The sequence below is a fragment of the Sycon ciliatum genome, chromosome 5, assembly GCF_964019385.1.
Source record: "Sycon ciliatum chromosome 5, ocSycCili1.1, whole genome shotgun sequence".
Taxonomy (NCBI): domain Eukaryota; kingdom Metazoa; phylum Porifera; class Calcarea; order Leucosolenida; family Sycettidae; genus Sycon; species Sycon ciliatum.
Genome location: NC_088647.1, coordinates 25,037,159 through 25,109,247, shown reverse-complemented (window position 1 = coordinate 25,109,247; position 72,089 = coordinate 25,037,159). Strand labels below are relative to the sequence as shown.

Below are 72,089 nucleotides of genomic sequence, written 5' to 3'. Positions count from 1 at the left end.
GCATCTGCGCAAGACTCGCTGTTTGCACAAAGTCGATTGGAGTATATTTACATGTGACCTGGAGAAGACGCTAACTACCTGTGACTCTGTCTGTGTGGATGTGCTTGCGTCGTCACTCACTGCGGGAATCCAGACCACTCTAGAAAAACATGCTCCACTTCGGGAACGGCGCCGCAAATCTCGACGTCCTTGCCCCTGGATTACAGATGAGTTAGTGGCAAGTGTTCGTGAACGGAACCGGGCGCATCGTCTCTGGCTCCGAGACAAAACCGATCAGAACCTTCAAGAAGCACACCGATCAGCTCGCTCCAAAGCACGGAAGTTGGACAGGAGTCTGCGCAACTTGTACTTCACTAAGAGATGTGATACATCAGATCAACGGCAACTTTGGGCTGTCATGAACGATGTCACAGGCCGACAGAAGACACGGAAAGAACCTGAAGCGCCGCTCGAGTCACTCAGTAAATTGTTTGGAGACATTGTGCATGACCCTATGCGGCCACCTGAGCTGCATATACCACATGGTCCAGTCTCTGCATCTAGCTTCTCAACATTTCAGCCGGTAAGCGTGTCTGATGTTGCACAATGCTTGCAAACTGTGAGTCCTCACAAAGCATCAGGGAGTGACAACATTCCTGGAATTGTACTGCAGCAGTGTTCACATGTCCTGGCACCTCCATTTACCACCCTAGTCAATGCATCCTTGACATCAGGTACTGTGCCAGTGTGTTTTAAAACATCACACATTAGTCCACTGTTCAAGAGTGGAGATGCAACATCCCCTACTAACTATAGCCCAGTGTCATTGCTCCCTATTCTGTCCCGGATTTTGGAGTTCTTTGTAAAGAAGCAACTCACAGCATACCTCACGCAACATAGCATATTACCTAGCAGTCAGTTTGCCTACAGGAAAATGCACTCTACCGAAGATGCATTAGTTCTAGCCGCCAACCGTTGGCTGTTGGCCAAACAAGAGCGAAAATACACAGGTATTGTGATGGTTGACATGTCAAAAGCGTTTGACCGTGTCCAACATCAACGTCTGATTGATAAACTATTCACCCTGGGAGTCAATGGCAGAGTATTGTTATGGTTGGCTAGCTATCTGTCTGGTCGTACTCAACGTGTCAAGGTGTGTGAGGCTCTTTCTGATGCAGTCCCATGCTCAAGAGGTGTGCCCCAAGGCAGTGTTCTTGGGCCGCTTCTCTTTGTCCTTTACACGAGTGACATTTCCGACGTCATACCTTGCATTGTTGTTCATCAGGAGTTCGCGGACGACATCATCCTAGATTATTCTGATTCAGATCTGGACACTGTTTGCAAGACGTTGACTACGGCTGTGACACGTCTGTCTGACTGGCTCTCCGAAATTGGGCTTCTGCTGAATACCGGCAAAACCCAAATCATGGTAATTCAACCTCGGGGACTCACTGGCGACATACCAGTCGTGAAATGTAAGGATCAAGCCTTAACTGTTACCTCCATTGCCAAATACCTTGGCGTAACCATTGATGACCAGCTATCCTGGCAGCCCCATGTCTCCAGTGTTGTGCAGAAGGCGTCAGTCGCCATCAGCCAGCTATGGCGCCATGGGCGATCTCTGCCCATAAGAGCCCGCAGACTTTGGTACATTGGCATTGTGCAAGCAGGACTAACGTACGCATCCAATGCATTCTTCCCGTCGCTGACACAGCAGCTGCAGAGTCGTTTAATCAAATCCAGCAAATCCGGAATTCGTGCAATTTTCCGACTCTCCAGCCGTGCATCCACAGCCCCCCTCCTCGTGCGCTTATCTATTCGATCCCTAACTCACATTTTTAACTACAAGGTTTTATTCTTTGTTTTCCGTTGCCTACATGATCTTGCAAGTCCTCTTTTCTGCACCTACTTTCAGTTGATGGCTAACACAGGCCAAGCATCCCGGGATGATCGCCGAATTACTCGAGGACAGGAGCAGAGGCTACTGCAAGTGCCTTTCCTTCCTGGACCTTCCGGTCGTCAGTCATTGACATTTGTGGGAAGCACTCTTTGGAATTCCCTTCCCAGCGACATTCGCCTCCACAGTGCGGCGGTTGCCTTTAAACTGGCTCTGAACAGAATTAATTGTAATTTGTAACCACCTTGCTCGGCATCCCTACACATTACTGCATGTTTTCTCGGTGTTTTCTTCACTGCATGCTTACACATACACACACCCATTTAGCAGAAACCGGAGGTTTTTCCTCTGGTGAGAAGGCAGAATTGCCTGTGCTCTAAACGAATTCAAATAAAAGAAACAAACAAACAATATCTGCCAAGCCTCGAACTCCGGCGCCAAGTGGCTGCTCTCCACAATCTCTACAAAATTCACTACCTGACAGGCCCACAGATGCTAACCCGAATGCTGCCCCCCTCCCAAGCAGTACCAGACCACGACCAAAATCCTGCCAACACCAGGCAGCAGGCGCGGGTGGCGGCCGGCCACCGCTACCAGCTGCAGTCTGATATCCCAGCCAATTCTCACAACATTGTCCGCCGGTCGTTCCCTGAAGGAGTGCTGGACACCTGGAACCAGTTGCCTCGCCAACACCTCCTGGATCAGCCAGACCAGAAGAGGTTGCAGTCCTTCAAGTGCAGCGTCCATCGATTCCTGCACTCGAGCCACTGGGACTGGGCGACCGACCGGCTGTAGGGACTCAGCGTGGTGGTTTGTGGACGTTACTGTGAGAGAGTGAATCTGTGCACAAATATTATGCATGACTATGCGTCTGTGTACATGTGCACGTGTGTGTGTATGTGTGTGTATGTGGTGTGTGTATGTGTGTATGTGTGTGTGTGTGTGTGTGCGTGCGAGCATGTGTGTGTGTGTGTGTGTGTGTGGATTTTTCTGCACCTTGTCCTCACCCACTCACTGAGGTGTGGTGAGCCCATAAGTGGCATCATTTTTTAGGCCACCCAGAGTTTTGGGGATTTCAGGGGGTTTCGGCCGTTGGGCGGTTCAATAGCCAATTTAGTCATCTTTCCAAGATTCCTTTTGAGTCTCTCTGCCCTCTCCCGGGGAGACCCATGTGACAGTTTTGGCAGTGAGCAACAAGTACAAGTACAAGTGTGTGTGTGTGTGTGTGCTGCTCCCGACATCGAGCACCCCGGCAACCCGATCACTCCGTAGTGCAGCACCTGCCACCGGAGTTTCAAGTCCAGCAGCCGCTTGGCCAGACACAAGTGCGTCCGCACGAAACGAAGGACAGTGTCGGAAAGGGCCGATTTCCCGTTTCAGTGCCCTTGCCAAAGGAAGTTCCGACTACGTCACCATCTAGTATGCCATCAGGAGTGCTGCTCCTCAGCCTCTTCCACCCCTCTTCCCTGACGGGTACCGTGTAACCTATCAAGGCAACATGTATCAAGGTCAAGGTGTGTGTGTATGTACATGGTTGGTTTGAGGTGTTTATGTGAGCGTACGATAATAATATCTTTAATATTATTAATATCTTTATTTCAAGATTACCCAACGCCGGCGAACGCCTATCAGGTTGATCTCCTATTTGAACACACGCATATGTGTGTGTGTATGATGTGCCCTAGCTCACTTACAATGTTATACACGTAGATCATGTTCATGATGCCTTTCCTCTGCGCAGGTCCACCGCACTATTGTTTTTAAGATGAACATAACTATTACCTCTGCATATGCATTACATACTATGATCACGCTGGCTCCATTGCTTATCTCCTAAGCTACCACCCCCCCCCCCCCACCCCACCCCCACCCCGGGTGCGTCTGCCCAGTGTTGACCCATGGTCGGACGAGCTGCCCAGTCCTCACCACCACTGCCGTTTCTGTGTTACATTCTCGATACATACGTATGTACACTGTTAACATGTGCACATTCACATGTCTGAAGGTTTGTGGTTTTTCAATAATTTTTCATTTTTAATGGCGCTGCTCGGATACCTGGGCCCCTTCACATCTACGGATGCTGATGACTGGGAGTCTTATCTGGCCAGGCTGGATCAATTCTACAAAGCGAATAAAATTATGGACGGGCGGGAGAAATCTGTGTTCTTAACAGTTGTAGAAGAAAGTACTTTCAGGTTGCTAGTGACACTGATCGCATCCAAAATGTGTAGCCGCAGCCAGCAGGCCAGTGAGAGTTATCATGACTATGTCGCTGAGCTACGACGTTTGGCAAAGACCTGTGACTAGGGATCTCAGCGCGTGAACTGCGCAGCCAGGCTGCACAGGTGAGATTTTCGATCCCAAACGCGTCCAGTGCAGAAATCGTGGAAAAGAACATTTTTTCGAAATAAATCAAGTTGAAGAAGACAGTAGAAATGGCTGAATATTGCGTCCAGGAAAGCACGTTCTACGGCCATCTCCAAGCTACCTATCTCCCAGACACTCTCTCAGAGGAACTATGGAGGGTCAAAGAGCACAATCTTTCACTCTTGGACGCAGCGTGAACACCTCTTCTACTGAGCGCGATGTCTTCTTTCCGAGTGATAATGGCGGCGATGTTCGCGATGGCTGATGCACTGAAAATCGATGTTAGGACAATCTAACCGGAGAAAACGTCTGAATTTTTGACCCAATCATCGTTGAAGTGGGTTCTTGCCGCATGGAAAATTATAGGAAAATCGACCGGGGCAATATTGCCTTGGCCACGCTGTCCTTCGGCGGGAATTACAAAGTATGTTCGAACGACGATGAAGATGACGATTCCGCTAGTGTCCACCGCGTCCCCTAGTGTCGAAAATCGACTGTCGCCATTTTTCTGCTGTGTCCGCGAGCTGCACTCAAAACTCGATGACGCAATGTATGCGCAACCACCCTGCGCACTGCACGCGCTGAGATCCCTACTGTGACTACGGCAATGGTCTGGAAGATGCCATCCGCGACAGGTTCGTCTGTGGCACACGAGACACTGTCGTTTATTAAAAAAATGCTGACCATCGATGCCCTCACTTTGGAGACGGCTCTGAAAACGACTGCAGCTCAGGAGATGGTCGATTGCGAGGCTGTGCACTTGATGGCCGAGGGTAGATCTACCTCCGAGTCCAGCGATGTCCATGCCATTTGGCACAAGAGACAGCCACCTGTACGTAGACAGCGAGGCAAGTCAGGATCCGGCATTACCCACAGGGCTGAGCATTGTTATCCCTGTGGCAATAAGGACCATGCATACCATGCATTGTGTACTAAGCTCTGTCTCTGACATTGAGCACTCTCTGCAGCTTGGGGATCAACGAATTTGAATTCCAAAGTATATAATCAAGAGTGCATAAACAAGAGTATGCAACCATGGTGATGGGTCAGTGCGCGACACGCTGCCTTCGTGACGTAACTTGCCTCCTTCACGCCCTGAAAGCATGCACTCAAACCCGCAATTTCTCATGCAAGCCCATATGTTTTGGCTCGATTCCTTTCAGCACCTACGCAATCTCATAATGTTGGCGCGTGAACTCCAGTTCGTACGAAAGCTCAGTTCAAACCAAATGGAAAGTGGCATACTGGCCAACCCTCCTGTTTTTCCTCCCGGGGTCCCGGGGATTTCAAGTTAACTCCCGGAAAGACCAAATATTTGTCTGATCCAGGATTTTCCTGAAAACTCCATGGTTTCTCCCCAAATGTCCCGGTTTTTTGAACTTTTTTCAAAGGTATGTACGGTGCTCATTTGCACTTCGAACTGTGCACAGCACTTTGAAGACCTAACCATGCAAGATCTGCACTGACAAAGTGACAGGCGGGCGCCGACTGATCAAACTGCACTACAGCCTAGTACAGGGTCGATCTGTGCTGTACGCACAGCTGCAGAGTCGAACGTTTTTTTGGCGGGAAAAGCTCTTTTTCACTTGTTTTTGTGCCATCCAGGGATTCTGCATGTCTTGTAAAAGGGATTAAGATTGTGGTGGTTGGTCAGTATGAAGTGGGGTGTTTGACTTTCCGCTGGTCGTGGACTGCAGCTGCATCATGAGTGAATGATTTAATGAAGGCAGCGTGCCGTGCATCTGGCCCATAGAATAGAGATCACAGTTGCATACTCTTGTTTATGGACTCTTGATATAATTCAAGTGGGTGGGTGTACGTGTAAGCAGTGCACATAGAGATTAAAATTTAATGTAGTGAAGTGTATGATGAATAGGTGTGTGTGTGTGTGGGGGGGGGGGGGGGGGTTATTGCGTGCACACTGCTTTTAAAAGTTCATAGATGAGGGAAGAATGTCAAGCAAAGCGGCACCTATGAAAGGAAGGGATGCTGGGATGCTGGAGCTCGATTAACACTGGTTACAAATTACAATCAGTTCTGTGCGGAATGGGCTCGGATGGAGAGCCAAGGATAAATATATTTAAAAAAAGGACCAAGGAGCATTTAGTTCTTTGGTCCTTTTTCTTTTCTATAAATTTATCCTTATCTCCTCATCCGAGTCCAATCTTGCATACCTGATAAGCCATCCTTATCTATACGGCGAAACGTTTGTCATGTGAAACTGCTGTTTGCTACCGCGGCTTATTGACCATCTAAATTGTCATAGTTGGAGTACAGTGCTGTTTTACTGAGGCGTTTGGTTCTGCATGATTCTTGTTCGCATGGCTTCCCCTTTTATTGATCTTCGCACCTTTGAGCCACACAAGTTGCGTGGATTTTTCCTTTTCGTCCTGGAATCGTGCTTTGACCGTATTGTCCGCCAACGCCCTTCACAGCTGATACTTTCAGTTCATGCTTTTTTCGTTTCTTTTTTTTTACTGGGAACACAGCCCTACAAAGAGACATGTACATATGTGTGGAGACAAACACAAAACAATACACAGGGGATGTAGGGACGACGTGCCACAGTACAGGGAGCAACTCGACCGACCAGAGGTCTCAGTGTTAGCATTGCAGCCTGGCATCGAAAAAAGGGGTGTTGCATGGTCAAGTAGCAAAAATGATAATTTGGTGCGAGAAAGGGGCGCTAATATGGCACCAAATAATATAAATACATGTAATAACTAAACCGGAAGGGAAAAGGAAAAAGAAAAAGGATCGTGACAAGCAAAGTACTCCTACCTCCGACAAGCGAAACTTGGCTGTTTTTTAAATATTTTTTGTTGGTACCACAACTTCACAAGGCTGTGAGGTACGACTTGTAGTTCTATGCAACTGGGTGCAGGAAGCCAAGCGACAAGCTGGTGAGTGACACATTGCTCAGTCTTAGTCAGTAGCAGGCCAGTCTCTGGTGTACCAGCACAACAGTGCCCGCATCCATTTTGCGAAGGAGAATCGTCGTGATTTAGCGTTTCAATGCAAAACCAAGGAGTTCTCTCTCTTTATCTCCACTTGGTTACTCAGCCAGCACAAAGTCCATACATCCATGCCAAACAATCCTAGCGTCTTTCAATAGCCTTCAAAGCGATGCATCTCTCGTGGCTAAGGAAAATCGCCAGGAATCGATGCGTGCAATTTCGGACAGTTGGCGAGAATACCAGCCAAAAGGTTGGAGTCCAGGTGCATGTGGAGGTGTTGCATAATTCTTACCACATCAACCTGGATAGTGGCGGTGGAAAAAAGGACCCTCGACCCGTGGCTCAAGCACAGCACACAGGAGCGATGTCGAGATTTCCAGAGCGATCACAACAGAGGTACTTGTTGCAACGGAATCCGCTCTAGTCGCACTTTCGCCTAAAAACACGGACAACTCCACTCTGAAGAAACTGGGATCTCTGAATCAGAGGAGAGTGATTCAGCCTAACTGATTTCTCTAATGTCCTTGCTGAGCAATACAAAGCTGAATTTTGGTGAGTCAATCATTACATTTAATTGCAAAGCCTGAGTTATTTCGAGTTATTTAACCCTTTGGAGTCCATGGTTCGATTTCGAACCATGGGCATTTTGTATGCATGTGGGCGCAGTCAAACTTTCGGTTCTCGGCCAAATCTTGACCAAATTCAACAATCGAAGGGTCTAGATGGTAGAGAAAACTCTCAGCTATCGCCTCGAACAAATCCGAAGTCTCTCCGATGAAGTTTGAGTGAGCGGCGAGCGATCAAACATTTCGAATTTTCTGCGCTGCGTGCTGCGAGTCAGCAGTGCGTGAAAAAAGGGATTTTCCCAGCTTCATGACAGGCGGCACGTGCCAGGACCGGCGCGGCGCGAAGTCACGGCAAGGTAAGCTTCTACTCGAAAATAATTGAACAGTTCCGAGCCAGATTCAGTGAAATGGCTACAGGAGACCGATTTCGTCTCAGATCTGGAGCTTGACTCGCGTTTGGGGCGCGTTGTGGCGGACAATGAAAAGTGCTCTTGGCAAGTTTGGGTGCATTGTATTTCTCTCATCAAGAGCTTTCCAACGAGCCCAAGATCTTCAAAATCGGTGAAGTAGAACCAAAGTTATGGTGGAAATGGAGTGCGCATTTTCGTGACTGCCACAAATTATGCGGAAGCAAAAAAGTTACGGACTCCAAAGGGTTAAAGTTTAAAAAACGCGCCAAGTTTCGCTTGTCGGAGGTAGCACTAGAAAGGCAAATGGGTCTCAATCTCATCATCACAGGTACTGTGGGGACCACAGCCATTTCTTTCGGATTAGATCCTTATATACGTTGTCAACACCTTGAAGGTTTGGAGGCGCCTTGAATGAGGTTCGTGAAGCAGGAGGGCCGCAGGCAGGTTGTTCCAGGGTGTAATGGCGAGAGAAGGGGAAGGATCACAGGAGGTAGTCAGGGGCTGCGCGAGGTGGTGTTCACTTCAGTTGGAAGCCATGGTGCATCTGACGTTTTGCCGTGTGCACATGCTAGCTACGGCAGGGAGCTTGGTTGGTGGCAGCATGGAATTTACCTGGGTAGGCCAAGGAATGTAGTGCAGCTTGTACAAATATGACAGAGCTGCCACCATCCGGCGGAGCTGAAGACTTTGGAGGATGGTTCCAGGTCCCCGGAAATGCAGGGCACGTTGCTGAACCTTATCCAGCTGGGCCATTTTATTTGTATGCTCTCATCCACACAAGGGGAGCATACTCAAGGATAGGTCGCACAAATCCCTTGTACGCACAAAGCCGGCCATGATAATCTAAAACGGCAAGCCCCACGGAGAACACCCAGTCTCTGGCAGCCACGTGTTGCAATCGAGTGCAAGTGATCCCGGAATGACAGCTTGGCGTCAAATGTCACTCCAAGAAGCTTGATGGTGTTGGCTTGCGGAACCGCGATACCTCCAAACTTGATGTCAGGGACAGCAGGGGTGTGTGGCTTTCGTAGTCATCAGCAGCTGTTGCGATTTAGAGGGCTCAAATCTGATGCGCCAGCGTTCTCCCCACTCTTCAAGATGCTTGAGGCTGGATTGCAAGGCGGCAGTCATGTGATTCATATTTTCCTGCGTGCGGATGAGGCTGTAGAGGGTTGTGTCGTCTGCAAATGAACTTAGTCGTGTGTCAGGAGACAGGCACTGATCCACGTCAGACACATACAAGTGAAAAGTGTCGGGCCAAGGATACTGCCTTGGGGCACACCTGCTGTTATGGGCGCCAGGGAGGATGGACTGTCTTCCCTCCTTGAACTGCAGGTCATTGCTTGATGTAGCTTATCAGCAGTACATACTGTCTGTTCATACATGAAAACACACGTCAGCTAGAGGCGCTGGCGCCGCAAACAGTCCTTCCTTTGGTTGATGGCAGTGGTCGTAGCTCAACAGTGAGTCTCAGAGACAAATGGTACAGCCACTGTTGCTTTTCTTCCTGTGAAAATCAAGAACAGCAATCGCAGACAGGTTCATCGATCGCACGCAGTATAACCTAGGGAAACAGTAGATCTACTGCCGTCCACCTGTCAACAGGATGGTTTCGGAAAGCTTCACATTTCGTAGTTAGGTAGTCCAAAACAATTCTACAAATGCTTTGCAAAAGAAAGGACTACTAGTACATAGCTAGTGTTTTTGAAATAATTATTGCACTCACCTCCGCTTTCCGGCTGACACTTCACAGCATGGCATGCGAAAAAGGATACACCACAGTTTCATCCACCAGCGTCCGCATCGGATGGGTGCATAAAATTCCTCCTGAAAATTCTCCTCTGCCAAATGGCTGGAACACCCAAAGGATTTACACTGTAGTCCCGAAATTGTCAAGCATATATTTATGTCGCTTGATAGCTGCTATGGTGCACTGCTCAGCCTGTGCCAAGCACAATCCTTCGGAAATTGGTGCAGGTTTATCCCAGGGGGTTGCCAGTAAGATTATAGCAACCAACAACACAGCAAGAGACCATGGTGACAGCGAATACCCTCTTCTTTCATGGTCAAACAGAAAGAAGATGCGAAATCCCAGTGTTTCTGGAGCTGGCCAAAGGATCACCGAGTCTCAATGAAGTCACGGCACGGACCCGAAAAGTGCTATTTCAAACTGATATATCTCAAGAACGCTTGGTCGGATCGATGTGGGACCTTCACCATTCGACTCAGCGCCTGAAACTCTACGGACCAGGGAGTTTTGATTCTGCAGTTGCTATGTCGGCGACGGGAAAAATGCATTGGAGGCGTACGTTAGTTGTACAATGTATCAAGGGAATGCATGCAGCGCAGAGCGATAGTGCAAGTTCAAACCCAGGTTATGCATTGAAGAAAAGGATGGAAAAAAAATTAAATGTCATAGCTTAGTACGAGAGAGTTTGAAGTCTGGGGGCCCTCGCTATGCTTTTTGCAATACAAGGAGTCAATAATAGTATTGCTAAAGTTTTCCATTAGTTCGAATAACATGCATAATGACCCAGGCAAAAAAAGCGTAGTAAGGGCTCTGAGCTTTCAAGCTCTCTCGTTCATCACTCTAACAATTCGCATGGATCTATTCATTCAATTCTCTATCCTCTACTAAACTTACAGAGTACGTAATTTCATATTTTGACTGAAAATTCCGGGGGGTAAAGAGGTGATGTTATTTTTGCGAAAATCCCTGCAAGTAAAGAAGACGACATACAATGCAATCCCCTTAAAATAAGCACTTTTTTCTTTCTACAAGGTAATCACAAACCATCATGGTGCAAACGCTGGCAAAAACACAGAGATATGCACATAGCGATGGCAGCAGAAGCACTGGAGGCGGGGCAAAAGGAGCTAAACCGACCAGGGGTCTCGGTTTCAGCACTGCTCATGCGCGCCGAACAGAAAAAATACGAAACTAGAAAAAATTAACGGGAGCACTAAAGAGAAAATGGGAAATAAGGTTATGCAGCTTCCCCTCGTATATTATTACTATAAGTTAGAACCTTTCAAGTTGGAAGTGCACATCCAATACGGGCTAGAGCTGAATGGCAGTTAAATATAGAACGTCAGTACCGTCGTTCAGTGGCATGCAATGTTATCGCAATATCTGATTGTCAAGTAACTGCTGAACATTATAGCATATCATTTACAGAAGTTCCTCGGCCCTTTTTTTTGGCCCATTTTGCTATTTCTACACATAAATTTAGTAGCAGTCGTGACTCTGGTGAGGCTTCCTGCTGTTTCATTTATAGAAAGAGGTTTTTAGAGCAGACCTGCTCTTTCCCATTCTCTCTAGAACAATATCGAACTCGTATATCAATCAATTATTACAATTTTTCTGCAAAATTGCCCTCATCAGCTATGAAATGGTATGCTAGCTTGCAAAAAAGTAGTTACATACATATTGTGAAAAAGGAGAAGGCCAAAATGTTACGAGTTATGGCTAACTGTCCACCAACGTAACCAGATATTACACAGTCAACGAGTGCGACAAAATGGCGCAAAACTGACAAGGAGTACTGAGACATCCGGCGACCTGACACCTTGCTCCAACACTTCTCCAAGGCACAAACCAACTTCCTTCCAACTTGGGAGGCTCAGGTTCAGAAAGGTCCAAGAGAGGAAGGGAAGCACAACGAAGAAGAGCACGAGCCATGCATCACGGCAGCAAAGAATGCCGAAAGTTATTGGATGATGACAAAACTAGTAAGTCGTGTGGAAGTACTTGTTATTGTACATAACTAGTCCATCATACATGATAGTGGAGTTCAGTAGGCTGTTGACCTTTCGGTTTGTCACAATTCGTCTCCGCTTAGCTGCCCCGTTCTATATTTATTACATAAGCTTGAACCTCCCAAGTTGGGTGATCTGTTGCCTTGCGTCGTCCAGGTGTAGCAAGGTTGGTATGTCCAATAGTCTTACTCGTTTCGTCATCATCCAGTCATTTTCGGCGTTCTTTGTTGCCGTAATGTGTAGCTCGTGCTCTTCTTCGTTGCGCTTTCCTTCCCCACTTGGACCTCTCCAAACCTTAGCCTTGGAGAATGGTTGGAGCTAGGTGTCAGGTCGCCTAATGTTTCAGTACTCCTTGTCAGTTGTGTGCCATTTTGTCGCCCTCGATGACTGTATAAGATCTGGTAAAGTTGGTGGGCTGTTAGTCATAACTCGTAACATATTGTCCTTCCCCTTTTTCACAATAATTTATTTGGCTCACTATCCGAGTTGAACTTTACATACATAATATTTGTGATGCTATGTCGTGCTACACACACACGCACACACAGTGAACTATATAGGATCACAACGCAACACAGCTTCCAATCAGCAAGAGCGGCGGCATGAGGTGAAAGCATAGCTCATAGATAAGAAGAGTACATGTTGACGAATATGGTTCTAACTCTTAGTGTAGAAGTATGGTGTTAGATGTGGCGCATACAGGTTGTGATGTAACAGAGCGTGGGACTTGAAGTACTTTTTATTCATCACTCTAACAATTTGCATGGATGTATATTATCGTTATACGCTTGTTTACGCTGACATCACCAAGCAAGCATCACCAAGCAAGCTTGGCTAATATTTGCATAAGCCAACTGTACAAAAGAAATGAGGAACGAGCGAGACCAGTGAGATGAACACACGCATGCAACAGCAGAATAGTCAAAAGGAATATACATGTAATAAGACAGTCCTAAAACACACGCCATGTCAACTATTTACTTCAACAAATAAAACTGGAAATGGATGAATACCGGAATCATGACAGCTGAGGGTACATGGTGTCAAAGCGACATAACACTGGTATTGTGAACTTGATTCCGCTCCATTCGAGGAAAAAATTGAAAAGAAGTCCCGAAAACAAGAAATTAGGTCAAAATGTCAACTCGTCACGGACCATGCCATATGACTCCCGCCGCTCGCTTGGAAAGAGGACGATTCTTCGCCTTCCCTCACTATATGGCCGAACCACAGCAGTCTTCGTTGCCTGCAGACTTGGGATAGTGGGGTCTGCTCGGTTGTGGCGCACAGCGCTGTGTTCAAGATTCGTTGTGGGTACGTGATACCAACGATGGTACGTAGTTTCTTCCTGTGCCACACATTGACGACGTCGGTGAATGTTTGCGATAAGGTCCAAAGCGCACAATTGTACAGCAAGACAGGCAATATCAGGCAGGAAAACATACACAGCCTGGAATTCAGGTTAAACTTTTACTCGCAATAGCATCGTCCAAATTGGGTATTTTTATACACCCGTGATCCCGTTGTTCCTATATGGGAACATACCTCTAACCCAGGTATCCTTGGTCCAAATTTAAATATATATTTGACACGTAGGGTAAACAACCAAAATGATTGTATAAGTTTCGTAATGATTGTACAATTCCTTTATGGGTCAGGATGAAAAAGGTTAACCCTCTACCATTTGTACGTACAAATTTCGACCGCTCGCGGTCGATGACTTCTATGCGCACAGCGCTGGACTGGTTCACCGCAGAGAGCTGGGATTTTCCCTACTGGTATCCAAGATGTACGCGCAGAGGGTGCCGACAATATTTTGTGTGATGCAATATAAAAAATCGCGGAAATCGCGACTTGAAAAATGCGCTTTAGGGAAAGGGCGTACCCTGCGACTTTTGGTATTGCCTGCAGAGGTTTTCGACTTTTGCTTGAGCTGGCCTCACGACTGTCTGCCCTGCTGCGCAAGCCATGGACGCGGAGCAACCTCTTACCCTTCTGGAGATCCTTCCTGACGACTCTGTCGCTGCCTCATCCAGCGAAGATAAGTTTGTGGAGCCAGACAATCCTGTTGAAAATATTTATTCTGACGACTGCGACGATGACATGGCGAGTGAAAGCAGCGCCAGTGAGAGTGACACGGATGTCACAGACGACGACAGTGTCGTTGAGATGAGTACCACTAATGGTTGAAGGGGACGTGGCAGAGAGAGAGAGAGGATTCGGCCGTGGAATAGGCCGTCATCACGGTAGAGGTCGTGGTGCACAGGTACTATGTACAGCCAGCGGTGCTGTCTGCACTAGTCGATATTTGCAATACTTGGGACAATGCTGACACCGCTGTGACTGGTAACACTCCTGCATTCTACCTAGAAAACGAACCTGGTATCCACTTACCTGAGGGAGCCACTCCAGTGCAAGGATGTGATTGATTGCATATTGCAACAGTTTGCCCGATCGGCAATAAATCCAAATAATTATTAGTGCTAAATAGAGAAATCTGTGTTCGTTTTCAGCTAATAGGATTTCGGTCTTTGACCACTCGGTGGTGGGTCTGATCTACTCACCTCCCACTGTTTAGGCGCTGCATCTGCGCCTTTGATTGTACATAATAAAAGTGAAAAATAAAAAAAGGTACTGCATGAACAATGACGGTCGTATTTTGCTGTACAAATACCTAAAACAGTAAAGGGTTAAACTACATTCTCTATTAAGAAATTAGAGGCAATATGCCATGTACTGCTCTTTTCTCTCCGAAACTTGAATCATACTGGCCACTCACACCAATCAAGAGGGCCCTCGGCCATTCGCTTTATATCCTGGGGAGCACATCAAACTATATCCACTGGGATTGGTGTGAGTTGCCAGCACGCGATCTCACCGTGCATCTTGCAATAAAATTCAAAAACTGCGCTCAGGCCTTCAGTCACTTTTGCATCAACAGTCGCACAAAAAATTATTGGTGGCGCAAGGAGAAGCTTGTCGTTTGGAGTGACAAGTGATCACCGCTGCTTTTCCTTGTCAGAGTCAACACTACACTTTGTTCTGCGGCCTTGGGAGTAGTGTTGGAGTAGAAATTGCTGAGGAGACGTCGCGGAGTAGCGAGCTTTCCTGCGCAGGTATGACTTTGGCCGTATTTCAGCATGGTCGAGTGGAAAAATTCAAAAAAGTTTATTTCAAGAAAACCCCAAAAGGAAGATGGGGGACATGTCCTCAGCGCTAGAAGAGGTGTTTTACTATCTGCCGGTGTATAGTTTTGGCCAATTGAGAACGTAGCTGGCTGTTTTGCCAGCGCTTGTAAATTGGCTATTTTCAAGACGATCATTTGTGGCGTCAGGGGGTGATGGACCTCGTCTTCTGGGATGCTGGCGTGGCTAAGCGGTACTGCTCCAGGAACTCTTCTAAGGTGAGGCAATGTTGGCTTGATGGAGTTTTGTTCATAGCTTGTTCGTATACGCTGCGGCGTGACTCGTTTCTAGACCCATAAATAATGTGATATTTCGGCCATTTTTGAGGGATATGCAAATTTCAAGGTTCCCTTCAGAAACATTTTCAAGGGCTTTGCATAATCGATCCACACCCCAAAGGGAACCTACCTGCAAATTTTGAGCGAAATCGGAGAGATCCACTTGCACACATACTTTGGTATTCTCAGACATGCTCTCTTAAAGACAGATGTGAATTGATCAAAGAAGGATAGATTTACCATCACTGTGTATAAGAGTCATACTGTAGCTCCGTTTGAATTCTTTATTCTCACGATGGCACCATCACCAATAAGAGATAAATTTATGAGAAGGTGAGATTGTTGGTTAAGCAGTTGGAAAGTGATTTACATCACTTTGAATTTTACAAGTATGGGAGAGGGTCTATTTTGCTGACCGGCCAAGATTGCTCGCTTCAGGGATCACTCGTGAAGCTGAGATCGCAGCGCCCTCACCTCCAGCTCAACACTCGTAGTATCCAGCGCATCGTGGAGATTTTCAAGTACTGTACGCGTCGTCGTCGTTCAAATTAAAATCTTGCAAAGAACGGCGTCTGATTTGAACAGGCTGTCGTGCTGCCCACGCGAAGTCCTATAGAGCAGCGACCGTCACGATCGACTTCTCTTTAGAAAATAGCCAGGCAGCGGAAAGGATGAGAGATGAGCTTGCAAAAGCAAGAGAGTCGATCCCTACCAAACATATTTGTCACCAGCGCCGAAAGAAGCGAAAAAAAGTATGAACCCTTCCTTGGACAATAAATTCCTCATAGCTAGTTTAAACACACGGCGAGGAGACAATAATTTGATAACCGGAATCAATAAAATTTAAGCCTAATTTGTGTGTACAGAAAGATATAATTATAATTGGGTTTAAATTGTTCAAGTAACGTGTCGTGTTTAGTGCGGCCAAGCTTGGCTGTTAATGTTGTAGGTGTAATGTACTGCTGTTATGTGTTATCACGTAGTCTTTTCTTCCTTTCTCCTTTGTTCATTTCTCGCTTTGATTGTTAAAATTCACACTTGTAAATTTCACTGCTGTTGCTCTTAGTGTTATTTCTCTAACTTAGATTTTCTATAATATTTCAATTTTAGTTTCAGTGTCCTTTAGTACAACGACGATTCCTGATGAGTGTTGTACGAAAACTTGTTTGAATCCATAGTTTTTCCCTACACCATTTCGTCATATTTTCATCGTTTTATTGCACATCGTCTCCACCGTTTTTACATTGCATGAATAAAGTACAAAAATGTCGGTTCAGCTAGTTTTATTGATTGCGGTTATCATAGCTAGTTGTCATTCTATACCTTACCTTCTAACATACCAAGTTTTATCACTTCAAGTGCAAGCGTTGATGTCCAAAGTCTAAGTAACAAATTGCCGAAAGATAAACGACAATATTGCTGGCGTGGACCAAGTATTAAAATATTTACGGCTTTCTTCAGCACAAAGTAAAGGTGGGCTGACCATCTTAGGTCGTGCTGAAAGATGATGCCGAGGTGACAATGTTGTGTTACTGTTTCTAGTAGGGTTTGCCCAAGTTTTATTTCAGGTAGTCCTGGTGGGGGTCGGTCAGCATGGTAGAACGGGAGGATGACGGTTTTCGTTTTATTGACTAGCAGGTGCTAGCGCTCTAGCCGGTCTGCTGCGGCATCGACGCTTCTTTGTAGCGCAGCCTCAAACTCAATATAGCTGCCTGCAATGGCAACTAGTGCGGTGTCGTCCGCGAACTGGCTACACGAGGTTGTAGCATTTTCACAGGCAGTGGGCAGGTCAATGGTGTACGCCAGGAACAGAAGTGGTACCAGGACGGAGCCCTGGGGCACTCCCACTGGTATTGGTATGAAGGCGGATGTTGTGCCTTCAACCTGCACCCGCTGTCTGCGTCCTGTCAAGTAGGCTTCGAGCCACTTGTGAGCCTTGCCGTCGACACCGTAGTGGCTCAGCTTTTTCAGCAAGCCTTGATGCCATACATGATCAAAGGCTTTACTAAGATCGAAGAAACACGTAACAACATGCTCCCCCGCATCCCTAGCTATGGATATCTGGTGAATGATCCGTGCGAGTTGCAGTTCGGTCCCGTCTTGTTTACTGAAGCCGGATTGGTTGGAGGGTAAGTGCGGTGCTATGCGATTGTACAGACAAGAGTGGACTATTTTTTCTTGTGTTTTTGATATTATACTGAGCAGGGAGATGGGTCGGTAGTTGGTAGGATGGGAGGTGTTTCCCGACTAGGGGATAGGTGTAATAATTGCGTCTTTCCAATCCTGTGGTATATCTCCGGTTCTGAAGGACAGATTGTAGAGACTAGTGAGAGATGGGGAGATTTCCTTTGCAGTTTCTTTCAGGAGCCGAGTTGGGATGTTGTCAAAGCCTGGGCTCTTGCCAGTGTCTAGACTGCTTAGAAGCTTCTCGACCTCTTTCACTGTTGCTGCGATTGTATTTAGAGTATGACTGATGTTAGGGGTAGTGTTGATGTCTGGTGTAGTACAGGCGGTCTTGTCGATGGACTGTTGGCTTTGGGAGATAAAGAACTTGTTTAGAGCTGTTGCCTTCTCCATAGCCGCGGCTGCAGTGGAGTTGGCTGTCGATAGTGTGGGAATTGTTTGCTTAGGCGATTTCTTCAGGTGCTTCAGTAGACGGTGGAGGTTTGTACCCGCTGGCGTTGTTTGCTGGACAAAATCGGACTTCGCCTGTCGCAAAAGAGCGGTTGCTCGGTAACGCTGGGCTGTGTACAGTTTCCAATCTGAGTCTAGTTGGGTCACCTTGTACGTGCGGAACTGTTTGTGCTTTGTTTTGATCTGGCTGAGGAGATCCTTCATCATGTAGGGACGAGTGGGCGTAGTATTTTTGCGGGACTTGCTTCTGGTCACTTGGCAGTGGTGCACGGCTAGTTTCAGTATCTGGTCTCTCCAGAAGTTCCAGAATGAGGTTACTGGCTGAGGGTCAGTGGGATGTGGATCGTACTGCAGATTGCAGGTAGCAAGAGCTTCACGCAGGGACGCAATGCGTTCCTCGCTCCACAACCAGTAGGTGCTCTGCTGTGTAGTACTGCTCTCATTTTCATCTTTTGTTATTATTACAGTTGGTTAGAGCATTGCTCGCGAATAGCAAGGTCCCTGATTCGAGTCCCGGTGGTGTGACTGATGATTGTTTTCTTTTTTCATATCTGGCTTGCAAGTGTTGAGTTTCGGAGAGAAAAGAGCAGTACGTGGCATGTGGCCTCTAACTTCCTAATACGTTGAAATTCTCCGTGAAGCCCACATTTTAAACTACATTCTCTGGTTTCTTCTCAACTTACAGATATGATAGTTGTGTAAGGCTATTGAATAATCCGGCAGGTAAAGAGGTAATTTTGTTTTCTCCTAGACTCCTGCAAAGAAAGATAAGGCAATACACGGAAATATTCTTCTCAAAAATGAACAACACACAATATGGGTGTGAATGTAAACCTCCTAGTTCATTAGTTCCGTAGTCAATTGTTCAAGGAATTGTGTTCCATTGATCATTAGCCTTTAGCTTACTTTTGGAAGTTCCAGTACATCGTTTATATCATACTGTTGAATATTTAAATGTTTAGTCACTTGATGGCTTCAGTCCCGTAATTTTAACCAATGACCGGAAAAGGATAATAATATTATATTCTGGAAACATATGCACCTGAACATCAAACAAGTTGCCATAGTTTGTGGTGATACCTGTTTCTTCTCTTTCCATACTTCCAATTGGACAATGCCTCTTCAATGTACATTTGTTTCGCCTTTAGTCATCTGTTTCCCTAAGGAATCAAAAGCTAAAGAAAAGCCGAGCAATTAGTGGTACAGTTGAACATCGATTATCCGACCACCTCTGGGCAGACAACTGTTAGGCGGTGTTCAGATAAGGCAAATGTTCTGGATAAGAAAAAAAACTGTCACTCACACACTTTCAGTGGCTATTACTAGCCGCACGACCTTTTTACTTTTTATTTTTCAAAATTTTCGTATTTTTTGATCGGCTCACTACATGCACAGTGCATACTCTACGGCACATGCGCCCAAAAAAAACTGTTACGGATAATCGAATGGTCAGATAGTCGATGTGCGTATAATCGATGTTCAACTTTACCTCGCTTACAAACACTCATGGCTTTCATAATGCATCATAATTATTATTATTGAGATTGTCTGCCCCTAAAATCTACTCTTTGACCAGTTTTAAAGGTGAATTTAAGCAAGAACTGCACGAACAGTTCTACGAGCATTGATTTCACTGCAGCGGAACTTGGCTGAATATGTAGCAACACATCGTATTGCGTTCTCTTTAGAAGCTTATCTCTGGTACACTTTTTATCATTCACTATCTCAGTTCTGCACGCTTACAATCAGATTGTATTTTGTATTGCTTTTATTTTACATCGCAAGTCAAACGGGCAATCATGCCCAATGTTATGATGACGATGGAAAGGGAGAAAAGATTAAGAACAAGATTAGTTATCCTGGATTATAGGGAGTGAAGAAAACAGTGAGTCTAGGAATCTCTCCTTAGATCATCCTAACATTGGTCATGAAAGTAGACTTTCAATGGACGTGAGAGTTTAGATGTGCTAGGTCAGGAAAACTAGAGGGGAATGCTAGGCTGTGAGATTCCGAAGTACATCTATTCTGTGTTTGTTTATTTTAATGCATTGCAAATCCAAGGATAATCATCCCCAAACGGATAAATCTAAGATAACCTGGATAGGTGGAGTAAAGAAAACAGTGAGTATGGAGAACTCTCGGGAGAGGGAACATCCTAGCATTAGCCATGAAAGTAAACTTTAAAATAAACGCTTGAATCGCCATGTGGCAGGGCATGACTTTAAGGATTAGGGCAAAAGATTCCACATCTTCGCAGCAGCAAAAACTGGTCTGTGAGATCCGGAAGTACTGCGGATTTTGGGAAGGGGCAGATTGCAGGCATCCTGACCTCTTGTGGCACGGGGTAGTGAACTCTATTCCAGGAGTGATTTGAGCAGCAAACTGACATTGCCGTGAAGAATGCGGTGTACGAGAAGCCGCAACTTGCAATCCTCCCGCTCGACAGCCGGACAAATGCCGAGTTGGGCATACCGTATAGTGTGGGTACGATTTTCACACGCAGACCTGTATGTCTTTATCTCTTTCTTTGCTCACCTATTGCTCATCACTTCTTTTGCAGATTTGTTATGATGGAAAGTGGGGAAGCCCCCTCGATAGTCGAAAGCCTTTGTACACAAATACGCTTCACGTCTACGATCATGTTGCCGCCAAGTCGTGGCACCCCCTCTCGAGATCGCGGTCACGATTTGAAACGTGGCCGCGACGTTTTGGTCAAGTTCATGCCGTTGCCATGCAACTTGGCCGCATGGCCGCATGGACGTTGGTTTTGGTCGCAGTGTGAGCGCGCCCTTACTGGCTGTTTAGACGTGTCTGTGTTAGTCACCAGTGAGGAGAGGAGGTCTTCAGCACGCCCCAAATCTGGGTGATTGCATGTTGTGGTGGTAGGAGTAGTTTTGTCAGTGTGCGGTGAGTTGGATGTTGTCGTACCTGTAGCTGTACCTGTGCTGCTTGGCGGCGTTCCGAGGTGCACGGTCGTGCTTGTTGCCGACGTGGGCGATGTAATGTCGTACTGGTCGTGGACTGGGTCGTTTGGGTGCGAGCTGGGGAGCAGGTCTGCTTTCGGCGTTCTGTTGGCACCGTCGGAGGCCGTTTTGGATACTGCGCTGGCGTGGGTCGAACTCTGGGCCGCTTTTGGTGCAGAATCGGTACGGTGAGCATGAGAGTCAGCTTCAGCTCCGCTGTTCCGCTCTGTGCTGCCAGTGCTGCTGCCTTCTCTGCCGGCATGCGCGGAGGTGTGTGCACTGCAACGGTTTTAATTGGCAGGTACGCGCGATGTGACCTATCTGGCCACATAGCCTGCACATGCCTGCCTGGCCGTCGTAGATGATGCGGAGCTCGTGGGAGCCTTCTGTCGTACGCAGGTACTACGGGATCGAACTGCCTGGTTTCAGTTCGAACGAGGCGAATCGCACACCGTGCACCAGTTGCTGTTTGGGTGCCGTTTGAAAGTTTGATTTTGCCGTGTCGTATCTCACCGATAAGCTTTCCGTACGATGAGAGCGCAGCTTTTAGGACACCGTCTGAGATCCAGATTGGAGCATCATGGATGTGTAACTGTGTTGTTGGTGCGGAAACGAAGCGTGGTGAAACCCGTTCGCCCTTGCAATCGAAGCCATTGAGCACCAACAATTTGGCTTTTTCATATGACTCAATGGTAAGTCTACATTGACCCCTGCTTGTTGTCTGCATCGAAATGATGCCGGTGATGCCTTGCTCTTCTAGGAGCTTTATGTAGGCCCCCACGCTTACCTGGGCTTGCGAGGGGAATACAACAGTGTTCTTCTTCAGTGTCGAAGACGAGAGCTGTCGCCAGGGCTCCGTATCAGCTCCGTTTCCGGCCATGGCGCCTGGCGGTTGTAGTGAATCAGCACTCTAAGTGATCTAGTGTACTACCTGTGCATCCACAGCCATACGGGCTGGGAGCGGACTATTAGGGAGGTTCTGCTCTACGTGTTGGGAACGCGACGCAAAGAATCAGGCGAACTTTCTTCGTGTTCCCGTAACGTAAAGAAATGCTGTTCTGCTCTACGTTTCACCTAGAGAAGTCACGTGGAATGTGTACTGGGAATTTCCCCTTCCATATTTGGCCGTTTTCTGCATGCAGTTGATCGATACCCAGCAAATCCGTACGCATTTTTTCTGCGTGTGCCACAACGTAGAGAACCCCATCTCCGCGTAGAAATCTGGAGCCAAAACACGCGAAGCCGTAGACTCTAACCCAGACACCTGCTCTCTACGTGATTTCTCTACGTTTCACGTATAGCAGAACCTCTCTATTATGCTAAATAAACTATGGAGCTCCAAAAACTGCGTCCGCTCTCCAGCTATGTAAAAACAGATAGGGACATTGTAGCATTTTGTGATGAGTGATAAACTTCAGTGTTGGTTGATTTCCATCGTCATCGGGTTCTGGTAGTACCATATGTGTTGATAATCCAGTGAAATTATCACAATACTCCTGATGGTTGCTCAGAGATTTCTCTGTGTTGTGTGGTTGGAGACATCTTGTACAGAAGAATTTCCTGGCTTTATGCTTCGACTGATCGTAGCACAATCTGCTGAAATCTTTGATCCAACAGTAGTGAGTCTGATTTTTTTTGGTATAGTAGAAGATTGGTCACTTTCTCACCTCTTTTCTTTGTCAGCAGTAGTGGATAGTTCACGTTATCCTCATACCCAAAGATATTGATAGCTATGTTGTTTTGCTTCTCGAAAATCGATTCCGAACAGATCAAGTTTGTTGCTATAGTCTGTATACTGAGTTACCCTGTCACTATTCTTCTTTGCTGGATGCAGAGCTGAGAGCAGTGCCCACATCAGACATTTATCATCCTTATTCTTGACATTGATGATTGCCTTCTTTTTCTTGAGTTCGTTCGGTAAATCATTATTAATATTATTATTATTGTACTAAAGAACAAAATGAGAACAAAGGAAATAATAATAGCAATCAAGGTAGGGTGACACGATACAATGACAGCACTGGAATATCGAGGTGCGATTTCTCACAAAAGCGTGCAGCACACAAGGGTATACAAGTAAGAACTAAGCGTGACAAGTGTGTATCAGCAACAAAAACAAAAAAGTGAGAACGAATGATAATAATAACAATAATAAACAAGAAGGTGACAAAACACATTTAGGCACAAGTGGCAACAACGTTGCCACACTACACACAAGAACATTATTTGAACAATTTTAGGGTAATAACACTATCTTTCTGGACACACAAATTCGGCTTATGAATGCGCTGACAAACAGCTTCCAAAACTTGTAACTGCAAAAGATAACCATAACGAGCACGGCACAAAACAGAAAATACAGGAATCAGAATAAGTACGACAACAGTCAGTACTAGAAACCAAATGATTGTATACTGAAGCCTTATTACGAGACGGACGCACACAATCTCCACTCACGCGCACACCCTCACACTCACTCTCACCCTCACTCAGCTCACCTTCTCCCTCACTGTCCGAATCAGAACCTGCTCCGTCATCCACAGCGGTTCGACTCTCCTCCTGACTTGCATCGTCCTGCGTCTCACCTTCACCACCCACGCCAACCGTGAATGCCGTTGCCTTCATGTCAGTCGTCGTCCTTTCCGATTGTTTCCTTTGTATTTTTACCGTGAATTCATAGGTCCGGTTGTAATCTGCTGTAGATCTCCGTGGTCTGTCATTTGCTGCTTTGTTTTGTGGATTAATTGTGGTTGTTTTTGGATGTGAACCTGGTGTTGTTGTTGGATGTGAAGCTGGTGTTGTTGTTGCAGCCATGGTTGTTGGTCTTTTTGTTGAATCCAGCTCTAGTTCCGGTGGGACAAATCGACCGCCGCGGGTGCTCTCCACCAACACATACCTCGAAGAAGGAGGGTCAGGGGGAGGCAGAGGTGCTGTTACCACTCGAGGCACAGCCCCATGCAAAGCACCCAGAGGCACAGACTTAGGCACACCCGAGGGCTGCACCAATGGCGGTTCCGCACGCACCTCCAAAGAGCTGCAAAGCTCAAGCCCGTCCAAGACAGATGTCAGAGGGGGAGCGGCAGACAGCGGCAGGGAACTATCCTGCCGTGTAGGTGATGGGTTTTTCCTAGGCCTCCCGCGTTTGGGCCTCTCAGATTGCGCACTGGGTGGAAGGATGTGAAGTGGAGTGTGTTGTTTGATACGTGCGTTCAGGTGCTGAACAGTCCTACCAACATACCGACTAGCACAATGTCGGCATTCGAAGTTGTAGATAACATGACTAAGGTGGAGGGTTGGTAGGACGTCCTTCCGCACCGTGAACGCACGCATTGTTGTGAAGACTGGCACAAAATGTACTGCATAATAAGTACGACGGACGATAGACTTGACTTCGCGACACACTTTGATCGATTCCTGCCCCTTCCATGGCAAACATAGATTATTATTATTATTATTATTATTTGTAGGAAAGGGTTTGCTCCCCACACTGGAGCTCGCGCTATTCCGCCGACTTTACTTGACACTTGACTGACTCACGACTTCCATCCAGAGCACACGAGAAGTCCATCAAACCTTCGACTCGGCAAACATGCAAGAAAGCACCACTCCCTGCTCAATACACAGTGTTTCGGGGAATTCACCTCTCATCAGTTGAGCTTGAGTAGGCTGAGGAAGATTGTGCATGAGGAGCACCACTTATATAGTGCTCTCCAGGCACAAATATCACCAGGGATACAAACTTACAGAGGCTGGTGTTCACGAGGTGTTTGTCGCGCTGGAAATGGAGCGCCTCTGTAAGTTTGTATCCCTGGTGATGTTTGTGCCTGGAGAGCACTATATAAGTGGTGCTCCTCATGCACAATCTTCCTCAGCCTACTCAAGCTCAACTGATGAGAGGTGAATTCCCCGAAACACTGTGTATTGAGCAGGGAGTGGTGCTTTCTTGCAGGTTTGCCGAGTCGAAGGTTCGATGGACTTCTCGTGTGCTCTGGATGGCAGTCGTGAGTCAGTCAAGTGTCAAGTAAAGTCGGCGGAATAGCGCGAGCTCCAGTGTGGGGAGCAAACCCTTTCCTACAAATCATCGCCGAAGTCGCAACCACTACTTCGTATTATTATTATTTATTCATATTTTGATAGGGCAATGTAGGATTTACCTCTCATTGGCTGATATGCTGCTACATCAACATAAAATCTGTTGACGTGATTGATGTGCCAGTTTGATCCATTCTGTATCCACTTATCGATATTTCTATGCATTTGTGAGTGTGCCGTTCGAATACCGTCATCAATCTCATGAGATGTTGTGATTGTCATTGGTCCACTCCTCAAGTACGGTGTGTCTGTGGTTGTTATGTCATCTCCTTTCTCCATTTCTACTTGTAATGTCAGGCTGACTTTCACACCTTGGACCTGCGCGGCGCGGAGGAAGCCTCCTGGCAGAACGACGAATATGCCTGGAGGAGCAGGCAACTTGTATCAGGCTGCTCGAGGCCCGAATCGAGCTCGAAAGGGCCAGGGCCCCGGAATCCCCACGCGGCAGAGGTCGCAGACGGAGACGTTCTCCGTCATCGTCTTCGTCGTCGTCGTCATCATCTAGATCATCGTCTAGTGCCATCAGTGCATCGCGGTCACCCAGCCCCAGGAGCCGGAGATCCAGGTCCAAAAAATTCAAAAAATCATAAAGTTCAGGCAAGAAGGCTCGCCGTCATCGCCATCGCTCTCGTGCTACGTCAACGGGCCCCAGTAAATGGAGGAACGTGGCGTATGAGCACCAGCACGCAGTAAACGCCCGGCTCCAGGAGCGCCTGGAGAAAGTGCGGAGGGCACGGAAGTCCGACCGGCTGAGAAGCGCGACGAAAAACCTAAAGAAAGGTGAGGACATTCTAGAGGACAGGCAAGAAAGGCTCGCCGTCGCCGATACCCATGGGGTAGAGGTGGCGAACAAATTTGTGGAGGGAGGGGGAATCCTCAGCATTGTGACCTCCGCCGAAAAGAGCAAGAGACTGAATGCGGCCGTGCAGTCCGTGGCCATGCAGCGGCCCTTTCGGGGGGGGGGGGGCATCCCATCCAGGTTCGGCAGGGGCGGGGTGGTCACCCCTAAAGCAGCCGCATGAGGGGCTGAGCAGCCACCACAACAGCAGTCACCTTCTGGGCCCAGCGAGGCACCTAGGACGCAACCGGGGAGAAACCCCATCTAGCCTGGCCCCAAAGTCTGCTTCCGTTGCGGCGAGCCAGGCCACTTCATCAATTTCTGCCAGAAGCCAGCCGCTCAGAAATAGCTCTGAGGGCTGTGCGGACGGACTCCCCCCCCCCCCTGATGTAATAGATGATGAAGTGTATTCGGTGCTGAGTGTTGTTGACGAGGGGTGCGTGGCGGGCATGTGTGAATCTGACGACCAAGGGGAACTAGAGGGGCAAGGGGTGGTGGTGGGCAGTTTAGCTAGGTGCAAGCCATTTTGGGAAACTATGGGGGCATCCGAATTTGTGCTAAGGATCATAAATTTTGTGAAGGGTATCTACTCCCGTTCGTGCAGCTACCAGGGCCGAAAACTGTAAAAAAATCACAGTAGCGCTCAGTGTCAATTTGATTTTGTCACAGATTCAATTAGAGACTTGATGGAAAGAGGGTGCATAAAGGAGGTCAAGAGTGAGGAGGCAGTGATTTGCAGCCCCTTAGGCGTGGTACATAATGGAAAAAAGCTAAGACTCATTTTGGATTTGAGGTACGTCAATACTTATCTGGCGAAATTTAAATTCAAAATGGAAGACCTGAAAACAGTCGCAAGAGTCTACGAAAAGGGCGACTATGTGATTACTTTGGACCTGAAAACCAGGTACCACCACATTGAAATTGCACAGTAGCATCAAAAGTACTTGGGGTTTTAACCCGTTTAAGTGGTTTAATGCGGAGGGAACTAACACAACCTATGTATTTTGCGTGTTACCATTTGGCCTCTCCATGGCTCCTTATGTTTTCTCAAAAGTGACACGTGTTTTACTGCGGCGTTGGAGGGAGTTGGGCATAAGATGTCAGCTCTACATGGACGATGGGTCTGGTGGGCACTCTACTGTCGAAGGGGCAAGGGTGGTGGCAAAACAGATGAAGGCTGACCTCTTGAGAGCTGTGTTTGTGCCCAATGAACAAAAATCCCAGTGGGAGCCATCACAAACGGTCGAAATGCTAGGCATGCGCATTGACCTCAAAGAGGGTCGAATTTTTGAGACAGAGCGCAGAGTGGCGAGGCTTAAAGAGTGCCTAGCACGGCTGAGCGGTCTAGCAGCGCCACTCGCGAGGGAAGTGGCGAGGCTAGCCGGCTTCCTGTTGTCTATGTCGCTTGCGCTCGGGCCAAATTGCCGTTTGCGTACCAGGGCATTCTACAGCATGATATTGTCTAGGAGTTCTTGGTAAGCCCCAGTGAAATGGCCGGATGCGGCAAGGTGCAACTTGGAATTTTGGAGCACGGTTTTTGAAGACTGGCACGGCCAACCATTTTGGAAAAACTGCCCAAAGGCAACGGTCCTGACCTGGTCCGATGCGAGCGACTCTGGCTGGGGCGGATTTTTAGTAGACGGCAGTGCAGTCGAGGTAGCCAGAGAAGAGTGGTCCAATGAGATTTTGAATGACCGAAGAAGCTCCACGTGGAGAGAATTGAGAGCAATCGCGTTGGTGCTTGAATCATTAGCACACAAACTAGAAGGAGGCATCTGCATTCACAGAAGCGATAACCAGGCAGCTGTGCACATTATCCAGGTGGGCAGCAGAAGGGAGCATTTGCAAAGGGAGGCCATGCGAATCCTCCAGGTGTGCATGAAGCACGGAATCCGCCTGATTGCCGAATGGGTTCCAAGAGAACAACATGAACTGGCGGACTACTATTCGAAAATAGTTGACACAGATGATTGGCGGCTTAACCCGGCTGTTTTTGAACAAATCGAGCGTTTGTGGGGTCCCCATACGCTAGATTGCTTTGCGAGTCTGAGGACGAAACAGTTAAAGGGGAAGTTAAGGCAAAAATCAAAATTTCACCAGTTGTAGTCTTCGGGGTGCTGAGTCAAATGGTCTTGGTCCGAGAAAGCTGAGACGCTCCCTTCCTACTTGAATCCCAATCGAACTCGCGCACTTCCACCGAAACTGGGTGACTGCGCCCTACTAGATGGGGATTTGTATGCAAAATGTCACTAAAAGCGCCATTTCGTTCTTATAAAAGCACGGATGACCGCAATTGGCACATATGTTGTAGTTTTTTGGACGCTGCGTCGACTGGTTTTGGTCCGAAAGGCTGCGATGCAGCGTTCGGCCCTTATTCCCAATCGAACATGGTTGAACAAGTGGTCACGTGCTCCTGCGTACACCAGTCACCTGGTCACAGTGCCTGCAGGGTACAACTTAACCTTTTTTGGGTGCAGTCCTGTCACTCGAGTTGAACTCGAGTTGAACCTTGGTGTGAAAGTTGTCGCCTGCTGGCATGGTGACAACGTGATTTGGGCACCCAGGAGCACGTGACCGCTTGTTCAACCACGTTTGATTGGGAATAAGGGCCGAACGCTGAATCGCAGCCTTTTCGGACCGAAACCAGTCGACGCAGCGTCCAAAAGACTACAACATATGTGCCAATTGCGGTCATCCGTGCTTTTATAAGAACGAAATGGTGCTTTTATTGGCATTTTGCATACAAATCCCCATCTTGTAGGGCGCAGTCACCCAGTTTCGGTGGAAGTGCGTGAGTTCGATTGGGATTCAAGTAGGAAGGGAGCGTCTCAGCTTTCTCGGACCAAGACCATTCGACTCAGCACCCCGAAGACGACAACTGGTGAAATTTTGATTTTTGCCTTAACTTCCCCTTTAAAGCGTTTCTGTTCAAGGTGGTGGAATCCGGGATGTTATGCGATCGATGCCTTTACGGTTGATTGGTCAATGGAAACGGTGTGGCTTACACCTCCGTTCCACCTAATACCCAGGGTTTTGAGTATGTTAAAAATGTGCTGCGGCCATGGCACACTGGTCGTGCCTAAGTGGGTGTCAGCGGATTGGTGGCCAATATTACATGGGAGGCAAAGCTGGTAACCATTTGTAAAAGGAGTTTTGGTGCTACCCCATGATGAAAGCACATTTCTGGAAGGTACCTGCCCTTACAACTTGCTGGGGGGCAAGCAATATTATTCAGAAATGCTGGCTTTAAGAGTGTGCATGAAGAATAACTGTTGCTGATTTGCGTACTGACACGATTGCTGTGGTTTTGTGGCGCGAGCACATGTGAGTGCACGGTGCACGAGGCATTGTCCTATGTTGGTGTTCAGGAAACACCATTGCCTGCAGGGCAGGAGGCAGATGCTGCTGACAATGTCATAACCCGCAGGGCAGACGGATGCTGCTGCTGGTGATGCCGATGACGATGTTGTAGCCCACAGGGCTGGCAGACGCTGCTTCTGATGCCGTTGTATAATGCTCTTCAAGTGAGGCTGATAGCTGCTGCAGATGCTGAAGCCGACGCTAATGCTGATGACTCTGTTGACAGGTGCCTCACATTATGATCTTGTGTTCATGCCTAGAGCTGAGGGTGGTTCAAGCGGAGCCAACCCAGGAGCTCGTGAACCTATCCAGGAAGATTCCAGAAGTCATGTTGGCGAGTAGGGCACCGGGAACAGTGACCAGGTATTTGTCGACATTTCAGCGCTGGCAAGAGTGGGCTAGCAGTCAAGAGATCCCGAGCGTACCAGCCGAGTCTTGGCACATATGTTTGTATGTCGTGAAGCTGCTCCAGGAGGCGTGGACAGCGTCACCAATAACATCCGCTATTTGCGCGTTGGCCTGGTCGCACAAGGTGCGAGGCCTACCGGACCCCACAGACAACGCACATGTTCGGAACCTAGTCCAGGCCGCCAAACGGCTGCTGGCGGCGCCGAAGAACCGGAAGAAGCCGATGACGAAGCAGATGCTAAACCAAGTTGCTACCAGGCTCTTGCGCAATGAGTCACTGCAGAACTTGCAGACAGCGACTCTGATGACTGTTGGCTTCGCAGGGCTCTTGCGGTGGAACGACTTGTCAAACATATACGTCGACAAGATCGAAATCAAGGAAGATTACATGGCACTATTTCTCGAAGTGAGAAAAAATGATCAACTGCGCCAAGGAAACTGTGTGCTGCTGTCAAGATGGCATGGAGCAGTATGCCCAGTGGCTCTGACAGAGCGACTGCGGTCTAGAGGTTACGAAGGCCACCAGAAGTTGTTCGGCCGTATTCGGCGAGGAAACGCTAGTCAAGTTGTCCGGGACCAGATGTCTTACAGCCGTGCCCGAGAGCTGATCCAGGACGCGCTGTGCCAAGCGAACTTCAACCCAAGCGCATTTGGGCTGCATAGCCTGCGTTCTGGGGGAGCATCGGTGGCCGCGGCAGCAGGAGTCCCGGATAGACTGATCCAACGTCAGGGCGGCTGGAGAAGCGAAACATCCATGCGGATGTACTTCAAGGCCCCGAGTCGCTCTCAGCAATGCTCTCAGTGTCAAGGGCACTGGCCATCCATTAGCTATGCTTTGCTGCTCTTGCTGTTGCTGCTGTCCCCGCAGAGGCTGTTTGTTGTTGCTGTGTGCGTGTGTATGTGGGTGTGCATGTGACTGCGCATGTGACTGAGGTGTGTTAGGGGTGGGGGCACGTATGGTGTGGGTGCACACAGGAGTGAGAAAGAGAATAAAAAAGAAATGCCTCATTTCTCGTTGGCTGACGTAGGAAAGAAACGAGAAATGTAGTTCTTTTTTGTCTTTCTTTTGCATGACGTAACATTTGCTGCTCGCAAATGCGAGATATTAGGAGCATGCGCTCCGGCTGCAGCATTCTTTTTCTTCTTGCTTTGCAAGTGTAGTGCCCATACCCGCCCGCCATAGTGAATGGTTATTTTGTTGAGTCGTTTGGATATTTCCGTAGCACACCGCTGGCGGTGTGCTCAGATTGCAGACTGCACTAATCTCGATGATCTAGTTTGAGTTGCTTTTTTAAAGCTGTTTATTATTGTCGCCGTGAGTTGACAATACACTTGCTTGCTGTTGCTGCTGTCCCCGCAGAGGCTGTTTGTTGTTGCTGTGTGCGTGTGTATGTGGGTGTGCATGTGACTGTGCATGAGACTGAGGTGTGTTAGGGGTGGGGGCACATATGGTGTGGCTGCACACAGGAGTGAGAAAGAGAGTAAAAAAGAAGCAGAAATTTGATTTCATCATTGTATTAACAAAAGCTGTCATGTCCACGAGATCGGCTGACCAGATTTCATCAATCTCACTCACAGTCACTTGTCTCCTTGTGAAATTCACATGCTTTGGTTTGTGTAACTCAGCAGCCAGGTCATCAGTCCATTTCGTATCTATCTTTTTTTATCCCTAAATCTATCATCTTGAACAAACCCGGACAGGAATCCACCTTCTCTGATTTCCGATTTCTTGATAAATTGTGAACACGATCGACCACATACTGAGCATTTACCCTTGACATATGGTTGACCAGTTGATGTAACATCTCCTTGTATTCCCCTCATATGTTGCTTTTTCTTACATGATAGGCATTGAACATTCATGTTTGTCTATCTATCTACTTTTTTTATTTCTCATGTATACAAAGACGTGTCAACAACCCCCTATTTTCACAGTATTCATCCAAGGTCTCATCTATCTTTTCAGCACAAACTAGTCGGAAATTTCCATTATCTATCTTGTCAAGCTCTACTTTTGTCAATGACATAAAAATCTGTGGATTATTGGTAAATATGTGGATGTTGCGGATCTGATCAGGAAAGGGCTCTCATTCTCTCACCTCTCTTCTCACTCACGGCTTCTGTTGGAACGTTCTCCATTTGTTAGTGTCTGTCTTTGTCTACCCATATATTACTCAGTACATCGTAATTTGACACCGCTTGAATATTCTTACCTTGCGCATTTCACCGTTTGCAACGTGGCTCCTCTGCCTCAGTTCCCGTTCTATTTCTCTGACAGGGGCAGCAACCACCCGTCTGGTGGGTGCCAGCATCTCCCGGCAGTCGCGTTGGAACTCTACAATATGTATTGTTCTTCGATAATTAGGAATCTGCCTTTCTAGCTCTTCGCCATCCGAACTATTATTTATTTGTGCTGTTTCTTGCAGCACTCGCTTTTGACCTTTTTGCATTGTCCGCGTGTGCACTGATGACATCATGCATTATTTTCGGTCACGTGTTTCGCTTCACGCTTGCAGCTTGTCATTCAAAATGCTGGAAGTTGAAACTGCGCTCGCACTCGTCAGATTTCTTTGCTTGCTGTTTTCTTTCCCAGTCGAGCGTGGGGACGCTACGGTGTCATCCTCCTTGGCTGTGCGCCCGGTACGGGGCCGGGTACGTGCGTCCCCAGCTCTCCGTTCTTGGTTCTTTTTTCTCCGTTGATTTTGATGCTTCAATGGAGTTTTGGTAGTTGTTGTTTGTTCGAAGACATGTGTTTCTAAACTGTTTGTGACGAGGGATCTCGCTCGACCCGTGTGTTAGTCTGACGACCTGGGACACGTGCACGTGCACGACAGTGGATGTTGATCGTGTCATGCTCCTTATCATCTTTCGTGAGTTCCAAACTCACCCCCGGAATATTTTCACGGAAATGTGGAATGTTGGAGAGAGAGTATCCAAACCCAACTGTCCCACGGGAGATTATGTGATAAACTTTCATGTTTGTCTATCTATCTACTCTTTTATTTCTCATGTATACAAAGATGTGTCAACAATCCCATATTTTCAAAGTAATCTTCGAGGCTCTCATCAATCTTTTCATCGTAAAGAAGTTTGAAATTCCCACCATCCATCTTGTCACGCTCTGCTTTTGTCAATGATAGAAAATCTGTGGATTTATGGTAAATATGTGGATGGGGACCGTGTCATGCTCCTGAGCATCTTTGTTGAGTTTCAAACTCACCCCCAGAATATCATGTAAAGATGATCGGGTGAAAAATACGCCTTACATACCCACAAAAGAAACCCTCGCTGAGGTGAGAGCAGCACTCAACTCAGGATGGAGACCCCCTATTACAAAAAAAGCTAATGAAAAACAAGAAAAGATGTTATGTGGAAATGACCCATCCCTTAGCAAAACTAAAACAGGAAACAGTTGAGTATGCTGAAAAGATATCACGAGAGCTGGGAAATATATTGTTGATGATGAGATGGAAAATGTGTATGAGTTACCGATTGATGGTGGTAAATCATCCAAAGCTGAATCACCCAAAGTTGGCTCAGAAACCGATCCCACATCAGTCCTCGAAGTGAGCCAAGATCGGGTAAGTGAAAAAGCTGAAGTTGGCTCACTTCCGATTTCTCAGAGGGAGTAAGTTCGCTCACTTTTCTGGATTGGGTTGAGCCAACATTGGATTAGTGGCTGGAGGTGTAAAATTAGTACTTGGAATTGTAAAATTAGTTCTTGGGGTTGTAAAATTAGCACTTGGGGTGTCTATCCTCTAATACAGTAGTATAGGGGGAGGGGGGAGACTTGGGAGGTCGGCCCGAAGGGCCGTTCGAGAAAGTCGATTTTGGCTCACCTTGGGAACTCGTGGCCTGGCACGAGGGAAACATGGATGCAGCGAATGGGATTTCGGTCTTTGACCACTTTGTGGTGGGTCTGATCTACTCACCTCCCACCGCTTAGGAGCTGCATCTGCGCCTTGATCCAAGAGGGTGGTGGCGTTCCTGCGGATGCGGAAAACTGGGCCTTTGGCCGAGTCTCACGTGAACCGTGAAATTTTTTTATTTTTTAGGTGAGCCAGTACCCCTCCCCCTATACTACTGATAACTTTGAACTGTTCGCTCTCTCGAAGGAGAGCACGGAGAAACGTTACTTCTCCAAACATGCGATTACTAAGCGATGCATGGATGTAATGATATCAATCTCTATCTCCTACTAAACTTACAAAAGTGTTAGATTGGTATTTCGAATGAAAATTCCGGGTGGTAAATAGGTGATTTTATTCTCATTAAGGTATCTGCAAGCGAAGAAGACGGAATAAAATGCAATCTCAAGAAGACTAAATACAGCGCCATCTCAAGAAGATGAAATACAGTGCCATCTCCTCAAAAATGAGCACATATACACCTTCGCCTCCTGAAAACAGAGAGGTTCCAGGCTGTCCAATAGAGTGCTCAATACTTGCCAATAGAGGGCTCAATACTTCTGCTTCAACAAAAGGATCAACAACCATGGAAGCAATAAACCAGCTTCACATGTTAGTGGCAAGTACTCTCGTTACCAGTTACTACCTAGTTTCAGGAGTGTCTTTTTAGGCGGGTTACAGAACCGTCATTCGCAGGCTTTACTTGTAGTTTTGATAAAGCTTCGCTCTTCATTGAGATATCTACCATTCTCTCTTCTTTCTCTTTAGTTTCTCCCCGACCCTCCTTCCCTGTGACACAATATCATAATTATTCGCTGCCTTGTCATTGAGCATTTGTGCTCGTTTGGATTTGCGAATTTAAATATAGTATACAAACAAACACCACAAACATCTAACAACAATAGTAACTAATCCACAAGACAAGGCAGCAAATGACATACGAAGCAGATCTACAGCAGATTACAACAGGACCTATGAATTCACAGTAAACATACAATGGGAACAATCGGAGAGGGCGATGACTGACATGTTTGAATTCATTTAGAGCGCAGCCAAGTCTGCCTTCTCACCAGAGGAAACCTACAGTCCCTGCTGCCGTTCGAGAAAGTCGATTTTGGCTCACCTTGGGAACTCGTGGCCTGGCACGAGGGAAACATGGATGCAGCGAATGGGATTTCGGTCTTTGACCACTTTGTGGTGGGTCTGATCTACTCACCTCCCACCGCTTAGGAGCTGCATCTGCGCCTTGATCCAAGAGGGTGGTGGCGTTCCTGCGGATGCGGAAAACTGGGCCTTTGGCCGAGTCTCACGTGAACCGTGAAATTTTTTTATTTTTTAGGTGAGCCAGTACCCCTCCCCCTATACTACTGATAACTTTGAACTGTTCGCTCTCTCGAAGGAGAGCACGGAGAAACGTTACTTCTCCAAACATGCGATTACTAAGCGATGCATGGATGTAATGATATCAATCTCTATCTCCTACTAAACTTACAAAAGTGCTAGATTGGTATTTCGAATGAAAATTCCGGGTGGTAAATAGGTGATTTTATTCTCATTAAGGTATCTGCAAGCGAAGAAGACGGAATACAATGCAATCTCAAGAAGACTAAATACAGCGCCATCTCAAGAAGATGAAATACAGTGCCATCTCCTCAAAAATGAGCACATATACACCTTCGCCTCCTGAAAACAGAGAGGTTCCAGGCTGTCCAATAGAGTGCTCAATACTTGCCAATAGAGGGCTCAATACTTCTGCTTCAACAAAAGGATCAACAACCATGGAAGCAATAAACCAGCTTCACATGTTAGTGGCAAGTACTCTCGTTACCAGTTACTACCTAGTTTCAGGAGTGTCTTTTTAGGCGGGTTACAGAACCGTCATTCGCAGGCTTTACTTGTAGTTTTGATAAAGCTTCGCTCTTCATTGAGATATCTACCATTCTCTCTTCTTTCTCTTTAGTTTCTCCCCGACCCTCCTTCCCTGTGACACAATATCATAATTATTCGCTGCCTTGTCATTGAGCATTTGTGCTCGTTTGGATTTGCGAATTTAAATATAGTATACAAACAAACACCACAAACATCTAACAACAATAGTAACTAATCCACAAGACAAGGCAGCAAATGACATACGAAGCAGATCTACAGCAGATTACAACAGGACCTATGAATTCACAGTAAACATACAATGGGAACAATCGGAGAGGGCGATGACTGACATGTTTGAATTCATTTAGAGCGCAGCCAAGTCTGCCTTCTCACCAGAGGAAACCTACAGTCCCTGCTAAGAACGAGTAAAATATTATGAGAGAAGGAAATTCAAAGGATCAGTCGGGAATGTGAACTGCCTGAAATGAGAAAAAACACCAGACCCACCGACCCTGGTGAGTCTGGCTTTTTTTGTCTTTTCAGGCAATTAGTTCACTTCCCCGACAGATCCTTTAAATTTGAATTTCTTCCAATCCTTTCGAAAGAAAAGGAAATATTAAAAAAAAGAATCATAACATGAGAATTCCAAATTACATAGCAGACTCAGCGGAGAACGTTCAGGTTGGTTGTAACTCTCAGCTTCATGCCGTAAGGAAATCATCAGACAACTGATACTCGGGTCTAATCAACAGTATGCTTATAAACACATAGGGCCACAAGCATAAACAAATTTAGCGCTTAATCTGGTGTAAGGTATGGGGAGAAAGCTGGAGCGGGCCAAGGCGCGACAGTAGAAGTGGACAGGCACCTCCACCCATCTGCTGTACACTGCCTCCACATCGCCTCTTTCCGCGCTTTCATGCTCACACCTGCCTGTTGCCCACCACCCTCCTGGCACTTCTACTGTCGCGCCTTGGCCCGCGCCAGCTTTCTCCCCATACATTACACCAGATTTACCGCTAAATTTGTTTATGCTTGTGGCCCTATGTGTTTATAAGCATATTGTTGGGTACACCCGAGTATCAGTTGTCTGATGATTGCCTTACGGCATGAAACTCAGAGTTATAATCAAACTGACCGTCCTCCGCTGAGTCTGCTGTGTACTAAGCTCTGTCTCTGACATTGAGCACTCTCTGCAGCTCGGAGATCAACGGATTTAAATTCCCAAGTATATAATCAAGAGTGCATAAACAAGAGTATGCAACTATGGTGATGAGTCAGTTTGAAGCACGCTGCCTTCGTGACGTAACTTGCCTCCATCACGCTCTGAAAGCCTGCACTCAGACCCGCAATTTCAAATACAAGTCCATCCGTTTTGGTTCGATTCCTTTTAGCACCCACGCAATCTCTGAATGTTGGCGCGTGAACTCCAGTTCCATACGAAAGCTCATTTTAAACCAGAGGGAAAGTGCGGTGTTTGATTTTCCGCAGGTCGCGGACTGCAGCTGAATCATGAGTGAATGATTTAATGCAGGCAGCGTGCCGTGCATCTGGCCCATAGAATAGAGATCACAGTTGCACACTCTTGTTTATGGACTCTTGATATAATTCAAGTGGGTGGGTGTACGTGTAAGCAGTGCACATAGAGATTAAAATTTAATGTAGTGAAGTGTATGATGAATAGGTGTGTGTGTGTGGGGGGGGGGGGGTTATTGCGTGCACACTGCTTTTAAAAGTTCATAGATGAGGGAAGAATGTCAAGCAAAGCGGCACCTATGAAAGGAAGGGATGCTGGGATGCCGGAGCTCGATTAACACTGGTTACAAATTACAATCAGTTCTGTGCAGAATGGGCTCGGATGGAGAGCCAAGGATAATTTTTTTATTTTAAAGGACCAAGGAGGTTTTAGTTCCTTGGTCCTTTTTCTTTTCGATAAATTTATCCTTGTCTCCCCATCCGAGTCCATTCTTGCATACCTGATGAGCCGATTTTAGCCGGCTAGCGATAAGTCTGAAGCACCAAACAGGAATAGCGTACTCTACTGTTGGTCGTACATATGACTTGTAGAGTAGGGCAATATGTGCAGCAATGTTACAAAACTGCTTTGCCCTTTTCCACCATACAAATCCGCCCTTACTGCAATTCTTTGATATACTAGCAGCCTCACGGTCAAGGAAAGTGTGTCTGGCCACTCGAAGCTTCATTCTGTAAAAGTTCCGCGATAAGCAATAAGCTGCTTTCGCCTCAATACCCTATGGGTTGCGCAGGTAAGCACGGTACAGTAAATTCTGTCTCTGCTACTCGTCATTCCATGTCCCTCCGGGAAGGGAAGAGAATAACATAAAGAAGAACACAGGATAAAAAAAACATGAATACCGGTAGAGTGTATCTTTGGAATTTTACATTACGTTATGCAAAAGCACACGCATATGCATGCCTGCGCGCGCACGCACACACGCTCACGTGTGTGCACACATACTCACGCATGTGCAGACACGCTCACGTGTGTGCCCATGCACGCTCGCGTGCGCACGCACACACACACACGCACACGTGTGTGCCCACACACCCACACAAGGTCCATAACCTTGAACCTTCCAAGTTGGAAGGCTGTCGGTTAGCGTTACGGAGATGTGTTGAAGCTAGGTGTCAGGACGTCGAATGTCTCAGTACTCTGTCAGTTTTGTGCCTAGTTATTGCACTTTCTGCCTGCATAAAGTATCATGTTACAGTGATGGAGAGTTACTCTTAACTTGTATCCATGATGTCTTTTTCCTTTCTACATTTATTTATGGCTGAACATCCGAGTTTCAAGCTAGAGAGTTTCAAGCTAGAGAATATCACATTGAAAATAATAACTTGGTGCGAAACAATGAGAATAAAATAATGACGCCCAAAAGCGCTAAAAACGTAATGAAGAAAAAGGGAAATCATAAACCACACAGTGCTAAAGCTGCACCAAATAATAATTTAAAGTATAACTAAAGCGGGTGGAAAACCAAGAAATCATAACAAACAAAACAAACTAATAATAAAGGTAAATGAAGCCCAATATCATCAGCATAGCCGAACCAAGAAACATGACCTGTGCTACAGTCAGGAGTTCATCCGTAGAAGTCGGTAGCCATCAGCCAGTGTTGGTGCGTGAGGTACTTATGGACATCTTCTTTGAACGTGTCGAGCCGCTTCAAGCTGAGTGTCTCTGGCAGCCACGTGTCGCAATCCAGTGAAAGTGATCCCGGAATGACAGCTTGGCGTCAAATGTCACTCCAAGAAGCTTGATGGTGTTGGCTTGCGAAACCGCGATACCTCCAAACTTGATGTCAGGGACAGCAGGGGTGTGTGGCTTTCGTAGTCATCAGCAGCTGTTGCGATTTAGAGGGCTCAAATCTGATGCGCCAGCGTTCTCCCCACTCTTCAAGATGCTTGAGGCTGGATTGCAAGGCGGCAGTCATGTGATTCATATTTTCCTGCGTGCGGATGAGGCTGTAGAGGGTTGTGTCGTCTGCAAATGAACTTAGTCGTGTGTCAGGAGACAGGCACTGATCCACGTCAGACACATACAAGTGAAAAGTGTCGGGCCAAGGATACTGCCTTGGGGCACACCTGCTGTTATGGGCGCCAGGGAGGATGGACTGTCTTCCCTCCTTGAACTGCAGGTCATTGCTTGATGTAGCTTATCAGCAGTACATACTGTCTGTTCATACATGAAAACACACGTCAGCTAGAGGCGCTGGCGCCGCAAACAGTCCTTCCTTTGGTTGATGGCAGTGGTCGTAGCTCAACAGTGAGTCACAGAGACAAATGGTACAGCCACTGTTGCTTTTCTTCCTGTGAAAATCAAGAACAGCAATCGCAGACAGGTTCATCGATCGCACGCAGTATAACCTAGGGAAACAGTAGATCTACTGCCGTCCACCTGTCAACAGGATGGTTTCGGAAAGCTTCACATTTCGTAGTGAGGTAGTCCAAAACAATTCTACAAATGCTTTGCAAAAGAAAGGACTACTAGTACATAGCTAGTGTTTTTGAAATAATTATTGCACTCACCTCCGCTTTTCGGCTGACACTTCACAGCATGGCATGCGAAAAAGGATACACCACAGTTTCATCCACCAGCGTCCGCATCGGATGGGTGCATAAAATTCCTCCTGAAAATTCTCCTCTGCCAAATGGCTGGAACACCCAAAGGATTTACATTGTAGTCCCGAAATTGTCAAGCATATATTTATGTCGCTTGATAGCTGCTATGGTGCACTGCTCAGCCTGTGCCAAGCACAATCCTTCGGAAATTGGTGCAGGTTTATCCCAGGGGGTTGCCAGTAAGATTTTAGCAACCAACAACACAGCAAAAGACCATGGTGACAGCGAATACCCTCTTCTTTCATGGTCAAACAGAAAGAAGATGCGAAATCCCAGTGTTTCTGGAGCTGGCCAAAGGATCACCGAGTCTCAATGAAGTCACGGCACGGACCCGAAAAGTGCTATTTCAAACTGATATATCTCAAGAACGCTTAGTCGGATCGATGTGGGACCTTCACCATTCGACTCAGCGCCTGAAACTCTACGGACCAGGGAGTTTTGATTCTGCAGTTGCTATGTCGGCGACGAGAAAAATGCATTGGAGGCGTACGTTAGTTGTACAATGTATCAAGGGAATGCATGCAGCGCAGAGCGATAGTGCAAGTTCAAACCCAGGTTATGCATTGAAGAAAAGGATGGAAAAAAATTAAATGTCATAGCTTAGTACGAGAGAGTTTGAAGTCTGGGGGCCCTCGCTATGCTTTTTGCAATACAAGGAGTCGATAATAGTATTGCTAAAGTTTTCCATTAGCTTGAATAACATGCATGATGACCCAGGCCAAAAAAGCGTAGTAAGGGCTCTGAGCTTTCAAGCTCTCTCGTTCATCACTCGAACAATTCGCATGGATCTATTCATTCAATTCTCTATCCTCTACTAAACTTACAGAGTACGTAATTTCATATTTTGACTGAAAATTCCGGGGGGTAAAGAGGTGATGTTATTTTTGCGAAAATCCCTGCAAGTAAAGAAGACGACATACAATGCAATCCCCTTAAAATAAGCACTTTTTCTTTCTACAAGGTAATCACAAACCATAATGGTGCAAACGCTGGCAAAAACACAGAGATATGCACATAGCGATGGCAGCAGAAGCACTGGAGGCGGGGCAAGAGCAGCTAAACCGACCAGGGGTCTCGGTTATAGCACTGCTCATGCGCGCCGAACAGAAAAAATACGAAACTAGAAAAAATTAACGGGAGCACTAAAGAGAAAATGGGAAATAAGGTTATGCAGCTTCCCCTCGTATGTTATTACTATAAGTTAGAACCTTTCAAGTTGGAAGTGCACATCCAATACGGGCTAGAGCTGAATGGCAGTTAAATATAGAACGTCAGTACCGTCGTTCAGTGGCATGCAATGTTATCGCAATACCTGATTGTCAAGTAACTGCTGAACATTATAGCATATCATTTACAGAAGTTCCTCGGCCCTTTTTATTGGCCCTTTTTGCTATTTCTACACATAAATTTAGTAGCAGTCGTGACTCTGGTGAGGCTTCCTGCTGTTTCATTTATAGAAAGAGGTTTTTAGAGCAGACCTGCTCTTTCCCATTCTCTCTAGAACAATATCGAACTCGTATATCAATCAATTATTACAATTTTTCTGCAAAATTGCCCTCATCAGCTATGAAATGGTATGCTAGCTTGCAAAAAAGTAGTTACATACATATTGTGAAAAAGGAGAAGGCCAAAATGTTACGAGTTATGGCTAACTGTCCACCAACGTAACCAGATATTACACAGTCAGCGAGTGCGACAAAATGGCGCAAAACTGACAAGGAGTACTGAGACATCCGGCGACCTGACACCTTGCTCCAACACTTCTCCAAGGCACAAACCAACTTCCTTCCAACTTGGGAGGCTCAGGTTCAGAAAGGTCCAAGAGAGGAAGGGAAGCACAACGAAGAAGAGCACGAGCCATGCATCACGGCAACAAAGAATGCCGAAAGTTATTGGATGATGACAAAACTAGTAAGTCGTGTGGAAGTACTTGTTATTGCACATAACTAGTCCATCATACATGATAGTGGGGTTCAGTAGGCTGTTGACCTTTCGGTTTGTCACAATTCGTCTCCGCTTAGCTGCCCCGTTCTATATTTATTACATAAGCTTGAACCTCCCAAGTTGGGTGATCTGTTGCCTTGCGTCGTCCAGGTGTAGCAAGGTTGGTATGTCCAATAGTCTTACTCGTTTCGTCATCATCCAGTCATTTTCGGCGTTCTTTGTTGCCGTAATGTGTAGCTCGTGCTCTTCTTCGTTGCGCTTTCCTTCCCCACTTGGACCTCTCCAAACCTTAGCCTTGGAGAATGGTTGGAGCTAGGTGTCAGGTCGCCTAATGTTTCAGTACTCCTTGTCAGTTGTGTGCCATTTTGTCGCCCTCGCTGACTGTATAAGATCTGGTAAAGTTGGTGGGCTGTTAGTCATAACTCGTAACATATTGTCCTTCCCCTTTTTCACAATAATTTATTTGGCTCACTCTCCGAGTTGAACTTTACATACATAATATTTGTGATGCTATGTCGTGCTACACACACACGCACACACAGTGAACTATATAGGATCAACGCAACACAGCTTCCAATCAGCAAGAGCGGCGGCATGAGGTGAAAGCATAGCTCATAGATAAGAAGAGTACATGTTGACGAATATGGTTCTAACTCTTAGTGTAGAAGTATGGTGTTAGATGTGGCGCATACAGGTTTTAATGTAACAGAGCGTGGGACTTGAAGTACTTTTTATTCATCACTCTAACAATTTGCATGGATGTATATTATCGTTATACGCTTGTTTACGCTGACATCACCAAGCAAGCATCACCAAGCAAGCTTGGCTAATATTTGCATAAGCCAACTGTACAAAAGAAATGAGGAACGCGCGAGACCAGTGAGATGAACACACACATGCAACAGCAGAATAGTCAAAAGGAATATACATGTAATAAGACAGTCCTAAAACACACGCCATGTCAACTATTTACTTCAACAAATAAAACTGGAAATGGATGAATACCGGAATCATGACAGCTGAGGGTACATAGTGTCAAAGCGACATAACACTGGTATTGTGAACTTGATTCCGCTCCATTCGAGGAAAAAATTGAAAACAAGTCCCGAAAACAAGAACTTAGGTCAAAATGTCACCTCGTCACGGACCATGCCATATGACTCCCGCCGCTCGCTTGGAAAGAGGACGATTCTTCGCCTTCCCTCACTACATGGCCGGACCACAGCAGTCTTCGTTGCCTGCAGACTTGGGATAGTGGGGTCGGCTCGGTTGTGGCACACAGCGCTGTGTTCGAGATTCGTTGTGGGTACGTGATACCAACGATGGTATGTAGTTTCTTCCTGTGCCACACATTGACGACGTCGGTTAATGTTTGCGATAAGGTCCAAAGCGCACAATTGTACAGCAAGACAGGCAATATCAGGCAGGAAAACATACACAGCCTGGAATTCAGGTTAAACTTTTACTCGCAATAGCATCGTCCAAATTGGGTATTTTTATACACCCGTGATCCCGTTGTTCCTATATGGGAACATACCTCTCACCCAGGTATCCTTGGTCCAAATTTAAATATATATTTGACACGTAGGGTAAACAACCAAAATGATTGTATAAGTTTCGTAATGATTGTACAATTCCTTTATGGGTCAGGATGAAAAAGGTTAAACTACATTCTCTATTAAGAAATTAGAGGCAATATGCCATGTACTGCTCTTTTCTCTCCGAAACTTGAATCATACTGGCCACTCACACCAATCAAGAGGGCCCTCGGCCATTCGCTTTATATCCTGGGGAGCACATCAAACTATATCCACTGGGATTGGTGTGAGTTGCCAGTACGATTAAAGACAGATGTGAATTGATCAAAGAAGGATAGATTTACCATCACTGTGCATAAGAGTCAAACTGTAGCTCCATTTGAATTCTTTATTCTCACGATGGCACCATCACCAATAAGAGATAAATTTATGAGAAGGTGAGATTCTTGGTTAAAGGGGAAGTTAAGGCAAAAACTAAAATTTCACCAGTTGTAGTCTTCGGGGTGCTGAGTCGAATGGTCTTGGTCCGAGAAAGCTGAGACGCTCCCTTCCTACTTGAATCCCAATCGAACTCGCGCACTTCCACCGAAACTGGGTGACTGCGCCCTACGAGATGGGGATTTGTATGCAAAATGTCACTAAAAGCGCCATTTCGTTCTTATAAAAGCACGGATGACCGCGATTGGCCCATATGTTGTAGTCTTTTGGACGCTGAATCGACTGGTTTTGGTCCGAAAAGGCTGCGATGCAGCGTTCCTCCTTTATTCCCAATCGAACATGGTTGAAGAAGCGGTCACGTGCTCCTGGGTGCCAAAATCACCTGGTCACCACGCCAGCAGGCGACAACTTTCACACCAAGGTTCAACTCGAGTGACAGGACTGCACCCAAAAAAGGTCAAAACAGGCTGTAAGTTGTACCAAGAGTACATAACCTTTCTTTCTTGGTTGTACCCTGCAGGCACGGTGACCAGGTGACTGGTGTACGCAGGAGCACGTGACCGCTTCTTCAACCATGTTCGATTGGGAATTAGGGGCGAACGCTGCATCGCAGCCTTTTCGGACCAAAACCAGTCGACTCAGCGTCCAAAAGACTACAACATATGGGTCAATCGCGGTCATCCGTGCTTTTAGAAGAACGAAATGGCGCTTTAAGTGACATTTTGCATACAAATCCCCATCTCGTAGGGCGCAGTCACCCAGTTTCGGTGGAAGTGCGCGAGTTCGATTGGGATTCAAGTAGGAAGGGAGCGTCTCAGCTTTCTCGGACCAAGACCATTCGACTCAGCACCCCGAAGACTATAACTGGTGAAATTTTAATTTTTGCCTTAACTTCCCCTTTAAGCAGTTGGAAAGTGATTTACATCACTTTAAATTTTACAAGTATGGGAGAGGGTGAGCGCTGCAGGAGCAGATTGAGTTAATCAGCAGTGACCAGATTTCTTGTTTGAAAGCAGGTCGGTAGGAGACGTCACAAATGCTAGCAGGGAGGGCATTGTAGTATTCTAGGGACTTGTACAGTGGGGAGTCTTTACAGCGATCGGTTCTGGAGGGTGGAAGGTGCCAAGTGCGTGCGTGTCGAAGGCTGTACTGGGCCGTAACTTGAGCGGGGGTGTTGAGCATGCGTATGTGTTGTGGGGTATATTGGTATTTTATGGAGTGGGCAAGAAGGGTGAGCTTCACTTTGCGGCGAGAGATCATTGTCGGCCATTTGAGCCGATGGAGCAGTGTTGAATGAGTCAGAGGAGTGTAGAGGGGGAGACGGAGGCAGATTCTGGTCGCCTTGAGCTGGATTCGCTCAAGATGGTCAAGGGCTGCGATTGAGAGCGGGGTGACAGCAATGCATGCATATTCAATTATAGGCAGGATATATGTTTTGTAAATGAGAGAGAATGATTTAGTGTGTAGAGTTGATTTAAGCCTAAAGAAAATACTTGGTCAGCGTCAGCGATATTGTCGCTTATCTTTCAGCTTTGCTTATATGTCACCAATGCTCACTTGGCATCCCATTCAATCCCAATTTTGGTTAGTAAGTTAGTTTACTAATATCTCAAAGGTCTAGCTAGATTTCGAGAGGATTTCGAGAGCGACGGGTGGGTGATTCTGATTGATACAGCGCCGCATCAAAATACATTATCTTGTTGCGCTGTGCAGGCAAGAGTAGCGTAAGCCACAAGAAAGTAATCAGCTACTTGGGATCAGCTCTATTTTGCTGACCGGCCAAGATTGCTCGCTTCAGGGATCGCTCGTGAAGCTGAGATCGCAGCGCCCTCACCTCCAGCTCAACACTCGTAGTATCCAGCGCATCGTGGAGATTTTCAAGCAGTGTACGCGTCGTCGTCGTTCAAATTAAAATCTTGCAAAGAACGGCGTCTGATTTGAACAGGCTGTCGTGCTGCCCACGCGAAGTCCTATAGAGCAGGCGACCGTCACGATCGACTTCTCTTTAGAAAATAGCCAGGCAGCGGAGAGGATGAGAGATGAGCTTGCAAAAGCAAGAGAGTCGATCCCGACCAAACATATTTGTCACCAGCGCCGAAAGCAGCGAAAAAAAGTATGAACCCTTCCTTGGACAATAAATTCCTCATAGCTAGTTTAAACACACGGCGAGGAGACAATAATTTGATAACCGCAATCAATAAAACTTAAGCCTAATTTGTGTGTACAGAAAGATATAATTATAATTGGGTTGAAATTGTTCAAGTAACGTGTCGTGTTTAGTGCGGCCAAGCTTGGCCGTTAATGTTGTAGGTGTAATGTACTGCTGTTATGTGTTATCACGTAGTCTTTCCTTCCTTTCTCCTTTGTTCATTTCTCGCTTTGATTGTTAAAATTCACACTTGTAAATTTCACTGCTGTTGCTCTTAGTGTTATTTCTCTAACTTAGATTTTCTATAATATTTCAATTTTTGTTTCAGTGTCCTTTAGTACAACGACGATTCCTGATGAGTGTTGTACGAAAACTTGTTTGAATCCATAGTTTTTCCCTACACCATTTCTTCATATTTTCATCGTTTTATTGCACATCGTCTCCACCGTTTTTACATTGCATGAATAAAGTACAAAAAAGTCGGTTCAGCTAGTTTTATTGATTGCGGTTATCATAGCTAGTTGTCATTCTATACCTTACCTTCTAACATACCAAGTTTTATCACTTCAAGTGCAAGCGTTGATGTCTAAAGTCTAAGTAACAAATTGTCGAAAGATAAACGACAATATTGCTGACGTGGACCAAGTATTAAAATATTTACGGCTTTCTTCAGCACAAAGTAAAGGTGGGCTGACCATCTTAGGTCGTGCTGAAAGATGATGCCGAGGTGACGATGTTGTGTTACTGTTTCTACTTGAAGTAGGGTTTGCCCACGTTTTATTTCGGGTAGTCCTGGTGGGGGTCGGTCAGCATGGTAGAACGGGAGGATGACGGTTTTCGTTTTATTGACTAGCAGGTGCTAGCGCTCTAGCCGGTCTGCTGCGGCATCGACGCTTCTTTGTAGCGCAGCCTCAAACTCAATATAGCTGCCTGCAATGGCAACTAGTGCGGTGTCGTCCGCGAACTGGCTACACGAGGTTGTAGCATTTTCACAGGCAGTGGGCAGGTCAATGGTGTACGCCAGGAACAGAAGTGGTACCAGGACCGAGCCCTGGGGCACTCCCGCTGGTATTGGTATGAAGGCGGATGTTGTGCCTTCAACCTGCACCCGCTGTCTGCGTCCTGTCAAGTAGGCTTCCAGCTACTTGTGAGCCTTGCCGTCGACACCGTAGTGGCTCAGCTTTTTCAGCAAGCCTTGATGCCATACATGATCAAAGGCTTTACTAAGATCGAAGAAACACGTAACAACATGCTCCCCCGCATCCCTAGCTATGGATACCTGGTGAATCATCCGTGCGAGTTGCATTTCGGTCCCGTCTTGTTCCTGAAGCCGGATTGGTTGGAGGGTAAGTGCGGTGCTATGTGATTGTACAGACAAGAGTGGACTATTTTTTCTTGTGTTTTTGATATTATACTGAGCAGGGAGATGGGTCGGTAGTTGGTAGGATGGGAGGTGTTTCCCGACTAGGGGATAGGTGTAATAATTGCGTCTTTCCAATCCTGTGGTATATCTCCGGTTCTGAAGGACAGATTGTGGAGACTGGTGAGAGATGGGGAGATTCCCTTTGTAGTTTCTTTCAGGAGCCGAGTTGGGATGTTGTCAAAGCCTGGGCTCTTGCCAGTGTCTAGACTGCTTAGAAGCTTCTCGACCTCTTTCACCGTTGCTGCGATTGTATTTAGAGTATGACTGATGTTAGGGGTAGTGTTGATGTCTGGTGTAGTACAGGCGGTCTTGTCGATGGACTGTTGGCTTTGGGAGATAAAGAACTTGTTGAGAGCTGTTGCCTTCTCCATAGCCGTGGCTGCAGTGGAGTTGGCTGTCGATAGTGTGGGAATTGTTTGCTTAGGCGGTTTCTTCAGGTGCTTCAGTAGACGGTGGAGGTTTGTACCCGTTGGCGTTGTTTGCTGGACAAAATCGGACTTCGCCTGTCGCAAAAGAGCGGTTGCTCGGTAACGCTGGGCTGTGTACAGTTTCCAATCTGAGTCTAGTTGGGTTGCCTTGTACGTGCGGAACTGTTTGTGCTTTGTTTTGATCTGGCTGAGGAGATCCTTCATCATGTAGGAGTACGAGTGGGCGTAGTATTTTTGCGGGACTTGCTTCTGGTCACTTGGCAGTGGTGCACGGCTAGTTTCAGTATCTGGTCTCTCCATAAGTTTCAGAATGAGGTTACTGGCTGAGGGTCAGTGGGATGTGGATCGTACTGCAGATTGCAGGTAGCAAGAGCTTCACGCAGGGACGCAATGCGTTCCTCGCTCCACAACCAGTAGGTGCTCTGCTGTGTAGTACTGCTCTCATTTTCATTTTTTGTTATTATTACAGTTGGTTAGAGCATTGCTCGCGAATAGCAAGGTCCCTGATTCGAGTCCCGGTGGTGTGACTGATGATTGTTTTCTTTTTTCATATCTGGCTTGCAAGTGTTGAGTTTCGGAGAGAAAAGAGCAGTATGTGGCATGTGGCCTCTAACTTCCTAATACTTTGAAATTCTCCGTGAAGCCCACATTTTAAACTACATTCTCTGGTTTCTTCTCAACTTACAGATATGATAGTTGTGTAAGGCTATTGAATAATCCGGCAGGTAAAGAGGTAATTTTGTTTTCTGCTAGATTCCTGCAAAGAAAGATAAGGCAATACACGGAAATATTCTTCTCAAAAATGAACAACACACAATATGGGTGTGAATGTAAACCTCCTAGTTCATTAGTTCCGTAGTCAATTGTTCAAGGAATTGTGTTCCATTGATCATTAGCCTTTAGCATACTTTTGGAAGTTCCAGTACATCGTTTATATCATACTGTTGAATATTTAAATGTTTAGTCACTTGATGGCTTCAGTCCCGTAATTTTAACCAATGACCGGAAAAGGATAATAGTATTATATTCTGGAAACATATGCAAGTGAACATCAAACAAGTTGCCATAGTTTGTGGTGATACCTGTTTCTTTTCTTTCCATACCTCTAATTGGAAAATGCCTCTTCAATGTACATTTGTTTCGTCTTTAGTCATCTGTGTCCCTAAGGAATCAAAAGCTAAAGAAGAGCCGAGCAATTAGTGGTACAGTTGAACATCGATTATCCGACCACCTCTGGGCAGACAACTGTTAGGCGGTGTTCAGATAAGGCAAATGTTCTGGATAAGAAAAAAAACTGTCACTCACACACTTTCAGTGGCTATTACTAGCCGCACGACCTTTTTACTTTTTATTTTTCAAAATTTTCGTATTTTTTGATCGGCTCACTACATGCACAGTGGATACTCTACGGCACATGCGCCCAAAAAAAACTGTTACGGATAATCGAATGGTCAGATAGTCGATGTGCGTATAATCGATGTTCAACTTTACCTCGCTTACAAACACTCATGGCTTTCATAATGCATCATAATTATTATTATTGAGATTGTCTGCCCCTAAAATCTACTCTTTGACCAGTTTTAAAGGTGAATTTAAGCAAGAACTGCACAAACAGTTCTACGAGCATTGATTTCACTGCAGCGGAACTCGGCTGAATATGTAGCAACACATCGTATTGCGTTTTCTTTAGAAGCTTATCTCTGGTACACTTTTTATCATTCACTATCTCAGTGTCAGCATGCTTCTTTGACTTATCAAAGGCTTTTGACCGAGTCTGGCATGCTGGCCTCCTGGCCAAACTCGAGCATCTTGGTGTCCGTGGCATTGCCCTCACCTGGCTCACCAGCTACCTGACTCGCCGCCGACAACGCGTCAAGGTTGGCTCCGCTTTGTCATCATGGAAATCCATTCCAGCTGGAGTACCCCAGGGCTCTGTCCTGGGGCCTCTTCTTTTCCTGGTGTACACGATCGACCTCCCCCCAGCATGTACAAACTCTCACACTAAATGCAGCCAGTTCGCCGATGACACGGCACTCATCGCGACGCATTACACGAGGGATTTGTCAGCTGCATTCCTCCAACGTGCCGTGGACGCAGCAGGACGATGGTTGAAGGATTGGCATCTCCTCGTCAACACCACGAAAACCGTCGTCCTTTCCTTCCAACCCCAACACACCATCCACATCACGCTCCACTCGACTCGGCTGCAGCAGGTCCACCAACATAGGCACCTTGGTGTTACACTCCAAGACGATTTGCGATGGACCCAACACATCATAGAAACCACCAACAAAGCCAAAAAACTACTACACCAACTCCACAAGACACGTGGCACAATGAACGCTTCCAGCCTATTGTTAATATACACAACATACATCCGACCCGTTCTCGAATATGGCAGCCTTGCCCTCTCGAACACCACACAGCAACAGCGGGACACACTGGAGAGAATTCAACGCCGTGCTATACGCATCTGCCTTCGGATTCCCCTCTTTGCACCAGTTCACCACAGCTCCCTCCTCCATCACGCAAAGCTCCCCACCCTTAGCTCACGACTCCTTGTTAAACAAGCCCTACTAGCATGGGACATCCACCACCAAACCTCCCCACCACACCTGCAACAACCACATCTTGCACCACAACGTCAACACCAACCATACACCCTTCGACAGACAATGACCTACTCCATCGGACACGCACACACGAACAGGCACCGAGACTCCCCCATCAACAGTGCCCTCACCCTCTACAACTCACTCCCTATCGACATCACAACCCAACCTCGTAGAAATTCTTTCCGAAACAATGCATCCAGTCTTCTTTTGAGCAGTACCTGCTCCTGCTCCGCGCATCCCCCTGGTTTCTGATATCTCGAACGTGTACTTAACTATCTCGATCACCCCTGCTAACATTATTGCCCCCGCTTGTTTTTCATGATCCATTGCTTCTTGCCTCCCGGTTAATTTCCATCTAGCTGTTTCTGGCTAGTACCAGTTCTATCGCACTTATTAATCATCCTTATTGGCGTCACGCCATCGTGGAATAAAAGAATATATATAGTTCTGCAACATTACAATCAGATTGTATTTTGTATTGCTTTTATTTTACATCGCAAGTCAAACGGGCAATCATGCCCAATGTTATGATGACGATGGAAAGGGAGAAAAGATTAAGAACAAGATTAGTTATCCTGGATTATAGGGAGTAAAGAAAACAGTGAGTCTAGGAATCTCTCCTTAGATCATCCTAACATTGGATATGAAAGTAGACTTTCAATGGCCGTGAGAGTTGAGATGTGCTAGGGCAGGCAAACTAGAGGGGAATGCTAGGCTGTGAGATTCCGAAGTACATCTATTCTGTGTTTGTTTTATTTAATGCATTGCAAATCCAAGGATAATCATCCCCAAACGGATAAATCTAAGATAACCTGGTTAGGTGGAGTAAAGAAAACAGTTAGTATGGAGAACTCTCGGGAGAGGGAACATCCTAGCATAAGCCATGAAAGTAAACTTAAATAAACGCTTGAATCGCCATGTGGCAGGGCATGACTTTAAGGATTAGGGCAAAAGATTCCACATCTTAGCAGCAGCAAAAACTGGTCTGTGAGATCCGGAAGTACTGCGGATTTTGGGAAGGGGCAGATTGCAGGCATCCTGACCTCTTGTGGCACGGGGCAGTGAACTCTATTCCAGGAGTGATTTGAGCAGCAAACTGACATTGCCATGAAGAATGCGGTGTACGAGAAGCCGCAACTTGCAATCCTCCCGCTCGACAGCCGGACAAATGCCGAGTTGGGCATACCGTATAGTGTGGGTACGATTTTCACACGCAGACCTGTATGTCTTTATCTCTTTCTTTGCTCACCTATTGCTCATCACTTCTTTTGCAGATTTGTTATGATGGAAAGTGGGGAAGCCCCTCGATAGTCGAAAGCCTTTGGGGAATCCTTGTAATTTGCAATTTTGTTATTTTTTTACAGGCGTCTTTTACGGGCAAATTAACACAATGGTTTAAAATGCAATAAATCATACACTTGAGAAGAACTTAGAAGTTGCGACTTCGGCGGTAATAGTCATGAAGTTGATTGTTCCAACTAGGAACACACGCTTCTTGCCGAACTTGACACTTGACTGACTCACGACTGCCATCCGGAGCACACGAGGAGCACGTCGCACCTTCCACTCGGCAAACCTGCAAGAAAGCACCACTCCCTGCTCAATACACAGTGTTTCGGGGAATTCACCCCTCATCAGTTGAGCTTGAGTAGGCTGAGGAAGATTGTGCCTGAAAAGCACCACTTATATACTGCTCTCCAGGCCAAACCATCACCAGGGATACAAACTTACAGCGACGCTTTGTTTCCAGCGCGACAAACACCTCGTGAAGCTCCAGGTAGCAGCGTGAGTCAGAGTCGCTCATGGAGTTGTTATCAACAGACGTTGAGAGCCAGTATAGCTATTCGCAACGCTGTCACCTCCAACAACTAGTCGCACGTCCGCGTGAGGGACAACAATACAAACTTAGAAGTTGCGACTTCGGCAGTAATAGTCATGAAGTTGATAGTTCCAACTAGGAACACACGCTTCTTGCCGAACTTGACACTTGACTGACTCACGACTGCCATCCGGAGCACACGAGGAGCATGTCGCACCTTCCACTCAGCAAACCTGTCGCTCATGGACTTGTGATAAAAACTATCGGTTGTACCGAAATTATTTGGTGCATTTTATTTTCGGTAAAAATTGTCGGCACCAAAGTTACCGAAAGTAAAACACCACCGAAAATTTCTGCTTTTACAGTATCTGGCTTGCAAGTGTTGAGTTTCGGAGAGAAAAGAGCAGTACGTGGCATGTGGCCTCTATTAAATTTCTTAAAACTTTGAAATTCTCCGTGAATACCAAATTTGAAATTGAAGTTATTGGTTTTTTTATTAATAAATGATGAAAAAGGAGAAGGAAAAATGTTACGAGTTATGACTAACTGTGCATCAACGTAACCAGATCTTGTACGGTCAGCGAGTGCGACAAAATGGCACAAAACTGACAAGGAGTACTGAGACATTCGGAGACTTGACAGCTAGCACCAACACTTCTCCAAGGCGCAGACCAACTTCCTCTCTTGAACCCCTCCGAACCTGAGCCTTCCAAGGTGGAAGGTTTTTGGTTTGCGGCTTGGAGAAGTGTTGGAGCTAGCTGTCAAGTCTCCGAATGTCTCAGTACTCCTTGTCAGTTTTGTGCCATTTTGTCGCACTCGCTGACCGTACAAGATCTGGTTACGTTGATGCACAGTTAGTCATAACTCGTAACATTTTTCCTTCTCCTTTTTCATCATTTATTAATAAAAAAAACAATAACTTCAATTTCAAATTTGGTAGTCACGGAGAATTTCAAAGTTTTAAGAAATTTAATAGAGGCCACATGCCACGTACTGCTCTTTTCTCTCCGAAACTCAACACTTGCAAGCCAGATACTGTAAAAGCAAAAAATTTCGGTGGTGTTTTACTTTCGGTAACTTTGGTGCCGACAATTTTTACCGAAAATAAAATGCACCAAATAATTTCGGTACAACCGATACTGTATACGTGTAGTAATAGCACACTTACCTGGAGAATGGGTTTTACCGAAAATTTCCCTCTACCGAACCGCCGATTTTAGAGAATACCGAAAAAATTCCACCACCGAAAATTTCTGCTTTTACAGTATGAAAGAAAGAGAAAATCATCAGTCACACCACCAGGACTCGAACCAGGGACCTTGCTATTCGCGAGCAATGCTCTAACCAACTGGGCTACAGTATGACTCTTATCCACAGTGATGGTAAATCAATCCTTCGATCAATCCATATCTGGCTTGCAACATACTGGCAACTCACACCAATCAAGAAGGCCCTCGGCCATTCGCTTGACATCATGGGGAGCGCATCAAACTATGTCCACTGCCAGCAAATACAAGTTGCAATTTCAAATTTGGACTTCACGGAGAATTTTAAGAGAAGTTTTACGAAATTAGTGGCCTCTATTTTCCTAAAACTTCTGAAATTCTCCGTGAAGTCTAAATTTGAACTTGCAACCTGTATTTTCTGGCAGTGGACATAGTTTGATGCGCTCCCCATGATTCTTTCCGAAACAATGCATCCAGTCTTCTTTTGAGCAGTACCTGCTCCTGCTCCGCGCATCCCCCTGGTTTCTGATATCTCGAACGTGTACTTAACTATCTCGATCACCCCTGCTAACGTTATTGCCCCCGCTTGTTTTTCAAGATCCATTGCTTCTTGCCTCCCGTTAATTTCCATCTAGCTGTTTCTGGCTAGTACCAGTTCTATCGCACTTATTAATCATCCTTATTGGCGTCACGCCATCGTGGAATAAAAGAATAATAAAAATTAATAATGTTAAGCGAATGGCCGAGGGCCCTCTTGATTGGTGTGAGTTGCCAATATGATGCAAGCCAGATATGGATTGATCGAAGAAGGATAGATTCACCATCACTGTGGATAAGAGTCAAACTGTAGCTCAGGTGGTTAGCGCATTCCTCGCGAATAGCAAGGTCCCTGGTTCGAGTCCCGGTGGTGTGAGCCGTGTGACTGATGATTTTTTCTCTCTTTTATATCTGGCTTGCAAGTGTTGAGTTACGGAGAGAAAGGAGCAGTACGTGGCATGTGGCCTCTAATTTCCTAAAACCAATAACTTCATCCAGAAAAATAAAAAAAATAAAAAAAGGACATATGGATACGAGTTAAAGGGGAACTCCGGTCCAAAATCACCCCCATTTTTTATTGCGGAATCCATTAGAGCATGTCGTAAGTGGTAGAATGGCGAAAACCGGAAGCTTCTACGACAAGGATAACATACCTAAATTACCAATTGCAATTTTCCATATTTGGCACGAGGGGGCCCCCTCCCACCCTGTGACGTAAAACGTTCTCAGCCCGGTCCACTCAGATGAAATTTTCAAATAATTGAAGCAAGAATGAAAAGTCCTTGGCCATTGTTGAAGTGCTTGTTGTTCTGTGCCATGCCCGATTTATTGTCACGACTCGCTGCTGCGTCTCTGGATGCAACAATGTCACGAAGAAAGAGGCGCCTGCGGGCTGTCGTAGCATGGCTTTCCTCTGGCTGACGCGAACCTGACGACAGCTTGGCTATGGAGAGTATGTTGGAAGGATTTTTCTCCGACGAAAAATAATCGTGTCTGCACTGAGCATTTCACTGAGATGTGCTATGAAAGAGATTTCCAACAAGAGTTTGCACAAAGCATTGGTGGCTATAAGCAGAAGCAGCAGCGACGCTTGAAGCCAGGGTCTCTGCCATCCTGAAACTTGGCGGTGCATGTCACACTAATAGTTAGTAGCTCCTCTACCTCTGCTGCCAGCAAAAGCAGACCATCTTCGATTTACTTCCAGGAACGTGAGCACGATGAGGTAAGTGAACGGCATGATTGTGTGCCGTCCAGAACGTAGCTCTAAACGACTACAGTCCTACTCAAAGTCCTCTACTCAAAATCCTAGTCAGTGAAGTCGAGAATTGATGTAATGTACATGGAACGTTATCATGTGTGTTATTTCGGTTCTCTTTATCTGTAAGTTTCCATTGCGTTACTTTCCGGTTGCAGCTACACTGCCACAAATACAAGGTACAGTATGATTTGTAGTCTGGAAAATTTCCATGCAGTATGATTTGTAGTCTGGAAAATTTCCATGCTGTCATACTGAAGTGGGCACCAAAACGTGTCCACTTTTCGTACAATGGCATGAGAGCACGGGTACAGTCGGCATGTCTGTCCCACAATGCCAATATAGGGAGAGCGCACGCCAAAACCAAGGAGGGTGTGCTCAGGTACAGGCTGGAATACACCAAGAGCACAAAGTGGCCAAGAAGCTGCACGACAATGTCCTGCAACTTCTTGAAGGACCTGTTGAACGATGTGCATACAACCATTCTCGGCATTCGCAACGGCACACGGCACCGGCACAACCCCATGCTCCCGAACACAGTACAGTCTTGTGCCATTGTATCTGTCAACTTTACCAGATTGTTCGTGCAGCTGCATTGGTGCAAAGCATGCGCCCACCCGAAAACACAAATATTCCCCGAGTCAAGAATAGTTATAAATCGTGTCTGTCAACTGTTTTCTACATTCTGCATGCACATGTACCAATGATTATGTGAACGTCAACCAGGCCAAGAAGCATTATCATCATCATCATCATCATCATCATCATGTTCAACTGCTTCCTCAAAGCCCCAGTGCGCATCTGCATTGGCTTCTGGTACAGCTGCTTTATCTTCGATACCACGCAAGACGGTATCACACGCCGCTGCTTGCGTCCAAAGTATCCATGGGTGAACCATGTGTATTGTCTATACGCCACATGTCTCCAAATCCTGCACAAAACAGTTGGAGAGATGTAGATACACATACCACGAGTGTCTTCATGATTGTGTAAAAGTAAATAGTTTCGGATTCGAGTTAATATTTCTATGGGCTACTATACTATTACTAAAGACACTTTGGCCTTTTTTTCAAATTTACATCACTTTTACACACAGTTGAAACACTTACAGTGCTAGGAATAGTATGAATGAAAGACATCGTTGTACCAGTATAATTATATTGGCATGGGTGCAATAGAACTTCATGATTGTGTGATGGAAGTTGGTGAATTTGAATACTGTACACAAAATCATTGCACAACACTTCCCATCTACTTTGTACCGGTACATGAAACATGGAAAGAAAGGAAATAATGAAACCGATTCAGTGAATCCTCACCTGTTTGACCACGGTCCACACCTTGCCCGAAATTCTTCGAAGGAAAGCAATGCCACCTCGAGCACTGATTTTTGCAGGCAAACAACAGCAAACTCTGAGTGCTGCGTGACGCACTGCAGCCCTTCCTGCTCGCCGCGTTTACTGAAAGCTGCACGAACCTCCCAGCAACAAGTCGACTCGACCTCGCTCCACATCATGCTGCATTGTCCGCAACGGCATCAAGAAGTGCTTCTCACGCGAGCACTTGCAACCAAAGCGTTCTCTTCACGTTCATCTGTTTTGTAGTCTCAGAAATATTACTTGTAGACAGTTTCGATGCGCGCTTCGGCTCGAACCTAAAAGGCCTCGGTGTTGTTGAATCCGAAGTGGCGTCCACCTCCACACCTCCCGTGGTCTCCTCTTCCTCCAACATGATGATCGAATGAATACTAGTACAAGGGTTATTGATTGAAGAAAAAACAGTGAATACCTTTTTCAAAATTTCTGCAGGTCTACCATTTGAATAAAAAAATTTGGAGGTCACTGAGAACGTTTTACGTCACAGGGTGGGCGGGGGCCCCCTCGTGCCAAATATGGAAAATTGCAATTGGTAATTTAGGTATGTTATCCTTGTCGTAGAAGCTTCCGGTTTTCGCCATTCTACCACTTACGACATAATCTAATGGATTCCGCAATAAAAAATGGGGGTGATTTTGGACCGGAGTTCCCCTTTAAGAGTAACTCTCCATCACTGTAACATGATACTTTCTACTCTTAACTCGTATCCATATGTCCTTTTCTCATCTACATTTATTTATGGCGCAACATCCGGGTTTCAAAAAAAAAAGAAGATCAGAAAATTACGTAACAAGGCGAGACTCAGCCACCACGACGAAACTATCCACAAAACGCTGGACGGGGAAACCCCGACGAGAACGAGCACCACTGATACAAAGAATACTGGATCTCAGTAGGGAGAAAGAGTAACGGGTTCGCAGCAGACTCATGTGTCGTCGCGCGCGCACACGCACGCGCGAGACGAACTACCTTTACATTTGTCCCGCCACACAAACAAAAGGTCCAGTTTTATAGCTGTTCTTGACACCAAAGAGGTGCTCAAAAGTCGGGCGTGGAAGTGAAATAGGTGCACGTGAATAATACAACTAGTCCTAAACGGGACGGGAGACAAAGACGGCAGACGATGGAATACGATGGACACCAGACGGCAATTGGACAAATACAATAGAGACAAGATGAGAGAGTGCGTACACAACGGGGACGATATGAGAAAGAATACATACGGTGGGGACACAATACGGTGCAGCGGCATATACAATACATTCCAAGACAGCGCAGTAGCGTGTACCATGGGTCAGCAGCATGTACGACACAGAGACACAAAAGCAGCAGCATGTAAGACAAAGAGCTACACGTGCAACCTTCATCTAAAATGAAGAGCTACAAGCGCAACCACATGTACAACACATGACAACGGAGTATTCGCTACTACTCACATTGTAAGCGACAAAGACATTTAGAGAACACAGTGCACAACGGACTACAACCACCATGAGTAACAAACACTACAGGGGTGAAAGAACCACGCTCTACATTGACAACTCTCCCCTCATACTCACGACGCTTAGAATCCTCATGTTGCTTGTAGAGAGGGCTGAGAGATTTGGAGCGATAGGAAGGGGCATCCGGGCAAAAAAGCCTTACATAAAAAAAGCCTCCTCCCCACAGCTCCAAAACCCCCGAGCGCTCACATCGAGTCTGGCCTCCTCACTAACGTTCGCTGTTCGAAAACGAAAACGCTCCCCAGCTAGAGGTGCGAGCGTCGGTTCCGTACCAACCGCGGAACAAACAATTGTGACCTCCTGCGCCAGGAGATCATGAACTTCATGAAGCCATAGGGTAGGAAACCCCCACGACTATAACAAAGTTGGTGCTCGACCGAAAACTCATGTCAACATCTACAGGACTCAGGCGTACACTGCAAAGGCCAGCCATAGTGCAAAGCGACAGCCTCCTGATTGGTAATACAGCCAGCCAGAATGAGGCACCCTTCTCTAATAGTTCGAGAATTCGCCTCCTGTCCTGATCACCCAACATTTCAGCAGCCACGCTCGCCGCAGCCACAGCTTCCCTCCTTGGCTGCGCATGGGTCTGGGCCTTCGGCTCCTGCACGGCGCCCACAATCACTGCCACCGGAGTAGAGGCAACGTGGTCACTCCCGAATACTACACTCCTGTGACTCGGAGAGGCGGCAGGTCGAGAGGGCATATGCAGTGTCCCAAAGCAGCCACCCACAATACCCAGTACCAAAGAAATGCGGCGAGGCTGCCACCGCTGGTGCGCAGACATACCAACCAAATCCGGGATAGCCATCCCGCCATGCAAATATGGAGTCTCAACACCCTCCGATCACTGCCAGACAATGCAGGTTTCCCCACAAAAACTGGCAAAATAATCTGAGAGAGGCAAGTCTCCACAGGAGCAAGTGCCTCCTCACCTAAGTCCATAGCCCAAGTCAAGTATGTCCATTTGTGCGTTAAGGAGGCTCCAACCCTTTGGGGGTGATTTTTTTTCTTCATAAACCCCCTCCTTTTTGTGGATGAGTGTGCTCTATATCATCCCATGTTACTCCACAAAAAAATTCAGGGGGTGTTTCCGCGGAGATAAGGCTGTTTGAGGTGTATTTCTAGGGGTGGGTGTATTTATCGATTTCGGCCTAAATTTGCTTGTTTTGGGGTCATATTTCAGATTTACCAGTTGTCTGGCTTCTCTTTGTGATTGCAAGTCCTTTCACACATCACAGTGAAGCATTTGAGCAAGAAAATCTGGCAATCAACATTGACTACTCAGAAAAATAGTAATTTTGGTACAAAAATGAACTTCGCAGAAATGCCCGTCCGCAAAGTACAATTGGGTGCACAGCTTCATATTTTCTTCATGGACATGCCCTTTTTATTTTATTTTTGGGATCCTCATACTTCATAGAAACTAGAAATATATACTTTTAGGGGGGTTACCGTGCATTTTAGACCTCCACAAATAAAAATAGGACAGAAAATTGGCCGATTTTCCACCATTCTTGGAATTGTTATATTTCAGGTAAGGTGATCATTCTATGCATTCCTTGTGGTATTACTCCAATTTTTTGTGTCAAAAGCATTGAATGGTCCCCCAGATTGTTATAGTATACATGGAGACTAGATGAGGCCATGGTTCCTGGGCTTTTTAGCCCTTGATCTGGATATTGGCATGATCCATGCACAACGTTATTCATGGTCCAGGCCGAGGCCTACTGACCCTGAGCGCAGTTCAGACCAGCTTTGCATCACAACTCTTGCAATATTTCACTCCTAGTATTTCTCATAAAGCAACATGCAAAGAGCTTGAGGAGGATAACAATTATTATATTCTGGGGCGGGGGGGGGGGGGCAGTTTCATGTTTGTAGTACATGTACAATGTAGATGCAGGTTCAACTCAATATTGGCAATGAACGACTGCTAGTAATTGTAACACCCATTAGGTATAATCATAACACTATTCCCAATAACATGGAACAACCACAAGTGTATGTGGGTGCATGCGCATTGCACACATTGATACATACATGTACGCTTCCATGCACATGCTCACAAACAAGTACCCCTTGCACACACAAATACATGTACGTCATATACGCGCACCCGCAATAGCATACACCCACATGCAAATGCATACTCTTGAGCTTAGTTACCATATTCTGCTGTCTATGCACTTGTGCACACGTGCGCGCGCGCGCACACACACACAACATGCACTGCGCGCGCGCGCACACACACAATATGTAGGCTCACACGCGTGCCTGCGTATGTGCATGCACATAGTGCTTATGGGTACAGGTGCATGCATTCATCATAATAGAACTGGTGCGAGTAGTGTAGGAATATTTTCAAATCACTGGTGCTTTACAACACAACATTTACAAAAATACTTCACACTCTGACAATAGAGAATAGTACACTGCAAAACAACATACTCAATTTTCAGTGCTGCATTTTATTCAAGTGGACGCAGGTGATGACTTACTGCTGGCGACGTTGGCAGCTGACAGGTCACAGCTTTCGTAAATAGCCCAAGTCACTGAGCAGTAGCTCACCAACGATTTACCACTCACTCAAGACTGCAATGTTTTCAGCGTAGCAATATATTTCGCCACTTGAGAATTAGAAGTGGATCCACTTACCAGCGTCTGTGCACCCACTTCAGTCTCTCTCTCCAAAACGCGCTTACAGTAGGTTTTGGTCCCTGGTGTTACACAGCCATCGAGACGCTTGGCTCCGTTCTCCTTGGTCATTTTTTCGTCAAGCAAAATTGTTCAGGATCTCGAGAAATCGAGCTGTGAAGTCAACTTCTTGCTCACACCAGCGATGCTTTTGAAAACATGCCCTGATACCCACTGACACAATGGAAGAAAAAACAACAGGAACCTCGATGGGGCCCAGGGAAGACTGCAGGTGAAGAATGAAACAATATTCCCTGATAAGACTGTCGATCGCGGAGTTCAAATTTTAGTAAGTTGAGATGGGAATTTCCCAACTTTTCGCACTTATCGGCAAAAACAAGACTTTTGCCTGCAAAAAACAGAGCGCCAGACCGGCTGCGCAGCGCAGAAGGTTGGAGCCTCCTTAAACCAGGTGTCATCGCAGCATGAGGCTCAACAGCTTCAAATTCTATTTGAACGTTCAGCTCTTGTATCCAGATGCAGCGTTGCTGGAAATTAGTAGGTATTCGTAGTTATTTGAGATAGTGGAGGGCACACCCTGGCAATGTTGTGAAGGACGGCGCATCGATTGAGGCTATTGAATGCATTCTGGGCATCCACCAACAACAAAGCCTCCGTTTTGGCATGCTGAAAAGCAATTTCCATTGCCTGATGGATCGACTCCAAGGCGCGTTGGGATCCTGGTAGAGGCCTGTTCAACGCCACACAACTCCATAATATCGGACCTCATTACACACAAGGCCTTTGAACTAGTTCGGCGAAGTACCTTACCCACCCCGATAGGTCTAACTACAGGATTTGTGTTAAGCGCAATGAGACAGCAGGCAACATAGGGTGCCAACGACCCTTCCGGTAATTGGACTGTAAATATCATACCCATAAAATGGCTATGGAATCACATAAGTCAGTCGATGCACCCTTATAGCACATACACATTCTGCGCCAAGTGCCAGAGTCCAAACCAGACGGGCCCGCCGATCCACGGACCGCCAAGGAAGTTTTTCTGTATCAAGTCAATATTAATTAATACAGGCATAGTCAATTTTAGTCACATGGCCCTGTGGTCCGGGAAGCAACACATCCGGACTAGGCACAGCAGGCACAGGGTGTTTCTGACGCAGGACATCACCAACCACGTAATCAGTGCCACCCACGGGCACCACATCATCCATAGCAAGAACCGGCGTAACAGACTGCTCCATCCTGCAAGAGCTGAGCATACGCATGGCCATCGTAACTCTGCCCTGGTTCATAAGTTTGCCAAACTGGCGTGGTTGATCATCATCAAAACGACCCCCATGACCAGTCCTACCCGTTAAGCCACATTGGATCGTGTTGCCCTCATCGAGGAGCTCGGTAAGATTTCCATCTTTCCATAACCCACAACGGCGCTCGAAGTGTTTGCCGCAATCCTTGGCTGCCATGGCACGCCCTACGCGTTGTAGAAATAAAGAGGGTAAAATGAAGAACCTGTACAAGGAATCAACATGAACTCCCTGAGAAAATAATATTGAATTTTCGTAGTTCCGTAGTGAGCACCCGAACAATAGTCTTGCCGGAGACCCCATTAGGCAGGTCAAAAAGGTTTTGTTGCCAACCAATGACCTTGTTATAGGCACGGATGACAGTATCGGATGGTATGACTGGAGGGTGTTGCTCCGCCAGGGGCGTTGAGACAGGTGCATGACCCTACCCCTTGGCAGGGCCTTCTCTATCCTGGGGGAAACCGATACAGAGGCGCGGACGACATAATCGGGTGGTACACCTGAAGGATGTTCCCCAACAGGGGGTGTCGAGACAGGTGCACTAGCCGACCCCTTAGCAGGGTCTTCACGATGTGGCAAGTCAACACCCAGAGGCTGGCAGGGACATTCAACGCTAGTCAAGGCGCAGGCACTGCCAGATAGCTCATGTGGCGCGCAAGAATCAGACCACAACCTAGGGGAAACTGATACAGAAGCCGTCCGTGAACATGGTGCTTCACCATCAGGGCGCGCACCTCTCACACTGGGGATAGGTAAATCGATGGTAGAAGAAGCCATCCCTGAGCGGCCACCAGGCGGCTGCGGAGCGGAATACCCAGACAACGCGGTGACGGAAGCCCCAACACGGCCATCAGCCCGGGTATAGGCCTTATGCACATTGTACAGATGCACGAAATCCCGTATAATCTTGTAGAATCCCGTAGACCCGGTTGGGTGTTGAATGTGCAGGACCCTATTGTGTTTACTGCTATTTCCACTATGAAATGGGCCATGAAGGCATTTCATACGAAATCTTTTTCCGGCAGAGATCTAGCTAGTCGTTAGTTCAATCCCAAAGTGAAGAAGGCTTGAAAAGTGATCGTTTGCCATGAATTGTGAGGCTAAATGGGTCAAACGCGCATGTATAGCACACAATGAACACCCAACCGGGTATGTACACACCTACGGCCATAGTACAGAACTTCGTACATCTGTACAATGTGCATAAGGACTATTGTTAGGGATCCCATCACCGGCACCAGCGCTCCCCATGATATCAACCGAATGGCCGAGGGCCCTCTTGATTGGTGTGAATTGCCAGTATGATTCAAGTCAGATGTGGATTGATCGAAGAAGGATAGATTTACCATCACTGTGGATAAGAGTAAGGCCCCTTGCACACTACGTACAAGTAAAAAGTTGCTTTTTAGCGTATGCGTCACATTCAAGCAAGTCCCGATCAGTTCCATTGCACACTTGAAAAGACATTTTCGTTTTAATAAAATACTCACACACAAGCGGAAAAAACGTCAGAGATCAAATTCCATTACACACTGTTTCACCGTTCAAGCAACGGATCATCAGATGGATGATCAAACAAAGTATGATACACTGGTTATATACTCAGAAGGTGTGAACTCCGTCATTATGGAGTGTGAAAAATGTCATTATGTCGGGTCCCGGATGTGACAAGTCCATTTTTCATGATGCATTTACAGGTTGCCTAGGTGCTAGATGAGGGTGATGACATTGCGGGGTGTGACCAGCCCATTTTTCATGATGCATTGCACAGAGTGCCTAGGGAAAGGTGATAGCGCAGAGTGGTGCCATGCCAGGTAACAGATATAGAGGCGATACCAAGGCCATAGAATAATCACTGTCCTTATGTGATGGGCACAAAATTTGATAGGTCATACTTGCTTTCGTGCCTGCATTTTGACACAATCTCATTTCGCTTGTTCAGCCTTGTGCGGGCGTCGGTTTCGAGGATGTGATACTTCTCGGTAGTGCAGAGGCCACATCTCTTGGACGTGTTATCGAACGAGGTGGCCCTGTCGCGGATCTTCCAGTCAATGACGTACTGTCTGTTGTCCCGCTTCATCGACCAAACATGCTTTGACAACTCGGTGGAATTCTCATAGCGGTCATGCCTGAGCGTAGTCAAATGGTTGGAGTAGCGAGCTTTGAAAGGCGGCGCAGACATGCCGGTATAGACCTTGGCGTTACGAGTGTCGTCCGACACCATGGCCTGGTAGATGACGTTGTCCGCCTGGCACTTTCCTTCGAGTGGACACGAGTTCTTGATCCTGCAGTTGCAGTCCTTGTCCGGTGCTGGTGGGTGCAACACTCTCTTGTTGTGGGCCTTAATGAGTCGGGCCATATTCGGCATGCAGTGGTACATATATCTTTTTTTTCTTTCTCATGATCACTGGACAAACTGCTTCATCATATCCGGAGCATAACTCATGAATGAAATGCTGCTATCAAACCCCTCCTCAGCCAGATATCTTGGTATTTCATGGTGCCCGAACGCTAACGTGCTACATCCATCTTCTGTGATGTATCGTTTTGTGTCCAATGGTGATAAGGCTATCTTATTAACCGTTTCTCCGAAAATAACGTGACTATGACTCCGGAGTGTTGTCATTTCTCGATGGAAAACGGATTGATCCAAGAGACAATTTCGGAAATCATCATGTGTGATAGTTTTCTTGAGCACTGCTGTTTTCACCCCCTTTCCTCTTTTTCCACTTTCCTCACCAGAGTAACTGTACATCTTGGAGCGAAGTCCTACAAACTCAGTGATCAGTTTCCCACCGAGTTCATCTTTGAACAGGCCAACAACTTTCTTGTTTTTCTCGGAATATAACGGATGTGATTGATCATAATTGCTTGTATCATACTTATCAAGAAACTCACTCATGTCATCAAACAGATCATCAGTAAAGAAATGAAGAACCAAGCTGTCTGTATCGGTGTACAAGAGTCTCACATCAGAGCCATACATCACTTTCAGGTGATTGTAGTAAAAGTCATACATGAGTGTCTTTGAGAGATCCAAAATCGACATCCCAACATATATGGGCTTGTTGAGGACGACCTTTGTCCTGTTGCTTTGTACCCCGACCAGGTCATCGTTGAAGATCACATGGCGGTTGTACGTTGGTTTGGCAACAAGCTGTTTGATTTTTTTCTCCTCACGACTTCTCAGCAATTTTATGTTGACTCTCCTCCGAACGTTCTCCATAGTTTTCCCGAACACCGCATTGTTCATCAGTTTATAGAAGTCCTTAGAGAAATCATCCTGTGCCTTCTTCCGGAGGTCTGTATTCTTCTCGATGTAGTTTCTCATCCACGGTGTCTGAGTAAATTTCAGAGCACGATGAATTTTGACACAACGTAGTCCGAGCTGAGTGTAGAGTTTCAAGTTTCGGTAATGGAGAACGTACTTTGTCTTGTCCCTCAAGTTTGGTACAAGTTTGAGAGCATCTACTCCTGAAGAATTGAGTTTATCAACAAGCTCCTGCTGGTATGGAGATAACATATCCTCATTGACGGAAAGACGTTCCGGAGCAACGGGATAATCGTTGTGCTCCTCATGAAGTTCGTGTGGATAATCCAGATCACACTCGACGATATACCCCGATGAGGAATCATCTTGAGTGTTCAGTATCTTGTTCAGGAGTTTCTCTGATGGTTTCTCCCACCGAAAATCAGACACTGGGAGATGCTGTGACATTGCCCAACCATAGAGATTGTTGGCATCGAGATACTGGATAAATGACGATGGCTGATCAACATCAAATTTCTCCTGATAGTGATTATTAGCAGCAGCATATCGTTGTGAGACCATCGACACACCGCCTCTCATTCCTGATTCTACAAACAAATGCTGATCATAGTCTGTTAGTAATTCCAAGGACACACCTGAGTACATCAACAGAGCATCCCAGGCAAATCCAGGCAGAGTGTAGTAATTTGCTGGATCCAGCTGATACGTTCTGACAGCTTCTACTCTGAAATTCTCAAAGATGTCAGCCAAGAGAAACACGTCGGTCTTGAGATACAAGTCGTGATAATCACCAAGAGTCTGACAGTCGAATTTCATCCACATTGTCTCAGCATGTTTGTAGTCATCGTCACTCACCCCCTCATCAGACAGAGAAGAATAGAACTTACTCTGTGCTGGTAGCTGAGTCTCATCGAACCTGGAGAAGCTGTTCATGTACTCATAGGGGTATACTCCTTTCCTCATCAACAGCTGATGGTTTGGCAACGTCTTGGTGAAAGTGAATGACTCATCTGGTGTCGTTTTCACCAGTCTATCGAGTGACGCATTGAGAAACTGGCAGCTGTCGATGAACCGGAACTGTCTCCATGTGAATGAGATGAATTTCTCCATGTTGTTGGGAATGACTGATATCTCACCCACAGTTTTACTCTTACACACACCATCCTTATCCGTGTATGTGACGGTCTCAACATCTGTCTTGCCGATTGCTCCGATGAGATGATGACTGTCATAGCCTTTCAGGTTGTGAAAAACCACAGGGATGTGCTGCTTGTATGGATAAATTCTGAGTTTGATGTTACAGTCGTTGTGTGCGGCACCGCGGAAATCACCAGTGATATGGTCGTGATCACGGACTCTGTCCTCACCAAGTTTCTTTTTACAAATCCAACAGTCTTCTGTCTCTCTGAACAATTCTTCTTGTTCCTTAGTGAGATCCATCGGTGCTGGATTATTGAGTGCTGATTGGATTTTCTTCTCCTCAGCTTTGAGTTTATCAAAGAATACATCCATGGCATCAACACCCCGGTAGAAACACTGACTTGTCATCACTCCGTCAGAATGCACCACGACGTAACCAAAACCACAAGGAACATGTTGTGAATCCCGGCTGGTTTGTTGGCTTTTCACTCCATCAATTTTCTTGATCAGTGCCTCAGTGTCAGCATAGATTACATAGGGACATTGTAGCATTTTGTGATGATTAATGAACTTCAGTGTTGGTTGATTCCCATCTTCGTCCGGTTCTGGTAGTACCATGTGTGCTGATAATCCAGTGACATTATCACAATACTCCTGATGATTGCTCAGGGATTTCTCTGTGTTGTGTGGTTGGAGACATCTTGTACAGAAGAATTTCCTGGCTTGATGCTTTGACTGATCGTAGCACAATCTGCTGAAATCTTTGATCCAACAGTAGTGATTCTGATCTTCTTTTTGGTATAGTAGAAGATTGATCACTTTCTCACCTCTTTTCTTTGTCAGCAGTAGTGGATAGATCACGTTATCCTCATACCCAAAAACATTGATAGCTAGGCTGTTTTGCTTCTCGACTTTGGAAATTTGACTCAGTGGTGTTGGAAAATCGATTCCGAACAGATCAAGTTTGTTGCTATAGTCTGTATACTGAGTTACCCTGTCACTATTTTTCTTTGCTGGATACAGAGCTGAGAGCAGTGCCCACATCAGACATTTATCATCCTTATTCTTGACATTGATGATTGCCTTCTTTTTCTTGAGCTCGTTCGGTAAATCAATGTAGGATTTACCTCTCATTGGCTGATATGCTGCTACATCAACGGAGAATCCGACGATATGATTGATGTGCCAGTTTGATCCATTCTGTATCCACTTATCGATATTTCTATGAATTTGTGAGTGTGCCGTTCGAATACCGTCATCAATCTCATGAGATGCTGTGACTGTCATTGTTCCACTCCTGAAGTATGGTGTGTCTGTGGTTGTTGTGTCATCTCCTTTCTCCATTTCTACTTGTAATGTCAGACTGACTTTCACACCCTTGAGATTTTCCAGTTCTTTCTGTATCAATGTTCTCAGTGGGATGTTGATACTATCAAAGAATATATACAGATCTGGATGATTCTCTTTCGGTTCATAGATGAACGATTTCAGAATCCCTTTGGGTACTGACTTTGAGACTGTGAACGGTGGTGTGACAATCGGTTTCCTCTTTCGATTCTTCCGAATCCGTTTCTTGAGAAGTTCCCGATTCTTTCTTTGCTCTAATTTTTTGTGAATCCACCGGAGTTGTTTCTCAGTCTGGAGTTTCTTCCCATCATAGGTGATGGTGAGTTTGCTTAGGTCAAATTCCATCTTTACACTACACAAGGATTTTTTCAATCAGTGATAGCATTACTGTATAATCCCTACCCTCTAATATAGGATAGATTTGACCGTGAATCCGAATCACAAGATCGTGGGTTCGAGTCTCGGTTTTGGTTTGGTGTTTTTTGGCATGTGTTCTCAGAAACAGGATTCAGACACGCTCATTGGCATGTGTTCTCATTTTCTTGTTGTGAAACAGGATTCAGACATGCGCATTGTGGTATGTGGTCTCAGTTTCGTGAAACAGGATTCAGACATGCGCATTGTGGCATGTGGTCTCAGTTTCTTGTTGTGAAACAGGATTCAGACATGCGCATTGTGGCATGTGGTCCCAGTTTCTTGTTGTGAAACAGGATTCAGACATGCGCATTGTGGCATGTGGTCTCAGTTTCTTGTTGTGAAACAGGATTCAGACATGCGCATTGTGGCATGTGGTCTCAGTTTCCGGGATTCGAACCCGTGACTCTCGATTTCTTATCCTGTGTGTAGTAGATTTACCAACCAGGCTATCGGGGTCAAACACATATGGAGTTGTTTATGTCTATTAGTACTGACAAGAGTCCGAATCCGGTGCTGTTGACAGTTAGTACTAGGTCTACCCCGTGATTTTTTTTTTCTACCAACAAATCTGCTGCTGTGATCCGTGATCACAACCAGCTGAGTTGATCAAACGGCACCCAGCTGTCGAATCTTGCCGAGTAGCCTTTCCACCTCACAAGGGCTTGTTTCTTCTTGTTGTCCTTTCGGAGCACTTTCTCGATCCGGTAGATTTCTTGAGTAGTTTTCTGGAGCTCTTGTTCATAGAACGACCCATCAACGGGTTCACCATCGAGGTCCTTGACAGAGTACGTAGTGGGTCTGGTCGGAAGAATATCGGTGATCCTGAATACCTCCTCAGTCCAGTTCGGAGTGTATCCTTTCTCGAAATGTCGTTTCTGCTTCACCAGTCGGACATGATCATCTATCTGGAATTTAGTGGACCTGGATAGTGGAGATTTCTCACCCAGTGAGTCACGGATTAGATCAGCGTTCTTCTCCCGTGATGCCTCAGTTGGTGTCATCCGAACACCTCTGTGTTTTGTCGTGTTGTACTTCTCTACCAAATGTGGAAGGACATCGATGTACCTGCTGGTGGAGTTAGCACTGAAGTATTTCCACATCCTGGTTTTCAGAGTTCGGTTGAAACGCTCAACTACAACAGCCTTTCCTTCGTTGTGAGTACTGTACATCGTGATCTGATTCTCATCAAGCCAGTGTTTGAACGTTCGATTATAGAACTCGGTACCCTGATCAACCCACAGCTTACGTGGTTTCCTGCTGCTAGTTTTCACGATGGATCGAAATGCTGATTGGATGTCAACACCTTTCTTGGATTCGAGTGGAACAACCCAAGCATATCGGCTGAACAGATCAATGACAGTAAGCAGAAATTTGATTTCATCATTGTATTTACGAAAAGCTGTCATATCCACGAGATCGGCGGACCAGATTTCATCAATCTCACTCACAGTCACTTGTCTCCTAGTGAAATTCACACGCTTTGGTTTGTGTAACTCATCAGCCAGATCGTCAGTCCATTTCCTATCTATTTTTTTTTTTTACTCCTAAACCTATCATCTTGAACAAACCAGACAGGAATCCACCTTCTCTGATTTCCGATTTCTTGATAAATTGTGAACACGATCGACCACATACTGAGCATTTACCCTTGACATATGGTTGACCAGTTGATGTGACTTCTCCTTGTATTCCCCTCATCTCTTGCTTTTTCTTACACGATAGGCAATGAACATTCATCTTTATCTATCTATCTACTTTTTTATTTCTCATGGATACAAAGATGTACCAACAATCCCATATTTTCACAGTGATCTTCCATGTTCTCATCAATCTTTTCAGCACAAACAAGTCTGAAATTTCCATTATCCATTTTGTCAAGCTCTGCCTTTGTCAATGACATAAAAATCTGTGGATTATTGGTAAATATGTGGATGTTGATCGTGTCATGCTCCTGATCATCTTTCGTGAGTTCCAAACTCACCCCCAGAATATTTTCACGGAAATGTGGAATGTTGGAGAGAGAGTATCCAAACCCAACTGTCCCACGGGAGATTATGTGATACATTTTCATGTTTGTCTATCTATCTTTATTTTCTTCACCGAATTGTCATCATAAACGATTATATGAACCCTGTTACGTAGAGGTATACCGATGAGAATTCCAAAGATTTTCTATCAGCAAAGATGACTTCCCCTTGTAAGATTTACAAACTTGTGAGCCAACACACCGATCAGGTATACGTTGGCTCCACTTCTCTACCACTGAAAAATCGGATGTACTGTCACCGATCAGCCTACAAAGCCTACCAAAAAGGTGAACGGGGTTTTATGACCTCATTCATTCTGCTTGATCTCGGACATGTAGAAATTGTCCAGATCGACTCTCTGTCAATGTTTGATGAAGATGAGCTTAAGAGGAGAGAACGATACTGGATCGAAAAACTGGATACCGTGAATAAAAACAAGCCTGGAAGATCAGTATCAGAGTGGTATCAAGATAATCACAAGAAAATCAGACAATATGCCAATGAAAGAGTTGTCTGTGAGAAATGTGAGAAGTCTTATCCAAGAAACCACAAATCCCATCATGAAAAATCGATGTTCCACAAGCTCCGTGAATGATAAAATTGATGATGCTTATACAATGAATACCAAAAGAAAAAGGAACTAGTGAAAGAAAAAAAGGTTTTTGTGTTTTCCTTTTTTTATCTCTTTTTTTTCCTCCCTTTTTTTTACAATACCAACTGCTCATTTTCTTGACTGGGGTGCTGAGTGAAATCCAACAAGACATCAAGAGCACTTCTGCCTTTGTTTCTTTCTTCTATGAAATGTATACAGTAGTATCCACACAGGACACTAACATTCATCTGTATCTTTGATGAGTTATACCAACATTTTTTATGGTGCTTCTTCCTCCACCCGACTACCTCCTCTGGTGGTGATAAGCCAAAGCTGTCAAAATATTCATTACCAAACACACAAACCCAGTGAGTACCACCACCATCCAAAAAATCTTGGAGATTGATTACCAAACAATCCTTTGATGATATAGGTTGTGGAAGCTGATCTTTGCTGAAAGTTCCTCTGAAATGTGGAATAGATCTCAGAATTTCATCAATGTCAAAGTTGGTCAGTGGTCTCACGTTCCTGGTAGACGCAACCCCTTTCCTTTTTGGTCTTTTTTTACCCCTCTACCCCTCCGTGTTCCAGGAAGTTGTAATCCTTCACCGGTGTTTCCTAAACCTATCATTTTTCCCAGAGCTGGTGCTAATAATCCAGCTGCTAATGCTCCGAGAAACCCTCCTTGCTTCTTGAGTTGAGTACTGGATAACTTGAGATCCATTCCTACTCCTTTTTGCTTGGATTTTTTGATTTTGGTAACCTGTCGGTTTGTGAGCAAAAGCATATCATTTCCGGATAACTGATTTTTTGTTAACCGGAGTGTGATTCCATCCTGGGCACTACCAAGTTTCTTCTTTTGGTTCGGAGTTAGCATCAATCCATATTCTACATACTGACCAATCCCCCGACCAGCTGTGGCTCTGTGTGTGCTTCCAGAAATAGCACCAGAAATACCAGCCAGTCCAAGTGTACCAAGGATGTTGGGAGCATGCTTGATCACAAGTGGAGATATCTTCCCAACCAATCTTCCGATCACAGAACCGATACTACCACCTTTCTTCTGTGTTAGTTCCTTTGTTAATAAAATCTCAATGTCCTTTTCCAACTCATTCATGGTTCCTATCTACTATTATCTTTTTTCTTACACCACAACACTCATTTTGCCATTCATACCATTGAGTTTGAGATGACGTTCGGAGAGAATCAAACAGATGGTTTGGTAAGAAGCAGCTGTACCAGTGGGAAACTCAAACGGTTTTCCAAGTCTCCATCGAAGTTCGATATCAGCAGAGCTGTTCCTCAGCTTCTCCTTATGCTTACTCACATCTACATGAATGATGGTGTACAAAGACGCAAAATCCTCCACACTTACCTGACTTCCACTGTCTGTGTCAGCATATTTTTGGATGGCTTCTTGGAAAAGCATGTATGCTCTTGTATAATTCCGAGTAGCTGGACTGAAATTCA

At 46.0% G+C, this 72,089-nt stretch overlaps 2 protein-coding genes and 2 long non-coding RNA genes across 4 annotated transcripts in view; all 4 read right to left on the bottom strand.

Moving 5' to 3' along the window:
• Positions 1-33,902: 33,902 nt before the first annotated feature.
• Positions 33,903-40,480, bottom strand: LOC135818630 (uncharacterized). The gene is made up of 3 exons (XR_010553732.1): positions 40,438-40,480; positions 35,094-35,165; positions 33,903-33,973 (listed from the first exon to the last, which is right to left on the bottom strand). It is a non-coding gene; the product is annotated as an uncharacterized LOC135818630 (long non-coding RNA).
• A 15,151-nt stretch (positions 40,481-55,631) lies between these two features.
• On the bottom strand, positions 55,632-56,526 carry LOC135816692 (uncharacterized). Its single transcript, XR_010553460.1, has 2 exons — positions 56,305-56,526; positions 55,632-55,916 (listed from the first exon to the last, which is right to left on the bottom strand). It is a non-coding gene; the product is annotated as an uncharacterized LOC135816692 (long non-coding RNA).
• Positions 56,527-64,229: 7,703 nt separating this feature from the next.
• LOC135816920 (uncharacterized) lies at positions 64,230-67,928 on the bottom strand. The gene has a single exon (XM_065330024.1). It carries the CDS (start codon positions 67,926-67,928, stop codon positions 64,230-64,232), a length of 3,699 nt encoding a protein of 1,232 aa, XP_065186096.1.
• Positions 67,929-71,763: 3,835 nt separating this feature from the next.
• The window catches only part of LOC135816919 (uncharacterized), a 1,422-nt gene continuing 1,096 nt past the window's right edge, over positions 71,764-72,089 (bottom strand). The window contains exon 1 of the mRNA XM_065330023.1: positions 71,764-72,089. This exon is cut by the window's right edge and continues 1,096 nt beyond it. Coding sequence (XP_065186095.1) covers positions 71,764-72,089 — 326 coding nt within the window.

What these genes read in the sequence shown, in the direction of transcription:
- LOC135816920 (XM_065330024.1), bottom strand. Translation starts at nt 67,928, where the DNA reads ATGGAATTTGACCTAAGCAAACTCACCATCACCTATGATGGGAAGAAA.